Raw genomic sequence first — 72089 nt, forward strand, 5'->3', positions numbered from 1 at the left:
TGTAGCAAAATGAAATTAAACACCTACCTCTCACCCTGCACAAAACACAACTCTAAGTAGACCAGACTTAGGCATTAGACCAGAGACCCTGTGCCTAATAGAAGAAAAAGTAGACCTGAATCTACATGATGTCAGTTTAGGAACCAACTTCCTCAACAAGTCCCCTAAAGTGCAAGAAATAAAATCAAGTCAATAAATGGGATGGTATCAAACTAAGAAGCCTCTTCACAACAAAGGAAATGATCAAGAGTGTGAAGAGCCTACAGAATGGGAGAAAATCTTTGCCACCTGCACCTCAGATAGAGCATTAATCCTCAGAATATATAAAGAACCCAAAAATTTAACACCCAAAAAACAAATAATCCAATCAGTAAATGGGCAAAGGAAATGAACAGGTACTTCATAGAGGGAGAAATATGATGATTCAATAAATATATGAAAAAAAATATTCAACATCTCTAGCAATTAGAGAAATGCAAATTAAAACTACACTGAGATTCTCTCTCACTCCAAAGGCCAAATATTCTCTCTGATACGTGGATACTAACACACAATAAGGGGAGGAAGAAATAGAAGTTCATTGGATTAGACAAAGGGTAATGAAGGGAAGAGAGGAAGGATGGAAATAGGAAAGACAGTAGAATGAATCAGACATTACTTTCCTATATTCATATATGAATGCACGACCAATATAACTCCACATCATATACAACCACAAGAATGGAAAGTTATACTCCATGTATGTATGCTATGTCAAAATATACTCTATTGTCATGTATATCTAAAAAGAATAAAAGAAGAAAAATTTTTAGAACAACCTTCAGGAGCTGGGGCTGTGTCTAAGTGGTAGAGCACTCGTCTCACATATGTGAAGTCCTGGGTTGGATCCTAGGCACCACATAAATAAAATAAAAAGGTACTGTGTCCACCTACAACTAAAAAAGTATTTAAAAAAAAGAACCACCTTCATATTTTTCAAGGGATTCTGATGCATTGTGTCTCTCTTCTCATTTAATTCTAAGTATCTTTAAATTTCTCCCTTGATTTCTTTTATCACTAATTCATCATTTAAAAGTGTATTGTTCAAAATATGTGAAAAATGTTCAAAATCTCTGGCAATTAGAGAAAAAAAATTAAAACTACAGTGAAATTTCATCTTGCTCCAGTCAAAATGGCAACAATCTAAAAAAAAAAAAGTAATATTAAATGTTGGTCAGAAGAGGGGAAAAAGGCACATTCATACATTTGTTGGTGGGACAGGAAATTGGTACAACCATGCTGAAAAGCACTATGGAGATTTCTAAAAATAAAACAAAAAACAACTTGGAATGGAACCAGCATTTAACCCAGGTATCCTATTCTTCAGTATATATCCAAAGGACTTAAAATTAGCATACTACAGTGATGCACCCAGATCAATGTTTATAGCAGCTCACTTCAAAATAGCTAAGCTATGGTACCAACCTAGGTGCCCTTTGACAGAGTAATGGGTTTTTAAAACGTGACATATATATACACAATGGAATATTACTCAGCCATATAAAAAGAATGATCTTATGACATTTGCCAGTAAATGGATACCTAAAGACTATCATGCTAAATAAAATAAGCCAATCCTCCAAAAATCAAAAGTCAAATGTTCTTTCTGATATATGGATCCTACCACATAAGGCATGGGTGGGGACAGAAGTTCATTGTATTAGCCAAAAGGAAATGAAAGTAAAAGAGAGGGGACAGGAATAGGAAAAACAGTGGAATGAATCGACATAAATTTTCTCTGTTTTGAATACACTACAATGAATCTCTACAACATGTATAACTAAAAGACTGGGACCTTAATTAGATTAATATATATTCCATGTATGTATAAATATGTCAAAATATACTCTAACATCATGTGTAACTAAAAAGAAAACTTTAAAATATTTTTAAAGTGTATTGTCCATGCCTCGTGTGTTTATATAGATTCTGTAGTTTTTCTAATTTTTTTACTTCATTCCATTATGATTCTTAAAATGCAATGAATTATATCAAGTTTTTATATTTGCTAAAACTTCTCTTGTGGCATAAACTATGATCTATTTTGGAGGTGTTTTCATGAGCAGCTGAGAAGAAAGTGAATTTGGCTGTCACTGGATGAAATATCCTGCAGATGTCCACTTGGTCCATTTGATTTATAATATTTTTTAGGTTTGAGAGTCTTTATTGCATTTATATCTGGATTACGTACCTAGTAGTGAAAGAGATGTTGACATCACTTAGTATTATTCTATTGGGGTCTATCTGCATCTTTGAGTATATGTCTCTCTACTGAAGAGACTTTCAACTGAATTTTTATTTGATTTATTGTATATTTCATTTGCAAGATTTCTGTTTGGTCCTTTTTCAGTATCTCTATCACTTTATTAAATTTCTCATTCATGTTCTGTCCTGACTTCCTGAATCAGCTGTCAGCTGGAGTGGACTGGAGTAAAAGTTGGTTGAAATAACTCTCAGCTTCCCTTTTCACCAGAAAAAGGGGAAATACTATCAACTGAAGTTTTATCTAGACAAACTATATTCATGCACTCCCAGGGTGGGGCTGATGCATGTTTCTAAATGGGAAGTTCCAGCAGCTCGGGTTTTGCTCTAATTAGAACTCTGGGAAGTTTGTCAGATGGTATCTGCCCTGGAGAGATTAGATCAATAAAATGCTAGAGACAGGAAGATGCTGATCTCAGGGTCTCCAGAGAGTTCTACTTCCGGTCAGGATGACCAACCCTCCACAGGTCTCACACTCTCCATCATCCATTGGAATGGCCTTCCCAGGCTCAGCCACAGTGTAATCATGCCTGCCTCATCAGTTTCCTGACCCCTTTCAACTGATTACATGAGCCACCAGATTCAAAGGGGAAAGCAAGTTGCACTCCCTTCTATATTTCTGACCTTTATTCCTCCAGGTGCAATCTTCATGTTTCAGTCATGTTCTGCTAAGCACAGCCTAGTCTTTGTGATAGGCACCAGCCCAGACAGGGTTCAATACTTAGAGTGGTCTCCTGGGTTCTTAGAGTAGCCAGCTTCAGCATGACTGCCTCAAGATGGCTTTCTCCTCAGTTCTCAACTTTCCAGTTGACAAGCAAGGATCACTGTCAAATCCCAACTACTATGCAGCCTCTGATTCAGCTAGGTTTAGGATGTTTTATGGTTCTACAGGTTTTCCTATGTTAAATTTCTCTGTTGTGTTTCTTTCTCTTTCTGTTACCCTTTTTTCTCTCTATGGTTATCTAGCAATCAGCTTGGCTACAACATACCTTTTCTTGTCCTTGGTTCAGAGCACCTGAATTTCTGGGTCTGAGTGTCCAATATTGAATTTTAGTGAATTCCCTCTATCTCTCACCTCACTGAGAAGCAGTATTTCTAATGGAATCCCAATCCATGTAACAAATGGAAAGTGTAGCCTCCTTATAATCTGCCATTTTGATCTTCCAGATGACAAAATATTTTAATGGTATAAACAGACTTTCAGAGTTCTTAGAGTGACAGTGAGCTGACAAATCTAATCTCCCAGCTTAAAAACAACAAAAAAAAAAATCTGCTGCAGCCTTTGCCAATTTTCATGATGAAATGTAGCCATAATGGAAGAGACTGAGAAAAGATGCACAAATTAGACTCTCAATAGCCAACATAATTAAGACCTGGCATTACTTCTGCCAGTAACAATTTCCAAGTGGAAAATTATTAAAGTCAGTTGAAAATGCAGAGCTCAATATGGGGTCTAGAATCTGAGTAAGACCTTGACTTTGGAATAAATGAGATTATATGCCCATTAGGCACCAAGCAATACTGTGATCAGTGATTCTTTGGTTTAGTCAAAAGTGAACTGCATTAAGGTTTCAAAATAGAAAACAGATGCAAAATGATTTAGTATCATGTTAGAAAACTTTCTGTTTCTGTGACAAAATAGCAGGGAAAAATAGTCACTCATGATGGTAAATGCCTTAATCCTAGATACTTGGGAAGCTAAGGCAGGGAGATTGTGAATCCAGCCTAATTTTAGCAAGTTAGTAGGACCCTCAAAAATAAAAAATAAAAATACTAAAACGCTGTAGATTCAGTTCATTAGTACACTACTGTTGGGTTCAATCCCCAGTACCCTAAATATCATCATCATAATAATAACAATAATAACAACAACAATGGAAAATAACTTAAAGGAGAAAAGATTTATTTTGGCACACAGTTTCAGAGGTTTTAATCCAGAGTAATTGAGTGCCATCCCTTTGGACTTGTGGTGAAACAACCCCACAGTGGGGAACACATGGTAAAGAAAAAAACTGCTCACTTCATGGTGGCTGAAAGGGTCTAGGGACAAACTCTACCCTTCAAATTAGGTGGTCCACCCCTTCAAATTAGGTTCTATCTCCAAAAGTTCCTACCACCTCTCAATAGCACTACTAGCTGGGGAATCAAGTTCTCAACACATAAGCCTTTGGGAAACATACCAGATTGGTTTTAGTCAGCTTTTTTGCTGCGGTGAAAAAGACCCAACCAGCACAACTGTAGAGAAGGAAAAATTTATATGGAGGCTTATGGTTTTAGAGGTCTTAGTCCATAGACAACTCCATTCCTTGTGGCTCAAGGCAAGGCACAACATCCTTGAGGATGGCAGAGGAAGCAGCTCATGTCACATTCCAGAAACAGAGTGAGGTTCCACTTTCCAGACACAAAATATATACCCCCAAACCACACGCCCAATGCCAACCTCCTCCAGCCACACCCCAACTGCCTCCAGTTTCTACTTGATTAATCCCTATAAGTTGATTAATTCACTGATTGGTTTAAGACTCTCACAACTTGATCATTTCTCCCCTGAATCTTCTTGCAGTGTCTCACATCCAATCCATAATAAGACCCAAAATATAACAGATATGGAGGATATCATTAATAAAACTCTAAACCATGACAGTACAAAAACCTTGTTGTTTTGGGATTTTTGTTTGTTTTGTTTTATTTTTGGTACCAGGGATTGAACCCCAGGGCACTTAACCACTAAGCCACATCCCAAGCACTTTTTTTTTCTATTTTACTTAGAGACAGAGTCTCCTTAGTTGCTTGGGGCCTTGTTAAGTTGCTGAAGCTGGATTTAAACTCGTGATTCTGCTGCATCAGCTTCCTGAGATGCTGGGATTACAGGCATGAGCTGCCAAGCCCAGCAGTAAAATACCTTAAAAAAAAAAAGCACTCTGGCCACTATCAAAGGAGACTTCTCTGCCGAGCAAATACTTCACCAGGGCAAATGTGAGCTCAGAAATACATGCAACAGAATGGGATGGTTGTCATGACCAGTACCTTATGATAAACATACCAGCAATCAAAGGTGGATGGATTCAGTTAGGTGATTCTCTTCTTGGATAAGGATCTCCTCTGGAATGTCTAGCAGCCTCATGAAGTAAATGACACATAAGAACATAAAATAAACTGGTGCAGCATGTATTATAACACAGGTATGCACAATAGACTAGCATAAAGGAAAAGGTTATTATCTAAAACTACTGAGTAAAGAACAGTCTTCACTCAAGCACAAACTCAAATGATGAATAGAAATTCTCCAGTTTTACTGAAGAAGGAATTGGAAGGGATGGATGCAGGGAGGGGAGAAGGATGAGAATTTAGGCAGGAGGTGCAGCACTGACTCAGGAACATGGAGAAATAAGGCTTATTCACAGACCAACAAGAAACTAGTGTTTCCACTAATGTATTCTAATTCTCATGAATGTTCATATAATTCATGAGTTGTTTTTTTTTTGGTTTACTTTATCTTCAGTATATTACATAGTACCTGACACATATTGGGTAGGTACTTAGTGATTACTAAATAAGTGAATGAACGAAATAAATTTTAAAACCTAAGAAAAGGAAGTAGAGAGTCTAGGTTGCACCAAAATGCTTTTTTTTCCCAATCCTGCTGAAACTTACCCATATGAACTACTCTCTAAGTACATAAATATGAATCAGACCACTCATTGAAACTCACATATAATGGAATTCACTTAGAAGTTAGAAAAAGTAGACTAGACTCAGAATGGGAGGTGAAGAGTACTCAGAATAGTCCTTTGACCCTGATATTTTGCCCCATTGAAAATGCTGTATGAACATTCTGAGAATATATAAGATTTTAGTGGATGGAATTAAAAATTTGATCTGAAAAGCAGGATTATGTTTTTAAATTACCCATTCAATAATTATTATGTTTGTCCATCACTGCCCTAGACACTGTATACATAATGCTGAGATAGAAACTATTCTAGTTCACTAGTAATTAGAGTCTTTGATGATCAGAAAGTAAACAAAATATTGCAACACAGTGAGTGACACAGACTGGAGGTTGTCCCATTCTGTTCCTGTCTCCTGTGTTCATTCATTTCATCCCAACACTTACCTGAACCTAGAACTCACCTTTACAATTGCCCCCACATCAGTTGTCAGTAAGTGGGGGGTCCCAATTTAATCAAAAAGCAATCACTTGTTATGAATCATGATTGTGTGCTGCATCTTGCTTAAACAATCTCTCCTTGGATTCTCCAAAAGTTAACCAGCTCTGAACTCACCATTTGTTCTCTCGCATCCATTTTGTGTGGGATGTATCTGTTTCCTTCTGCATCAGTCAGACTCAAAAGAACCTTTTAGGATTTTAGTAAATGAATCCACTCTCACACAGGTTTTTTCATAAAAAAAGAACACCACTGGGGATATGGTAAGGAAAAGAGAGGGGGACTTTATATCTCAGAACTCAAAATACGATTTAAAACATAAACTCTAACTTTTGGTTCCATGACCACTTTACCATGGACATGATGAAGAGGATCTTCTCTCTCTTTCTCCCTGTCTTCCTGTTTCCCACATTCTCCCCCCTATTACTTCTTCTGGTCTCCTTCTCCCTTCTTTTCCTCATGTACTACATAACCTTGTTGAATCATCTCTTTTACACAGAATAATTTGGTCTACAAGGAGTTTCTACTTCAAATTTTATACTCGGTGCTCAGCAAAAGTCAGCTGCCCTACTTACCTGACCAGTTAAAAGGACCAACTTTCTTTAAGGGTATTTATAGATAGTGTTTTATAGCATAACATGTTCTTGTGACCCCTTCAGCTATCCCAAGTCTTTCCCCAATGACAGACTGATGAATTAAATTTTCTGCTTCTGTTGTAATGATGGTAAGAGGAACTGTGGTGAGTGCTCCAACTGAGAAACTAGAGCGTGTAAGAGGGACATCTGCTTCCTATTTCAGGGTCATAGAGGGAGAAAGTAACAATCCTAAATAAAATATGGATAAGAAACAGCCAACAGGTGGGCAAAGGAGTTGGAGGTGTGAGCTGGTTAAGAGAGAGAAAGAAAGTGGTTTAGCAAGGGGGAAAAACGTCTCAGGGGCAAATTGCTGTTGAAAAATTAAACAATGTGTACAGATGAACTCACTTTTTATATGATTCTGTCTCATGTGTTGTCTTCCTAGGACTCTCATCATGTCCTCAAATATAATGCTTCAGAAAGTGCTGTTGGTATTGGCATCTCTTTTAGTCTTCGCCTGGATAACTTCTACAATTTCTCAAAACTTCACAAAGGTATGAACAATTTTCTCTAGTTTGGTTTGAAACCTTCACCTGTGACTCCATCAATTGAGCACTTACCACAGTCAATCCTTCCCCTACCCTCCCACTCTAACTCAGATTTCTTCTCTCCTTCTCTACCTCATTTCAGAGGGACATTGTCTCAATTTTCTCATTTCTCATTCATCCTCAATGCAATCTAATCAGATTCTACCTCTTATATGCCCCCAAAATGGCCCTTGTGAAGGTCATAACCTTCCCTATCACTCAGTGAGTACTTGTCACCAAATCAGGTGCATATATTTCTTGACTACTTAGTTCCAATTTGCCACTTTTAAAAAATTTGTCTATGATTTATGCTTTATGCAAACGTTATTTTTTTAGTAAAACAGTGTACCCTGTCATTTCTAGTAATTTATAATCAGAAGATTTTCCACTAAAAGATTATATAGGAAATTACCCATTTTTCTCATGTTTTTGTTTTGTAAAATGTAGATATTTGATTCACTTGAAATTTGCTGTAAAGTTGTATGTGATATTGACCTAATTTTGCTTTTAACTATGGCTATCTAGTTATTCTATTCCTCTTAGAAAAATTTCATGTATGCCCTCACTGATATTGAATGCAGCCTCTACAGCATACAAAATTTCTGTATATAATAAACTCTATTTTGATTCTTTATTCTGTTCCACTGCTTTTTTACACATTGAGCTTATAGAGATTTTAGAAGCAAAATTTAATAATATCTAATAGTGCTCACCCTCCCCCCCACACACACCATCCCTGATATCTTATTCCCCAATTTTCCTGGCTCTTCTTTCTTATTTAATTTTATTTTCAGGTGAACTTTCTAATTGACCTGTCTTGTCCAGAAAATACTCAGGATATTTTTATTTCATTGAATATATAAATTAACTTTACAAGAAAAAAATAGCTTCATGATGTTTTCTGTCTAATAACATACTTCCCCTTTCAGTCACTCAATTTTGTTTCCTGAGTTTTCTTCATGTAATATAAATATAAAATGTGTAACTAAATATCTTGCTGTCATTTTGCAACCATACCAGATCATTTGTTTCACATTTGATACTCTTTCTGATTTTGTGTAAATATGTAAAAGCTACTGATTCTTATACATTAAATGTACTTAGCCTAACTTTTTGCTAAGTCCTTCTATCATCTGCAGTTATTCTTCCACCTGTACTTTGAGGTTTTCCATATATCCATATCATCTGAAAAAGAAAAGACAATTTTACCTCTTCTTTTCCAGTTCCAATGACTTATTTGATTTTCCTTGTACAGTCACATTAGCAAATACCTCCAGCCCAATGTTAAATAGTAGTAGAATGTAAGCAGTTTGTTTTATGCCTTATTTGGAGGCAAAGCCTCTACTGTTACCCTTTAAGTAAAATATTAGCTTTTGTGCTACAGAACAACTTATGGGTGGAATATGTAAATTTCTTTTTGTTGAGTGTTTTCTAACAAATTTGTGCTAAGTGATTTGAAGTAATATCCTTTTACTTCAGTTACTACTATATGGTAATTAATAAACAAATACTACTTTTCACCTCTTTCTCTACTGTCCAACCATTTTTATAGTGATATTGCATCTATACTCTCAGAGTATAGCCATCCATCATGTACATATTCCATTCCTTATAAGCATCAATTAGAATTATTCCTGTAAGCTAATACATATTTAGTTCTTACCACAAACACATCAAACTTTCTGCTCATTCTCATTGTTTAAATTTCAGTCTGATTTAATAGTTTCTTTTGAAGGATTCAGAAAAAAATATTCTCCTAGTACTAACATGTTCAAAAGAATTTGTCTATGATATTTATCTCAAAAGTCAATTTGTCTTATTTTAAAATTCCTGCCTCATATTTCTCTTTTTGCATTCCTTAAATATTTTACTCCAGTGAATTTTAGCTTAAAATATTAATAAGTAAAGAAAATAGAAATTTAAGAAAAAAACACAACAATAAAATGCTATGCTACACAAGGAAAAATCTACAAAAGAAAATAAAATCATTATACATTTGCATGAACCTAGCAAAATACTTACATACATAAATGAGAACAATCAGAGTTACAAGTTAAATTTGATATGTCACAGCCATAGTAAATAATTTATTATACCTATTTCAGAAACTTATAAATCAAACAGACTCCAAAATTAGTAAATATCTATAAGGTCAGAAAATAATAGTAAAGAAACATAAAACTGATATAACACAAAAACATTAAGAGAAGGGTGATGGTTTAAAACTAAAAGGTATATTTTATTTAGATATTGATTTTATTTAGATATTGTTTGGTTCTGTTGTAAAATTCATTTGTTTCTTTTAAAATAGTTCTCTTTCTGCTGGGCGCGCTGGCACATGCCTGTAATCCCAGTGGCTCAGGAGGCTGAGACAGGAGGATCCTGAGTTCAAAGCCAGTCTCAGCAATAGTGAGGTGCTAAGCAACTTAGTCTCTAAATAAAATACAAAATGGAGTTTGGGATGTGGCTCAGTGGTCAAGTGCCCCTGAGTTCAATCCCTGGTACCAAAAATAAAATACAGTAAAATAAAATAGTTCTACAATATTGCTAATACATCTTATCTTTTGCTTCATTAACTCATTTGGCATAGTTATAATGGCTGTTTCCGACACCTTGTCTGATCATTCTAACATCTTTTCTCAGTGTTTGTTTCCATCAATTTTCACCTCCTGTGAGAAATATTGCATGTTTCTGGTCTTTTATGCTGAGTAATTTTTAATTGTATACTGGAATTGTAACTGTTATATTGTGGAACTGTGGATCCTGCTTTACTCCTCAGGATTGTTGTATTAATATTTTAATTAATATTAAATATTAAGTGACGTTTGAAACTCACTGTCACTCTGAAAAGCTGACAACTCAGTGTTCATTGCTTGTCTTCCTTCCTCTGGGTCCCATTGTTACCTAGAGCTTCACTACTTGCTTTTCTCCTTCCAACACTTACCAGCAATGGAAAAGAGTAAAAATCCAGGGTCCAGTAATTGTGTCCCTCTTTCAGGACCCACTGTGGTTGGGAAGGGGTAAATGTTTGCTTTTGGTGGAGATGCTGGGGATGAACCTAGGAAGGGATGAATGTTTGCTTTTTCCCTCAGGGCCCATTGTTACTGGGAAAGGATGTACTGGGAGAGGATTAATGTTTGGCTAATTTCTCTCCCTTCTCCTGAGCCACACTATTCCTCCATTTTTCTTGGGAAGCTGTCTTGTAGGAATATAATTTTCTATAACCCTTCAAAGTGTCTCTAGTTGTTCACCTGGACTCTAGTTTCCATTATCTCAGGCTATGAATGGTGGGTACTGATTCTGTTTACTAAGTCTGATACAAGGTCCTGCAAGTTTCCGAACAACGCCCTGTCATTTGCCAGTTGTGATCACTGTTCAGGACATACACCTGTTAAAGCTGGTATGGGCCTCTTTCTGCCAGGTACCCTCTGGCAATTCCCCAGTGGGTCTCTATGTCACTGGCTGTTCAGGCAGCTTCCCTCTTCTATGGCCTTGTGATCCTGGGGACTGCCCCTAGTTTTCCCATGGTGCATACCCCCAGTGAAAGTAGTCAGGGCATGGTGAATCTGCTTTCCTTTGGGGCCAAACCTGCTTTACTGTTGTCTCTGAGTTGAGTGAGCAAGTGGACAGGGTGAAGAGATTTTATCCTTCCCTTGTCACAGAGGATCAGCAGGGCTTGGCGCTTCCTCAGCATAGATCCTTACCAGCCTGCTCATTCACCTTGTTCATGGGGAGAGGGTGGCGGTGTGGGTTTCAGCGTTTTACCACTAGTAGTAGTCCTTCTAGAAGTTTTTTTCTGGTAAAATTCTTCAGAGGTCCCACTTTAGGGGACTTTCTTCTGGTTTCATTTGCAGCTGTCTTGGTGTGGGGAGACTCCATGCTGATTTAAGAGGGTGACTGTTTGGCTGAGGACTCCACAAGATCGTTGCAGACCCCCCACCCAGCTTTCTTTTCATGATTTGGTTTTAAGCTGTATGTGCTGTTTTAAGGAGCCTTCTGAAGCCATTGCATTTTAAATTTTGTCTGTCTTTCCAACAGTTTTTAAGTTGATGAGCCAAAGAGAATGTCTGTTCCCCTCCCCTTCTCACCCTAAGTTCAGGTGGGTTAACCACTCAGACTTTGTTATCTACTCAGAGAACCTATCTTCCACTATCTCCAGTGCTCATTTTATGTAATACTGAGTCTTAGAACATTTATTTTGTCACCCACCTATCAGTTCTGCTTTTCCTTCATTGCTTCCTTTCTGTGTTGAGGAGATTGGGACTCACTGTCTAGCTGTTTCTGCCATCTTCCCCAGCTCTTCAAAACAGATTCTGATTTCCTCTGGATTTCAGAAGGTCTATGGTGATATATCCTTTTTCACCTCTAATTTTATTGATTTGGGTCTTTTCTCTCATTCTTTTCATCACTTTGGGGAGGGGCTTATCAAGCTTACTTATCTTTTCAAAGAACCAACTCTAAATTGCATTGATCCTATGTATTTTCTTAATTCCCAATGTCATTAATTTCAGTTCTGATCTTAATTATTTTCTGTCTTCTGCTGATTTTGAACTTAGTTCTTCTAAGTTCTTGAGGTGGTGCATATTATTTATTTGGGATGTATTTTTTAATGTAGGTGTTCTGCTATAAATTTTTCTCTTAGAAATGCTTTTATACTGAGTAAAATTCTATTGTGTATATATACCACATTTATTTTTATCCATTCATCCACTGAAGGGCATCTAGGTTGGCTCCATAGTTTAGCTATTGTGAATTGTGCTGCTATAAACATTGATGTGGCTGTGTCTCTGTAGTATGCTGTTTTTAAGTCCTTTGGGTATAGTCTGAGGGGAGAAACAGCTAAGTCAAATGGTGGTTCCATACCCAGTTTTTCAAGGAATCTCCATACTGCTTTCCAAATTGGCTGCAACAATTTGCAGTCCCACCAGCAATGTATGAGTGTACCTTTTCCCCACATCTTCACCAACACTATTGTTGTTTGTCTTCATAATAGCTGCCATGCTGACTGAAGTGAAATGATATCTTAGAGTAGTTTTGATTTCCATTTCTCTTATTGCTAGAGATGATGAGTATTTTTTCATATATTTATTGATTGACTGTAGGGAGGTTGACTTATAGTGGGATTGGGAGGGAGCGTATGGGAGGAAGAGATGAATTCTAGATATGGAAGTGGGGTGGGAGGGAAAGGGACAGGGCAGGGGATTAATAAGAATGGTAGAATGTGATGGACATCATTATACACAGTACATGTATGAAGACCTGAATTGGGGGTCAACATACTTTATATACAAACAGAAATATAAAAGGTATGGTATTTATGTGTATTAAGAATTGTAATGCAAAAAAAAGTAATAACCTTACCTTAGATTAGGTAGAGGGAAGTGAAAGGAGGGGAAGGCAGGGGATGTGGAGATAAGAAAAATAGTAGAATTAAACAGACATTATTACTGTATGTATGTATGTGACTGTATGACCAATGTGATTCTATAATATGTATACTAAGAAAAATGAGAAATTATATCCCATCTATGTATGATACATCAAAGTATATAAGTGCATTCTACTGTCATGTTAACTAATTAAAACAAATCTAAAAAAGAGATTTTGATATGTTGTTTTCTGTCTCATTCATTTCTAAAAGTTTCTTGAATTCTTCTCTTATCTCTCCTTTGATCCATTCTTCATTTAAGAGCATATGACCAGGCTATCCCACTCCTTGGTATATTTCCAAAAGATTTAAAATCAGTATACTATAAGATGGCAGCCACATCAATGTTTATATAAGCACAGTTCACAAAATCCAAATTATGGAACCAACCTAACTGCTTTTCAATGGATGAATGGATAAAGCAAATGTGGTATTTATAAACAATGGAGTATTTTTATTTAGTCATAAAAAAGAAATTATGTTATTAGCTGGACTGAAACTGGAGACTATAATGCTAAGTGAAATGACTCAGACCCAGAAAGTAAAAGGTGGAATGTTTCCTTTTATATGCAGAAACTGGTCTAAAAAAGGCAGGCTGAAGAAAGACAGAAAATAAACCATGGAAATATGCTGTCAAAATAAAAGACCAGGGGAATAGAAGTAGGGGATTGGAGGACAGAGGAGGAATGGGATAAGAGAAACTAATTTTCCAATGTACATATATGAATATACTACAGTGAAACTCACCATTATGGATATCCATAAGACACTGTTTTTAAAAATGGAAATAAGCTTATCAGTAGAATAGAGAAAAAGAAACAAGGGGAGGGAGGAGAGGTAGGGTAAGTGTCAGTCCTGGCAACTGAATTGGATCAAATTATATTCCTTTCATTTATAATTATGTCAAAATGAAACCTAATGTTATGTATAACAACTATTAGCCAATAAAAATCATGAAAAAAGACTAGTTTTCATTCTCCATGAGCTTATATTGTTGTTTTTTTTTGGCTGTTGATTTGTAGTTTTATTCCATTATGATCTGATAGGATACATGGGATCATATTAATTGTTTTTTATATTTGTTAACATTAACATTGTGACCTAGAATATGGTCTAATTTGGAAAATGTTCTAGGAATTTATGAAAAGTTGAATTTAGCTGTTTGGGGATAAAATATCCCATAGATGTCTTTTAGGTTCACTTAATTTATTGCATCGTTTCGGTTGGAAATATCTTTATTGATTTTATGTTGTTATGACCTATTGGTGATAATGATGTGTTGAAATCACCCAATATTATTGTGTTGGGATCTCTCTGAGATTTAATGTCATGGATTAACTTTTTTATGAAAATAAGTGTGCTGACATTTGGAGCATAAACATTTAGTATCATTATATCTTCTTTTTGGATTGTTCCCTTTACAAATGTAGCAAATTTCTTTGCCTTCTCTGATCAGTATTTGCTTGAAACATGCTTTGGGAATATCTACTTCTTCTTGTTTTCAGGGTCTGTTTGCATGGAATATTTTTTTCCACTCTTTACCTTCAGCCTGTGGGTCTTTGCCTACAAAGATGAATCTTTTTTTTTTTTTTTTAATGTAGCATAGAGTTGGATTTTGGTTTTGATCCATTCTCGTAACCTTCGTCTTTTCATTGGTGAGTAAAGACCATTAACATTCAGAGTTAATGTGGATATGTGTGTGGGGCTTTCTGCCATTTTTATTTTTGCTATAGTTAATACTGTCTTGATTCTTGTATAGTAGATTGGCCTTTTATTGATCTGCCTCTATTTGGGAGCTTTGGGATTTGTTTTTTAGTTCCTCTGGGTGCAGTTTATCTTTGAGTATTCTTTGGAGTGCTGGTTTGGTGGTGATAAATTCTTTTTCTCTATTCTTATTATCAAAAGGTTTTTATTTCCCCTTCAATTTTGAAACTAAGCTTTGTTGGGTATAATAAATGTGGAAGGCGGTTGTTTTCTTTTACAGCTTGGAATATCTCATTCTAGCCCCTACTTGGTTTTAGGGTCTGGATTGAGAAATCAGAAGTGAACTTTATTGGTTTGTCTCTAAATTGACCTGATGTTTTCTCTTCCATTTTTAACATTCTTTCCTTATTTTCTGTTAGGCATTTTGATTAAAATATGTTTTGAAGAACTTCTCTTCTGGTTAGGTCTATAGGAAATTCTGTTTTCCTCCTGTATGTGAATATCTATCTCATTTCTGATGGGAAAACTTTTTTATAACTATAGCATTGAAAATGTTCTTAATGCCTTTAGCTTATATCTCCAGGTTCTCTTCTATCCCAGTGGTTATCAGGTTTGGTCTCTTAATGTTGTCCCAGAATTCCTGTATATGATCATGTTCTACTACTTTTTTTCCCCTTTTTTGTATTCCATGTACTCAAATCCATGTATCCTGTCTTCAAAACCTGGGGTTCTATCTTAAAGTTCTATTTTCTTTTTTAATATTTTTTTTTAGTTTTAGGTAGACACAATATCTTTATTTTACATTTATGTGGTGGTAAGGATTGAACCCAGTTTCTCACGCATGCTAGGCAAACACTCTGCCACTGAGCCACAACCCCAGCCCTGAAGTTCTATTTTCTGTACAATGTAATCTGCTGGTGATGTTTTTAAAATGAATTTTTTTCATTTGATTCATTGTGTCTTTTATTGCTAGGAGTCCTGGCTGGATTCTTTTCAATATTTCCATTTCTTTATTTGAACAGTCTTTCATCTCCTGCATTTGATCTGTTAATTCATTCCTTAGATCTTCTTTAAGTTAATCTAATATTTTAATAATCAGTTTTTTACAACCTTTCTCTGGAATTTCATCCACTCTTGTCTCAGTGGGATCCTTTGTTGGAGGGTTCTGAGATTTAAGGGGAGATTTGTTTGCCTGTGTCCTCATCCTTTCCGAGGTCCTGGACTTGCACATCAATTAAGATGGTTTCCCCTTCCTGTTTTATACAGAGGTTCTTATAAGAATTTTTTTAAAACTCTAAGATTTCTGTTTTTGAAACATGTGTAGATGTTGGTGTGGGGGTGGGGGGGGGCTGCAGTTCCACTCTGATTATTCCTCTTTGGAGCCTGGTAATTGTCTCCCCATTTCAATAATTTCAAGCTATGTTTAGGCTCATATGGGATAAGATCTTGTGTTGGGAGAGATTCTCTGTTGTTTGGCTAGTGTATAATAATTCCTCAGCAGCAGTGCCTCTACAGTGGAATCTTGAAGTGTCATGGTCACTGTCCAGCTCCTGTTAGAGGGAGGGGTAGCTAGCAGTAGCCCTAATATCAGTTAACTTGTGTATAAAATGGCATGTCTGGAGTTGATTTTGACGTCTCTAACATTAATTGCAACCTCACTGAGAAGTTATCTTCTCCTTTTGTGAGTCTTGATGCTGAGCGACTTCTGTGAGGTACTTAGCTAGAAATTTGAATAAAGTTCTTATGGTCTAGGATTTCCCCTTTCTTCCAGTAACTATGGTTGATTAAGGGGGTGTGCTGGTTCTACTGATTTTAATTATTCCATCTTTGTCTTCCAACTGCTGTCAAATTAACATCATTAAAACAGGAGATTTTTCCTGATGGCTCATTCTTCCAGGCTTCAGCTTCCCCTCAAAAGCTACACTCTTTTAGCCTGGAGGGAGTTTTTTCAGTATTTTGCTCAGAGTTGATCATTGTTATTGAAGCTAATCAGCCATATATGAAGAAATATTTTATGATTTATGGCTTTTTATCTATTTATTCTCCACTCATACTCTCATTCCCCTTTTCCCACAAGCACATATTCACATTATTTATTCCTCAGAGTATTCCAGTTCTTACTCAATGCATATATATATATAGGTATATGTGTGTCTTGGAGAGATACATAGTGATGGGATACTGTGTGGTGTGTGTTTAATTTATGTAAAGTTTTTATTCAAAATTTCCTCTGAAATCTAATCATGTTGCTCTATGGAAATCTAGTTCATGAGGGTTTATATATTCCATTATATAAATATATAAAATGTAACTTTTTAATTCCCATAAATGAACTGTGTCCATTGCTTTCCTAATATACCTAATAATGTGATCAACATTGTCATAAATATTTTCAATATATACTTTGTTGATTTTTATATTGGGACCATATATATATTATGCAAATGTAATACATATAATTATATTTTTATATTATATTATTATGACATTAGATTATTGTTATTATATTACATATATACATTATTCTTTTTAGTAATAACTTTTATAGTCTAGGGAATAATTTCTGGGTTTAGATGATGCATATAATTTATCTCATTTTGTCTGTTAGATTTGTCCATGATGTCCTTTATAAGAATTGTCATTTTGAAGTAATTTAATAGTTAAACACTGTTTTCTTATACTTTGAAACTTGCAGTCTTATTTATGACATACTTTCTAATTTCAAATCAGAGAGAAATTCTAAATTTCTTTATGATGCATTTGTGAGTTATGATATTCCTATTTAGGTCTTTCATTCATTTAGACCTTTAGTACGCAGCCTGGGACAGAAATCATCAGGAGTTGTTTTTAATATAGTAAACAATTTTCTAGTACAAATTACTAAATGTAATTTTATTATTCATGATTTCATCACTAACATAATGCACTGCCATATATAAGGAGATCAATTTCTAGGGGACTCTATTCTCTTTGTTTTTTTATATTATTTGGACATGATAAAATTTGTTACTACAAATTTGTTTATGCTACAGTTAGTATGTTCTAAATAGTTCCTAGCTACTTATAGACTACTATCTTCCACAAAATTCTGGAATCAAGTAAACAGCTTTGGTCTCTCTCAAGATAATCCTCCTGAGAATAAAATTTGAAAGAGTTTTCAAATTATATTTAAGGAGAAATATCAAGTTTACATTATGCCCTGTTACATTCAAAGCTGAAAAGCTTTGTATTCATTCAGGTGTTGTAAAATAGTATTAAAAGAGTTTTCAAAATGCCTCCCTCAAATCCAAACTTATCTCTGTTTTCATTTAATACTAATTACTACTGGCATAGATAAGTGCTTAATGATACTATAATTTTATTTTGCTTTCAGTTCCTACCTGATATCTTATTGCCAGTAATTTTCTAACTCAAGTTTTTGTTGTAGACAATCACATCTATATAGAACAAAACAAAGACATGATTCTAAAATATCATCAGTAAGACTTACAATTCTCAAAACCTCAAGGTCTTTTTGTAATTGGTTGGTTGATTGGTTGGTTGGTTGGATTTTATTGTTCTGGACCTCTAACATGTTGAACATTAATTCAGTTGATGCTAGCCAATGTTCTTGCCTTCTTTTGACTTTGAATTTTATTTATTTGTACTTATTAAGAATTGGGGTTAAATAAATTTTAAAATATAGTGAATGCTTCTTTATCATTGTAATTTCCATCAAGTAAGTTTGAAAACAAGGAAAAAAATCACAAGATTTGTCTTTAATCCATTAAGATATAAACTACACTGAAAGATTTTTCTCTCAAGGTCCATCTGAATCAATCCATAAGCAATCATGACAAATACACACACACACACAAACACACACACACACACACACACACACACACACCTCTAAACTATGTATTTATATATATTTATATAAATATATACATCTCTGAAGGGAGAGAGAATTTTAAAACCATGTTATGAGTGAAAACTTCTCCTTTTTCTATATTGCACTTATCAAGATTTAGTGGGCATGTGTGCAGCCCAGGTTCGATCCTCAGCACCACATACAAACAGAGATGTTGTGTCCGCCGAAAACTAAAAAATAAATATTAAAAAATTCTCTCTCTCTAAAAAAAAAGATTTAGTATTGTGGTGAGCCGTTTCTGCAGATTATGGTCGCCATTGCAAGATGGCGCTGGCTCCACTGTGGTCTGTAACAAACAACTCCTTGTTTGGGAGAGTTGGTGCATGGTTTCTCAGCACCCTGTGAGAAAGTTCCACGTGGCAGCTTTGCATTGGGGCTTGGGATGCTTTATTAAGGCTGGGAGGGGCATCTGACCAGGAAGGAATTAGAAGAAATATCAAGGGCCTGAATAAACTGCTGAAAGAAGATTCCTGAGTTGCGTCTTCCTTGCGGGCAAGGGGTCACGACATAGTATAAATTGTTTCCACATTATGCAACTTAATAATACTTGTACTCACAAATAAAAATTATTCAATTACTTAGGATGAAGGCAAAATGGAAAAAAAGTTTTCATCATGGTTATATTGTTATTAGTATTTTATATACTATCGTTATTTTCTATCCCATTTATCTCATAGTGTGTGTACTAAGGTCTTTTTTATGTTTTCATAATATACAAACATACATGAAAGTATTCTCTTTTAGATTTTTATATTTGTCTCTATTTCTTTCTTGGCTTAGATTTCTCAATTCTCTAAGATTTCTCAAAGATTGAACTTAGGTTCCTTTCATCTTTATTTGGTTATATCTCATTTCTTGGTTTCCAGTCTATTTTGGTTTACATTTTACACCAGAGATTTACTGATTGAGGATGTGCCACAGAAGAGTCAGACAAGTTTTTTTTTTTTTTTGCACTGTTTTAAGATCTACAGATGTTCTTACATGTGAGGTGGTTGAAAATCACTGTTCTATAACCAGTGTTCTCAATCTTATCTGAACACAGGATGTCTGTGAAGTATTTGAAAATCACATCCTCCAGGATTGCACATTTAGTGACTATGGTTCAGTTGACCTGGACTGCAGCTTGAGAATCCATGTTTTGAGAAAAGCTTGGCATTTGCTTCTGATTATCAACAAGATTCAGAAACCACTGAATTTGAGCACCTTTAGAACACTGTCCAGTGACAACTAAGGTTGTGGGGATTCTTAAATGAGAAGTTAATAGATGTTTAGGTGGTTTGGGGAAAAGAAAGAGGTAGCCACCAATGCAGGAAGAGGAAAAAGTATTAGTAAAGCACAAGACATACAAGAAAGGAAGATAACCTCCTAAAATAAAACCAGTTAGTCTTGTCAAAATGGAGAACATAGGAGGAAGTGGGACAACTTGGTATGAAAAGTCAGGCCAAAGCATAAAGCCCTGTTGAAACTGGCTGTTAGCTCCAAGAATCATGAGAAGACATTAAAGGGGCTAAATGGGAGTAGAGTTTTGCTTTATAAGGACTGACTTAGATACAATGGAGAAAATTAAATGGAGAAAAAGAAGTGCTGTCCTCATGAAAACTGAGAACATCTTCACCCCAACAAGAAAGTAAAAAATCCAGGAGATAAATGATGGCAGCTTGAACCATGATAAGGTGGGGAGGAAAACATAGTTAAACATGGGTAAGATTATATTGAGGAGGAACTAAACAGAAATGAGCTATGAGAGTAAGGAATATTTAAAAAGGAATAACAAGTAAACCAGCATCATTTTTTTACTCATTACTTAAGCTATAAATCTAAGATTTAATATTTTTCTTTATAATTGCTCAACATTAAAACATTAAAGTAAAAATATAAACAGTTTTATTTTATGCAGAATTTTCAAAAAGTTTAAATAACATGATGAAAATAGGTGAGCACATATTCATTATAAGTAAAAATTATTGGAAACAGGTTTGTTGAATAGTATGTCCTGTTTGTTATCATTTCAGCTTTGGTCTGCTATAAATGTACCCATCAGTTTACATCACTGGAACATCTCCACAAACTCTTCATGTTCTGAAATAAAAATGAGCCCTGTAAAGTTACCAACAGAGACTGAGCTGAAAATAAGGAAGATCCTGGAAACACTAAACCAGCTGATCCCGCCCAGACCCTTCACCCATGAGGACACCACCACCAGTGCCACACACAGCACAGCCACCCTCCTCAACCCTAGAGACACATACTGCAGGGGGGACCAGCTGGACATCCTGCTGGAGGCCAGGGACCACCTGGGACACAGGAAGGAGTACGGAGGGGACTTCCTCAGGGCCAGGATGTCCTCCCCAGCCCTGAAGGCAGGTGCCTCAGGAAAGGTGACAGACTTCCACAATGGCACCTACCTTATCAGCTTCACTCTGTTCTGGGAGGGCCAGGTCTCCCTGTCTCTCCTGCTCATCCACCCCAGTGAAGGGGTGTCGGCTCTCTGGAGGGCAAGGAACCAAGGCTATGATAAAATTATTTTCAAAGGTAAATTTGTTAATGGCACCTCCCAAGTCTTCACTGAATGTGGCCTGACCCTAAACTCTAACTCTGAACTGTGCACCTACCTGTATGGGAGAGACCAGGAAGCCTTCTACTGCAAGAAGCCTCAACACATGCCCTGTGAGGCCCTGACTCATGTGACCACCAGGAACCGAGAAATTTCTTATCTTTCTGTCAAGGAAAAAAGCCTTTTCCATAAGTGAGTATACTTTTCAATACAATGAGAGATGCTGGTAAGCAGAGCTACATTGCTGATCTTAATGTTTCAGATGCTTCCTGCATCCAAGGTTATGGTCATATATGTGAAGTGATATTTTCATGGCACCCCATGTTCATGACTCTACACCACAGTTTGCATTTTGATATAGTCAAACAAAGATGGTTACACAGGAAGAATTCAATAATATACATGCCTATACATCTCTGTATCAATTGGGATTGTTACTGTACACATACGTTTCACAAAATACACTCCCTGAAAAACTATTTTGCTATGTGTTCATAGATATTCCACTCAAGAAAAAAATTCCTTATACATATATGATAATGTCATGCAACTTTCCAGCCCATATTGTGTTCCACAGATTGTGCCTCTTAAATATCTTTATTGTTCTTTCCTCTCCATGCCCTGTGCTGCTGTCCTAGTTGAGACCACCGTTACCTCATCTACATGATTGTAATGCTTCCTACCTGGTCTCTCTCCCATCATCAATCACACCCTCCTTGAACCCACTCTACACTGCAGCCTGAACAATATTTCTAAAAGGCCAACTCCTATGGGTCATCTCTAGTGGACCTCAAAATCAGAAATGCATCATTGCACACTACTCAGCATGGAGGAGTCCCTCTACCTCTGCCACTGTTACCTATCAGTGCCTGGAAGCCCTCATTGAACATCCTCCTCTAACCTTGGTGCACACACGTTTCTCCTATCAGTCTTGGCTGCAGACACACCATGCCTATCTCCCCTACAAACAGATGCTCATTCACTGGTCTTCTTGTTCTCCAGTGAGATGGAAACAAAACAATTCATGCTTAGAATGAAATATCAGGGTTCTTTCATGGGCTTCTTTGGGTATTTGTAAAAGAAAATTGTCATCACAAAAAACAGAACTATGAGCCAAGTCCTGAGACCTTATCAGTCCCAGAATCTTTTGTTCATGTGATAATTTTCCATAAGCCTCAGTCCACTTCCTTTTCACTTTCCACTATGCCAAAATCTATTCTACCCCATGGATACTTATTTTCTCTCCATCTTTTATAGTGAAATGCTAGATTCTGAGCAATTCATTTCATAGCAGTTTTCAAACTCAAGTTTAGAATTTTTTCCTTGTACTTTCAAAAATATTTGGTTAGAAGAAGAGTAAACATAGAACATGGAAACACAAGACACATTCCATATGCTAATGCACTTATCCAGATGCTTATGCAGATATCCTGATCTATAGTGCATGGCTTACTTCTGAACAAATAAAAGCACAGTTGGTTTTCTTTTTCTTCCTTTTTGTTTCCAATGATGCAAATCACCAAATATCTTTCTCCCCATTAACCATCCTTATGCCTAAATGCCACTAAGGATCACCTACCCTTTCATGGGATTAGATCTAAAGGGACATCCATAGCATAAAACAGGGTACCATTTATATCTATTGTATATCTGTTATACTAGGCACCTGAGCCTTTATCCTTCCTTGAGCCCTTCCTGCCTGCCTCCATTTACACACACATATGCATAGGAGATAAGCAGTGGGGATTAAATAGGAAGATTCAGAGGTCTTTCATCAAGAAGAAGAAAGAAATTCAGTGTACAAATAGAATGTTCATTTATTTATTCATGCATCAGGTTAACCATTACTTTCTGCTAGTCACATTGATGGATGTTTAGGGCACAATAGTGCATACATACAAATACATTACCTTTCTTCACATGATCTTCAACACATATGCAGGAAAAATTAAAGGTAACCAGTAGGAAACATGCCTAAAGGGAGAAGCAGGGATTCTGTGATAAGGGGTCTAGGTGCCATGACAAGAATTCAGGACTCCTTAGGTAAGTGACATGGACACAATTAAGGGCTTTAAACAATAATTCAGTTGTATTTCCAATTGGAAAGGGTGCTCTGGAGGGTGGGTTGAAGAAATTAGGTGGGATTAAACTTAGGTTGGTGAACTAGAGGCTCATAATAACTCATGAAAAATATTATATGAATGTGAATAACTGATATAAAAGAGGATAGAGAACTTTCATATTTGATAAATGTGAATCTAAGATTCTAGCACACACTATTACATTTGGCAGATAAGAAGAGCTGCCCTGGACTTCAGGTACTCTTCCTAGGATAGAAAGCCTTCCAAAATCCTAATTCATGTATAATACCCAGTATATCTAAAACATATAATAAAAATAATAGTTTTCAATTATTAAAAATAAAATTATCCTTCACTTACAATGAGGTAAACTTGTGTCCTGTGCTATGTGAATACACCACAGGGTAATCCATGGTCTTATTTTTTGAAGGTCCAAAGTGGGAATTGAAATGATGAAAGACCTTAAAAATATTGATGTCTCCCATTGTAACAGTAAGTCTGCTTTCTTCTGTGGAAGGTATATATGTCATGAATTTTATGAAGAGAAAAATTAATCAGTGTTAATGCTGATCTCAGCCTATTTGGACTTTATAGAAGAAATCAATTCAAGGAAATTAGTTCAAACTTTGTTTATAGTAGATTTCATTTGATTTAATGTAAAGGAGAAAGTATTAGTATCCTACATTCATCTCCTAGAGTCTGAGGTGCTGTGCAAATGTCTGTGATGGGTACTCATGGCTTCAGAGCAGGAGCACTCTGGCTTTGGTTTCCTCATCTCTGTTGGTATAACCTCCAGCTTTTAGTTGGTGCACTTAGCAATTTCATATGAAGTTTCCATCTTATTAATTGTTTCAACGGCAAATACAAAGCAATGTTACATGTGAACAAATAATATTTATGCTTATTTATACATTAACTTTAAATAATTGTATATAAAGCCTGTTATGGTAAACTTGACAACTCATGATTTATTTCTAATATTAATTCATTTCTTCATCAATTTTTTACTGAGGGTCTAATAGATATGAGGTATTTTGAATCAATTGAGAAAAATTAATATGTTAAGTTTGTGATCAAAATAAATTCAATCTACCAACTCTGTGAAGAAAGCAAAATACAGAAGAAGTTATTATGTTAAAGTCAATATATGAGTAAGCCCTGAAGAATATCTGTAGTCAGAGAATGAGCTGAAAGAGAAACCACCTAAAGATCATGGTAGGGTTGTCAGATTTAAGTAAATAATTTGAGTAACTTCTAATTACCTATGTACGTATACATTGAGATAAAGAAAAGATTGAATGACACATACATTAGAAAAGCCTTCCATGCTAGAAGTGATTTAATTCTCTCTCCTGGATTCTTTAATGTGGTAACCTTTTTTTATCTGATAACTCTTTTCATGAGCAAAATTCTCTGGACCCTGTTCAGTAGGCCAGTGTGGTAAGCATATGGGCGGATGGAAGTTTTCAAGTAGCATGCTGAAGATTTCATGTTTATTTGGTAGACTTTTGAAAACTCCAGAGGTCAACTGAAGAAGAGAGTGGACAAGTGAGCAAAATGAGTATGAAATACACAAAGAGAATTTAAAATGGTGCTAAGGAACATAAAATTTATACATGGAAGAAAGTATGCTATTTCTGAATGGGGTGAATTCATATTGGAAGAATGTCAATTTTCTCTGCATTAGTTTCTTCTTGCTGCTAAAACAAAGTGGCTTCCAATAAGAAGAACTTTTCTCTTAGTGTTATTCTTCCAAAGCCCAATATCGGTTTCACAAAGCTAGTTAAGGTAGAGCAAACCTGTATTTTTTTCTGGAGATCTGCCTTTTTGGCTTCTAAAGGTGCCCTTTTTTCTTTGTAACCCCATCTTCTTATCAAAGCCACAATAGTGGGTCAATTACTCAAGTTACAAGTTTCTGGCCTACCTCCTGCCTCCCTCTTTCAATTTGGAGAGCCAGTTAATTAGACTGGACCCCTTCCCCCAGATAACTGAGAACTGTCCCCTCTCAGAATCTATACACTTAGTGAATATGGAAAATCCTTTCTGCCATGGAAGGCAACATATTCACAGATTTGAGGAATTAGGACTTGAATGTATTGAGGGACCACAGCCTGCCTATTACAATCTCTAATCAAAAAGGTGAGCAAAATTAACCACATATTGCTCAAAATATCGAGCCTATTCTAAAATAAAATTACGTAATAATATTCATAATGAAATAAATTCTGACATGTAAATATTACACAAGATATGCTTTTCAATAATAAGCTCAAAGGCTCTCATCTCGAATATGCCAGTACATTACTGGGATAGGGAATACTTGGTAATAGTGGGTGTTGAGTTTCTAGGCTTATGATATGCAAGCATCCATGATGTAGTGTTATTAAGCCTCCTATAAGACCAACCATATCACAGTAAAATTCCAACATGATAATTACATTAGGAAAACTCCCGTGGGCAAGAAAAATCACCAGGATTTAAGAGCTATTCCAGGAGCATTTTCTAAATCTGCCATCAGAACCATGTTGCTACTTTGTCCTCGAATTACAAATACAATTTTCCCTTAATATTCAAGGGAGTTTGTCTGTAGGAACCACCAGGGACACCACATTTGATGCCAAGAAACTTACCCCTTATATATAATGGCATGGTATTTGAAATGAATTACAACAACCTCCCATACACTTTAAATCATTTCCAAAATACTTGTATTACCTAATACTATATAAATGTCATGTAAATAGATGCTATGCTATATTGTTTAGAGAAATGGAAAGAAAAATCTGCATGTGTTTAATAAAATTAAAAACAAATTTCCTGGATATTTTCCATTCATGGTAGGTTGAACCCATAGATACAGATCCTATGGATACAGAGGGCCAACTTTACAGTACTGACATGTAAGAAAGTACTGTCTTCTAGACCCAGGCAACCAGAGACTACAAAATCTATGAGGAGCTAAGAAAAGAAGGTTAAGCAGAGGCTGCTGGTAATTCCCTGCTACCCATTCCCTTCTCTCTCTTTAGAAGTGAAACCAGTAGTTTAACTGAAGCCCTGGCCACCTTTCCTGTGGCTACTTATGGCCACATTATTTTTTTTCTAGGAATATGAATAGAAATGATATGGGAAATTTGTAGGTAATGACTTCAAAGGCAAACCAACTTGCCCTCCTAACAATGTGTGTCCTTCCTACTAGATGAATTGTCAATAAAATGAAGCTAAGTGGTAGAGTGCTAACCTAGCATGCAAAGGCTCAAAAAGTCATTCTTCAAAAAATTAAAAAAAAAAAAAAAACAACAACAAATAAAACTAATATATGAGGCAATGGCTCAGCAGTGGTGCAGCAGCATAGAGAATGGTAAGGAAACATGATGTCAGACATCTGAGGACCTTCGTTATAGCATGGCAGAGTTGGTGCTCTGCCACATGGGATACCTTAGAAGGCACAGCATGAGAGAGGCTGCAGTTCTATAAAAACAGGCTGCAATATCTCAGAATATTGGTTTCTGTGGAATGCTGCAAATCACCCTTACCATGGATGGTTGCATATCCTATTTAAAAAAAAAATAAGTTGAGGTAAGTATTTCATAATGTTTCAGTTTTCAATATGTGTACATGTTATATTTTAAGCCATTTTTTATATTTATTTTTTAGTTTTCAGTGGACACAACATCTTTATTTTATTTTTTATGTAGTGCTGAGGATCGAACCCAGTGCGCCATGCATGCCAGGCGAGCGTGCTACCACTTGAGCCACATCCCCAGCCCCTTAAGCCATTTTTTAAACACTGCAAACTTCACAGTTCCTTCATTGATGGAACAAATAAAAATGATTCAATAATGAAGATAGGAACTTGGAATTCAGTAACAGCATTCAGATTAGAGAACAGAATTAAATCACCACAAAATCAGAGGAATGGCAAAGAAAGGAAAGGACATAGAGACTTAGCTAATGATCACAGATGGAAGAAAATGAACAGGGAGGAGTCAGCATGACTCAAATATCTCTCAGAGGAATGAGAGCAATTATTAAAACAAAGCTAGTGATCAAGAAATACCCCTAGTAAGTGACAAAAGACACAGGAGTAAGAGATCAGGAAAGGGAAGGCCCAAGAAAGGAGGCTGGTGTTTAACACATGCCACTAACAACACTCACCACCAGATCTCTGATACCAGAGAGTGAAAAGAGCACAGAGAAATGCCAAATTGGAATGAAGATTCCAGTCCCTGGTGGATACACATTACAAGGAAGGTGGATAACAACATTTTGTAACCAGATTCAACTAGATACAAACAAGATCAATGACTGCCTGAAAGGAAAACTCATTTACCTGCTGGGAGACTCCACACTGCGTCAGTGGATCCACTACTTACCCAGAGTTGCAAAAAGTATGTACTTACTTTATATTCCAAAGCTGTAAAAAGTATGTACTTACTTTATATTCCAAAGCTGTAAAAAGTATGTACTTACTTTATATTCTTTTGGAAATTCAGGCTGATCATAAAGTACTTTCAATGAGGTCTCCATCTCTTCTCATTTGAACTAGTTTTCTTATGATTTCATTTAGCTTTCTAGAGTTGAGTCTTGATTTGAAATCTATTTTATTCAATGTTTCATAAGAAAAGTTATTCCTCCTGATAAATTCCAACAAAAACTTCATATTTTAACTGACATTTCACACATGTGAATTGGTAATTTACTCTAGAAGTTAGAATGCTTCCGATAAAAATATTTCCAGTAGGTATTATAAATGATACTGTGAACGTTCTTTTAACATGCACTAATATTACTTTTTAGTTAAAATCTGTTTGTTTGTTATTTTAATCAGCACTGAAATTTTTTGATCTTCATGGAACTGGACCTTTTAAGAAACATTTGCTTCTGGATGCTGAAAGACATACTCAAATTCAATGGAAAAAACATGGCTATCCTTTTGTCACTTATAGTACCTATTCCGTGACAGATGAAGGTTATATCCCTCGGGAAATTGACCAGCTATCAGGGGATAAAAACACAGCCATTGTCATAACCTTTGGCCAACACTTCAGACCTTTCCCCATTGACGTTTTCATTCGCAGGGCCATCAGTGTTCGAAAAGCTATTGAACGACTATTCCTAAGAAGCCCAGACACTAAAGTGATCATTAAGACAGAAAATATCAGGGAGATGCACGTAGAAACAGAGAGGTTTGGAGACTTCCATGGTTACATTCAGTATCTTACCCTGAATGACATTTTCAAAGATCTCAATGTAGGTGTCATTGATGCCTGGGACATGACCATTGCATATGGCACCAATAATCTCCACCCACCTGATCATGTGATTCGAACTCAGATTAACATGTTCTTAAACTACATTTGCTAAAGCATAAATATACAAAATATGTAATAACAAATTTTTACATCCTTTGTGTCAACAAAGTTTTATTCATTTAAGGTATTAAGAAAATCAAATTTAAAAGGATGTCCATGGGATTATTTCTGGGACAATTAAAGACAAAGAGAATGAAGATGAGATGCAAAGCGAAGAGAGTGAGATGTGAAGAATGATCATACCATTCCTGGAGCTAGTCTGTGTGTAATAATAAGTATTTTTATATTTTAGGCATGGTTGGGTTATGCTTTCTGTTAATCATGGCTGAACACAAGAGTAATAAACATATAATTATCATGATGTTCTAAAACAGTCACCTAATTTTCTCTGTAAAGGTATAGATTGTAAATATTTTGGAATCTGCAGGCTATCCTGCCTCTGTCAGAACTGCTCCATTCTGCACTGTAGTGCAAAAGCAGTCACAGACAACATGTAAAATGATTGTGTTACATTTTAATAAAACTTTACAAATGAACAAGGAAATTGTATTTCATATAATTGACACACATCAGAAATAGTATTCTTCTTTTGATCCCCCTGCAAATATTTTTAAACATGCAAAAACAATTTTTAAATCACAAAACCCCAAAAATGTGGCGGACATATTTGGCCCTGGGCCTACTTTAATGAGGCCTGATTTAAAACAAAAAAAAATGGTAGAATTCATCAAAAATACCTCTAAGGTTCAGAGGAAAACTAGTACAAACTAGAAATAGAAGAAAATTCCCATAATGAGAAAATTGATCTAACAGAAAACTACAAGCTTCATCACTTCCTGAGTGAAGCACAACAAACATTCCTTACCAAGTCAGATAACAGAGCTGAGAACCTCTCACTTGCTCTATCTACTGGTGCACTGTAGTACATGTCGGAAGGGAATAGAATAATTCCTCCTATTTCATCATTCCCTTAGGAAAACACCAAGATCCTAAGTAGAAGAATTTAAAAGGGGGCACCACAAGCTCAATATACAAAACCTAACAGCCTCTGTAACTGTAAAAATAGATATTAGATAACATAGTTAAAATTGCATGGTATCTTTGTGTACATATTTTGCATATCTTTCATTGTATTAAATCCTAGGTTTTGTATCTTTTATAGCTCTACTATTATATTTTTCTAGAACATTTTATTTTTAAAAAATATGCACAAAACTCAAAAGTGCAGTTCGGTAAAAGATCAAAAATAAATGTATGTGTAACCAAATGATTAGTATTAAATGCAACAGAAGATGTATCACAATACCACATAAAACTAAATGACTATATAGTTCTATAGATTAAATAGAATTTTATGAGTCTTAAAGATCGTGTGTGCACAAGATTATATGCAATTTGATAATATGATTCTAAAATTTCTAAAAAAAGGTACATGGCTGAAAATAATAAAGATACTTCTGAAAAAGAATAAAATAACTTACTTTTCCAAATATCAAGAATTACCTTAAAGCTAGAATCACAACAGTGTGGCACTGGTGCAATGAAAAACCAAAGACCAATGAAACAGAATCGAGGGAGCGGAAGAGGCCCTGCAAACACAGTTGCTCCATAACACAGGGAGCCATGAGGAAAAGACAGTAAATTGCATAAATGTTATTGGAAAATAGGATAACCATGTGTGAAAAATAAAGCAAAATTGGACCCTCACATTACACCATCCTCAAAAAATAAATTAGTATCCAGGGAGATCACGAACTAATGTAAAAAGGAAAAAGTAAAGCTTATTAAAGTGTGCTTCTAACATTATCTATGCTAAGGTCATTTTTTTTAATACCTGAACATTCTAGTATCCATGCCTGGTCCTAGTGCACACGACTGGTTCACAGCTGGGTCACCTTCGACTCTCCACTGGAGTCTAACAGCACCTCACCAACCAGGAAGCCTAGTTCACCCCTCACTGTCTTGCATGCCATGGTAAGGCCACACTCCCCTAAACATTTCTAATCATTGACTAAATTTCTAACTTGTATCTCATGCACCAGCAGAAAACACTTCACAAACTCACCCAGCTCCTCACATCTCAGTGTGAGTAACACAGTGAGAAATTATTCTTAGACTGTTGACAATAATATAGAAAAATATCATCATTACTTCAAAATATGCTTTCTTAGACTGAGTTCAAAAAGCACTAATCAAAAGGGAAAACACTGGTCAGTATTAATGTATTAAAATGAGGAACTACCTATCAAAAGATACTGTTAAAAGAGTAAGAAAAACACTCAAAGCTATGAAAAATATTTGTAATACATAGAATAAAGGATTCTCTTTTCTGTTTTCAGACTGACAATGTGAAATTCGTATTAACAAACTGGACTAAATATATGTAAAATTTTTACATCAATCCCTAAGATACTATAAAGCAAAAGATAAATGACAATTAGATAGAGATATTTGCAATCTATGTCTTAGGCAAAAAACTAATATGCTTAATATATAGAAAAATCTTAATTACAAAGATCCAGAGAAAGTGCTGAGGAATCCTATAGACCAAATTATATTATCATAGAGTGTGCATGTATGAGTATATAACAACACATCCCCTAATTATGTACAACTTTCTTCAATGTTCTATACTTTATATTGTGGAGGTCTTTCACCTCCTTGGTTAGATTCATTCCTAGTTATTTTATGGGTTTTGGAGGCTATTTTGAATGAAATTCTTTTCCTGATTACTTTCTCAGCAGATTCATTGTTGGTATATAAAAAGATTACTAATGTTTGTACATTGATTTTGTTACTTTGCCAAATTTGTATATTAGCTCTAGCAGTCTTTTGATGGAGTAAGGATCTTCTATGTATAGGATCAATTGCAAATAGTGATAATTTGAGTTCTGATTTTTCTACTTTTAGCCATTTTAGTTCCTTTCTCTTACCTAATTTACTACAAAAAAACAGGAACAGTGAGAGTAGACATCATGTCTTGTTTCATATTTCAAACAAAATGCTTTCTGTTTTCCCCCGTTTACTGATATTGGCTTTGGAATTGTCACATACCTTTATGGTGGTGAGGTTGGTTCCTTCTATCCTTAGTTTCTTCAGTATTTTTATCATGAATGAGTGGTGAATTTTGTCTACGACCTTGTCTACATCTATTGAGATGACTAAGTGATTTTTGTCCTTACTTCTATTTATATGATAAATTATATTTATTGATATGTGTATGCTGAACCATCCTTACATCTCTGGGATAAAACCAACTTGCTTGTGATATATAATCTTCTTAATATTTGTTGATCATGATTTCTTAATATTGTATTAAGAATTTTTGCATATAAATTCATTAGGAATACTGGTCTATACCTTCATTTCCTTGATGTGTGCTCATCTGGTTTTTGTATAATTGTGATACTGATTTCATAAAGTGAATTTTGAAATGTTCCATTAATTTCTATTTCATGAACTAATTTTTTTTTTTTCATGAACTAATTTGAGGAGTATTATCATTAGTTCTTCTTTAAAAATCTGGTAGAATTCAGCTGAGAATCTATTGGATTCTAAACTTTTCCTTGCTGAAAGGCTTTTTATTTCTGCTTCTATCTTATTATATGTTATTGATCTTTCATCTTTTTTTATATATTGGTCCTTTTCAGTTATACATAAAAATAGGATCCATTTTGACATATAAAAGTATGAGATATATTTTCAGATTCTATTTTTGGCAGATCATATGTGTCTAGAAATTTATTTATTTATTTTAGGTTTTCTAATTTTTTGGAATATATGTTTTCAAAATAGTCCCTAAAGATCTGCTTTTTCTATGATGCCTGTGGTGATTTCTCCTTTTTAATATTGAATGTTGTTATTCTGGGGTTTCTCTCTTTTCTTTTTATTATTCTGGCTAAGGGCTTATCAATCTTGTTGAATTTTTCAAAGAACCAACTCTTTTGTTTCATTGATCCTTGTATTTTTTATCTCAATTTAATTGATTTCAGCACTGATATTAATTATCTCCTTCCTTCTACTGGTGTAGGAATTCATTTATACTTTTTCACAAGCCTTGAGATGTATCATTAGAGATCTTTCTGATTTTCTTATGTAGGCACTCGTAGCTATAAACATTCCTCTTAGAACCACATACATAGTGTTTCAGAGGTTCTAGTATGCTGTATAACTTTTCTCTTGAGTCTAAGAATTTTTTAAACTTTCACATGATTTCTTCTATCATTCCTCCATCATTCAAAAGTCATTGTCCTATCTCCATGTTTATATAGTTTCTGTAGGTTTTGTCATGTTGATTTCTAATTTTATTCCATTATGATCTGATAGGATGCAAAGAATTATATCTTTTTTTTTTGCATTTGCTAACAGTTGCTTTGTGGCCTAATATATGGTCTATTTTGAAGAAGGTTCCATGAGCCACTAAGAAGGATGTGTACTCAGCTGTTATTGGATGAAATATTCTATAGATGTCTGTTACAGTCCTTTGATTTATAATATTTTCTATGGCCAAAGAGACTTATTGAGTTTATGCTTGGATGACGTATGTAATAGCAAGAATGGTGTGTTGAAATCACTCAGTATTATTGTACTGGTATCTATCTAAGGCTTCCACTTGAATAGTGTCTCTTTTATGTAATTAGTTTCACCCATATTTGGGGCATAAACATTTATTATTGTCGTATCTTCTTATTGGATTATTCCCTTTAGCAGTATGAAGTGACCTTCTTTGTTTCTTCTTATTAATTTTGATTTGAAGTCTGCTTTGTCAGATAGGAGAGCAGTACTCCTGCTTGTTTGGGATACTTTATTTGCATGATACATCACTTTCAAATTTTTCTGTCTTTGCCTGAGTCTCTTACAAACAACATATAGTTGGTTCTTGTTTTATAATTTCCTCTGCCAGCCTATCTTCTAATTAGAGAGTTGAGACCATCTACATTCAATGTTATTATAGAAAGATGTTTATTAAATCTTGTTATTATTATTTATTTCTAATGTTTAATTTGGCCCCATGTCTCATTTGCTAAGCTAGTCTTCAAAGGAGATTTGTTCATTTGTGAGCTCTGCAGTTTAGGTTTTTGTTTTGTTCTGTTTTTATTTCTTCTGAGTGGAATGTTTCTTTAAATAAGATCTGTAGTGTCAGTCTAGTAGATACCAATTCTTCTAATTTCTGCTTATGTTGAAAAGTTGTTTTTTGTTTTTGTTGTTTTGTTTTTCCTTCTTTGATTTTTAAGAATTGCTTTGCTGGATACAGCCATTTTGGTCATTGCTTTCTTTGAGGAATTTGAGCACATGATTCCAAGTTCCCCTGGTTTTTAGAGTAGTGGCTAAAAAGTCAAAAGTGATTCTTATTGCCTTGCCTTGAAATGTGGCACTTTTTAGGGTGGACTTTTTAAAGTGGACCTGATTTTCTTCTCTTGAGGATTTTAAATTATATCCTTGTCTGTAAGTTAGAAATTCAATCATGATGTGCCATGGAAAGGTTCTTTTTTGCTCCTCTGTATTTGGAATTCTGAATGTATCCTGTATCTGAATGTCCATTTCATTCTCAAAGTTCGAAATTTTTCTGTTTTTATTTCCCTGAAGAGGTTATTCATTCCATCAATTTGCATCTCACAACACTTCTTGATTAAAATGATTCTTAAATTTCATAACTTAATGTTGTCCCAGAGTGCTTGCATATTCAAGCTTTTTAATACTGTCTAAATATTCAAGGCTGGCCATTTTGTCTTCCAGCTCTGAAATTCTGTCTTTACCATGGTCTACACAAATGAACATTTTGATTTAGTGTATTGCTCATTTCCAAGATTTCTGTTTTTCTTTTTTGATATTTCTATCTCATTGAATTTCTCATTCATCTCCTGTACTGACTTCCTTAATTAAGTTGTTTTTCTGTTTTTTTTTTAATTTATTGACCATATTTATAATGATTCTTTTTAATTCTTTATCTGATATTTCATACACTTCAATATCTTTGGGGTCAGTTACTGGTGAATTTTGTACTTTAGGAGGCATCATGTCACATTCTTTCATATTTCTTGTATTCCTGTGTTGGGTTTTATACATTTGTTGGGATTGATTTCCACTTTTATGTGTGAGCCGGTTTAGGGCACAGTCTTTACTTGCTGAAGTGTCCTAGGGTGATCTAGATTAAGACCCTCTTGTATGTGTAGTATGCACAGGCTTTTTATAAGTTCTCCATATTTTTTCTATAACTATGGACATCTGTAGGTGGAACCTGAGTTTGGACCCCTTACGTTTCTATTTAGGGCCTGGTAATTAGTTTGGTGTTCTGACTCTTCTATCTTTGTATTAAAGTATAGCTGACATTTGAGTGTCATTAATATGTGTGTGGAGCAAGATGTACTGTATTTCCATTGAGTTTAGTTTAGCAGCAGAATCTCTATCCTGTGAGCTGGTAGTGTCCCTATAGATTCCCAAACCTCACAGAATATAACCCTAACCCAAACCTCACAAACAACATACAGCATTACTATAAATATTCGGTTATTACTGTGACAGCTACAATATTATTACCATGAGAAAAAAAAGGAATAGTAGGGTCAGCAATTTCCCAAAGCACGAACAATGAATAACCATAAACTAGATCTGGCATTAAAGCAAACAAGAGGGGTCAGCTATGTTATCGACAACAGTAAGAATTTCCAGGAGGATAAATAGTGGTGACAGGAGTTATATAAAGAAATTAGTTCTAAAAGATGGTAAAAATACAGTTAATTAAGAGAAAAAAAATGTGATAGGAAGATAGAACAGAGTTTACAATTCTCAAGAGTGAATAGAGAGAAGGCAGAAGATGATTATTTTAGGAAGGAGGAGAAAAAAAGTAAAGAAAAATAGAGAACATGAGGATTTGGCTGTTAGCAGAAGAAAAAAAAGAGAGGAAAAAAATGAATGAAACAAAACAAAAATATGCAAACCCAAACCCCAACCATCAAAAGACAAGACAAGGAAAAATAACTACATGTTTAAAAATATAAAAATGAGGAGAAAATGATCAAATATGTATATATGTCCATAAAGAAAGCAGCACAACAAAAACACCAATAAGAAAATGTAAAAGATTCTCAATGAAAAATGAAGGCATCATCTCCACTGAAATAATCAAAATATTCAATGAAAATGGATGGTCACTGCCTATATACAACTGTCTTTCTGTTTTTTTCTTGGGAGGGAGGGAGGAAGAGAGAGACAGAAAAGGAATGACAGAACATGTAAGGGCTAGATACTAACACTTTCTTCTTTTTGTGTTGCTCTCTGAGCTGCCAGTTGGAGTTATCTAAGACTGAAGAGTTGCCTAAGAGCTGACAGAAATAGCTCTCAGTTTCTGTCCTCACCAGTATAAGGTTGGATATAGTGGGAAGTACTGTCTGTTGGGAGTTTTTTCTGCAAAGACCATATCTGTGTACTCCCAGGGTGATGCAGAGTTCTAGGGAAAGGGGACTTCTGGAAGCCAAGGATTAGGTCTAATCAGGCCTAAGGGGCTTCATTGGATGGTATCTTCTCTGGAGAGATTAGATCAACACATCCTTATGGATTGACAGTTGCCAATCTCTGTCAGTATCCTGGATCTCAGGATACTCAAGAATCATAATTGTCACTCTGATCCAGAACCACCTCTGCCAACTGGCAGACCCATACTGGAGCCCAGGCTTGGGCCTAGGACCACCCCTCCCTCTGCCATCCACCTGTACGCACCCAAGGCCAAGTATAGGCCCAGGATGGCCCTGCCAAGCAGCAGACCCATGCTGGATCCCAGGCACCAGCCAGGACTGCCCCCACCAACCAGCAGACCCACGCTTGAGCCCAGACCCAGGCCTAGGACCACCCTGCCAACCCAGCAGGAGCCTACGCCAAACTTAGGACCAGGACTACCCTGCTAACCTATAGACCCATGCCAGAGCCCAGGCCTAGCCCATCTCCATCTTGGGACACTGCAGCCATCATCACAGCCCTCCCCATTCAATAGCCTCGATTTTGACAACAGACAGAGCCTGGAGACAGCTGTATGTCCAAACAGGCAATCCCTCATTTCAGCCCCATATCTGAAAATGGTTTCACCCATCTTGGGACATCCCCACTGCTATTTGAGTTACCTCCGCAATTGCTACTACCACCATTAGTTGCAGTAGCACTTATCGTGGAACACCAGCCAGGACCAGAAGCCCAACACCAAATTGAGGTACAGGTAATCTTCAGGGACACTACAAGATTATAGGGTGAAATCTGTAATACCTCAGATCTGCACTACAAGAAAGGAAGACACATAGACAACATGAAGAAACAAGGGAAGAAAGTGCCCAAAACAAACCAAGACACTACAATAATAGAATACATGGACAGTGCAGTTGATGAAATGTCAGAGAAGGAGTTCAGAATGTACATAATTAAAATGATCTGCAAATTAAAGAATAACATAAGTGAACAAATATAGGCAAAAATTGATTACTGCAACAAAGAGATAAGAGAGAAAATACAGGTAGCAAAAGGTTACTTCAAGAAATAGAGATTCTAAAAAAAAAAAATCAGAAGTCCTTGAAATAAAGGAAACAATAAATCAAATAAAAAAAACTCAATAGAAAGCATCACCAACAGACTAGATCACTTGGAAGACAGAACCTTAGATAATGAAGACAAAATATACAATCTTGAAAATAAAGTTGACCACACAGTAAAGATGGTAAGAAAGCATAAACAGAATATTGAAGAAATAGGGGATAGCATAAAAAGACCAAATATAAGATTTATTGGGATAGAGGAAGGCACAGAGATTCAAACCAAAGGAATGCACAATCTATTCAATGAAATAACATCATAAAATTTCCCAAATATGAGGAATGAATTGGAAAATCAAAAACAAGAGGCTTATAGGACACCAAATGTACAAAATTATAACAGATCTACACCAAGGCACATTATAATGAAAATGCCTAGCATACAAAATAAGAACAGAATCTTAAAGGCCACAAGAGAGAGGAATCAGATCACATATAGGGGGAGAGAAATTTGTATCTTGGCAGATTTGTCAACCCAGACCCTCAAAGCCAGGAGATCTTGGAATAACATATACCAAGCTCTGAAACAAAATAGATGCCAACCAAGAATCATATATCCAGCAAAATTAAGCTTTAGATTTGATGACAAAATAAAATCTTCCATGATGAACAAAAGTAAGAGAATTTTCAGCAAGAAAGCCTGCACTACAGAACATTCTCAGCAAAATATTGCACAAGGAGAAAAAAAAACAATAAAAATCGGCAAAGGGAGGAACTACACTAAAAGAAGGGCAATCAAAGGTGAAACCAAGTCAAGTTAAAAACCAAAAATAAACCAAAGTGGCTGGGAATATAAGTCATATTTCAATAATAACCCTGAATGATAATGGCCTAAACTCACCAATCAAAAAAGACTTAGATTGACAGACAAGATTTTAAAAAAATACCCAACGATATGCTGCCTTGAAGAGACTCATCTCACAGGAAAAGACATCCACAGACTGAAGGTGAAAGGGTGGGTATAAGCATACCACTCACAAGGACCAAATAAACAAGCAGGGGTATCCATACTAATATCAGATAAAGTGGACTTCAAACCAAAGCTATTGAAAAGGGAAAAATAAAGACATTTCATGCTTCTTAAGGGATTCATATATCAACAAGCATAACAATCATAAATATTTATTCCCCAAACAATGGGGCATCTATGTATATCAAACAAACCCTTCTCAATTACAAGAACCAAACAGACCACAACACAATAATACTGGGTGACTTTAAAACACCTTTCTCACCACTGGATAGATCTTCCCAAAAAAACTAAACAAAGAAACTATATAACTCAAAAATACAACTAATAAGTTAGACTTAACAGACATATATAGAATTTTCTCTCAGGAGAACATGGCTCCTTCTCTAAAATAGACCATTGTTATGCCACAAAGCAAGTCTTAGCAAATACAAAAAAATAGAGATACTACAATGCATTCTATCTGACCATAATGGAATGAAATTAAAAATCAATGATAAAATTAAAAATAGAAGCTCCTCCAATATCTGGAGACTAAATAGTATGCTATTGAATAATGCATGGAAAACAGAAGACATCAGGGAGGAGATTAAAAAAAATTCTTGGAGGTAAATGAGAACTCTGATAAAACTTATCAAAATCTATGAGACACTATGAAGGTAGTGCTAAAAGCAAAGTTCACTGCATGGAGTTCATTCATTAAAAAAAGAAAAAGTCAACAAATAAATGACCTGATATTACAGCTCAAAGCCCTAGAAAAAGAGGAACAAACCAACACCAATAGTAGTAGAAAACAAAAAATAATTAAAATCAGGGCATAAATTCATGAAATTGAAACAAAAGAAACAATTCAAAAAATTGACAAAATAAAAAGCTGGTTCTTTGAAAAGATAAATAAAATTGAGAAACCCTTATTCACCCTAACCAAAAGAGAGAGAACTGAAATTACTAAAATTCATGAGGACAAAGAAAAGTTCATGACAAACACTATTGAAATAAATAAGACAATTAAAAACTATTTCAAAAATTTATACTCCAGTAAAATAGAAAAACTCAAAGACACTGACAAATTTCTAGAGGTATATGACCAACCCAAACTGAGTCAAGAGGAAACACACAATTTAAAAGATCAATTTTAAGCAAGGAAACAGAAAAAGCCATTAAAAGCTTACCAACCAAGAAAAAGCCAGGACCAGACAGATTCACAGCTGAGTTCTACAAAACATACAAAGAAGAATTAGTACCAATACTCCTCAAATTATCCCATCAAATAGAACAGGAGGGAATGCTTCCAAATTCATTCTATGAAGCTAGTACCATCCTGATACAAAAAAACCAGCCACAAACACATCAAGGAAAGAAAGTTTAAGACCAATATTCCTGATAAACACTGATGTAAAAATTCCCAATAAAATTCTGGCAAAACACACACAAAAACATATTTTAAAAAATAATGCACCATGATCAAGTGGGATTCATCCCAGGGATGCAAGGTTGGTTCAACATATGGAAAGCAATAAATATAATTCATCACATCAATAGACTTAAAGATGAGAATTATATGATTTTATCAATTGACGCAGAGAAAGCAATTGATAAAATATAGCACCATTTCATGTTCAAAACACTAGAAAAACTAGGGATAGTAGGAGCATACCTCAAAATTGTAAAAGCTATCTATATAAAAGCTAAACCCAAAATCATCATTCTAGATAGAAAAAAATTGGAAGCATTCCCTCTAAAAACTAGAACAAGACAGGCATATCCTCTTTTACCACCTCTATTCAACATAGTCCTTGAAACTCTAACCAGAGTAATTAGACACATGAAAGAAATTAAACAGATATGAATAGGAAAAGAAGAATTCAAACTATCATTAGTTGCTTGACATGATTCTGTACATAGAGAATCCAAAAAATTCTACCAGAAAACTTCTAGAATTAATAAATGAATTCAGAAAAGTAGCAGGATATAAAATCAATACCCATGAATGAAATTCATTTTTATACATCACTGATGAATCCTCTGAAAGAGAAACTAGCAAAACTACCCCATTCACAATAATTTTAAAAAAATACTTGGGCATCAACTTAACAAAATAGGTGAAAGACCTCTACAATAAAAACACAGAACACTAAAGAAAGAAATTTTAAAAGACCTTAGACGATGGAAAGATCTCTCATGCTCTTGGATAGGAAAAATTAATATTGTCAAAATGGCCATACTTTCCAAAGTTTCAATGTGATTCCAGTTAAAATCCCAACATCATTCCTTATAGAAATAGAAAATGCAATCATGAAATTTATTTGGAAAAATAAGAGACCCAGAATAGTCAAACCAATCCTAAGCAAGAAGTGTGAAGCAAGAAGCATCACAACACCAGACCTTAATATATACAACAAAGCTATAGTAACAAAAACAGCATGGTACTGGCACCAAAATAGACATGTAGACCAATGGTACAGAACAGAAGACATAGAGACATAAATACAGTTATCTCATAAATAGACAAAATACACATAAATACAGTTATCTCATACTAGACAAAGAAACTGACAATATACATTGGAGAAAACATACCCTCTTCAACAAATGGTGCTAGCAGATCTGGAAATCCATTTACAGCAAAATAAAACTAAACCCCTCTCTCTAACCATGCACAAAACTCAACTCAAAGTGGATCAAGGACCTACAAATTCGTCCAGAGACTCGGTGTGCCTAATAAAGGAAAAAGTAGGCCCAAATCTTCATGTCAGATTAGGCCCCAACTTCCTTAACAAGACTCCTAAAGTGCAAGAAATAAAATCAAGGACTAATAAGCAGGGTGGATTCAAACTAAAATACTTCTTCTCAGCAAAAGAAAAAAAATCATTGAGGTGAAGAAAGAGCCCACATTTTAGGAACAAATTTTTGCCACATGCACCTCAGAGCACTAATCTCTAGGATATATAAAGAACTCAAAACACTTAACACCAAAAAAAAAACAAACAACCCAATCAAAAAGTAGGCTAAGAAGCTGAACAGACTTCTCAGGAGATATACAATAAATCAACAAATATGTGAAGAAACATACAACATCTCTACTAATGCAAATCAAAACAAAGATTTCATCTTACACCAGTTAGAAGGCATCTATTAAGAGTACAAACAACAATAAGTGTTGACAAGGATGTGAGGGAAAAGGCACACTCATACATTTCTGGTGGGACTGTAAATTGAAGCAACCACTCTGGAATGCAGTATGGAGAATCCTTGGAAAACTTGGAATGGATCCACCATTTGACCCAGCTATCTCACTCCTTGGTCTATACCCAAAGGAGTTAAAATCAGCCTACTATAATAAGACAGCCCCATCGATGTTTATAGCAACTCAATTCACAATAGCTAAACAGTGGAAGTAACCTAGATGCCCTTCAACAGATGAATGGATAAAGAAACTGTGGAATACACACACACACACACACACACACATACACACACACATACAATGGAATATTACTCAACATTAAAAGAGAATAGAATTATGGCATTTACAGGTAAATGGATGGAGTTGGAGAATATCATGCTATGCAAAGTAAGCCAATCCCAAAAAACCAAAGGTTGAATATTCACTCTGATAAGTGGATGCTGATTCATAATGCAGGGGGCGGGGCATGAGAAAAAATGAAAGAACTTTGATTGGGCAAGGGAGAGAAAGGGGAGGGGAGGGAGTATGGTACAGGAAACATGGTGGAATGTGATGGACATTATTACCCTAGGTACGTGTATAACTACACATAAGGTATGACAATCCTTAGTGTACAGAGAAATGAAAAGTTGTGATGCATTGTGTACAATGAACCAAAATGCATTCTTCCATCATATATATCTAATTAAAATAAACAAATAAATTTTAAAAAAGAATTATATCTATAAGAGGCATTCTGCAAAATAATCTATGCCTTGAACATGGCCTTCCCAAGCTTAGTCCCTGAGTGTATTCACACCTGCCTGTTGAGATTCTCCACCCACTTCAGATAGTCACAGGTGCTGCCAGACTCAAAAGAAAAGTGAGTTAGGTTCCCTCTTATTTTCTGATATATACCCCTGGCACAATCTTCTCTGTGCCTAATTTGATTACAAGACAGTTTGGCATTGTTGATTATGATTGCCTAGCTCCACAGCTTCAGTGTGTCCAGCTCAAGGTGGCTCTCCCTCAGCCCTCCACAATCAGTTGAGAAACACAGGGCACTTTTCAGTCACCAGTTTAAAGTACAACCATAAAATCAGCTAAGTTCAGGCTACTTTTCTGGTCTCAGATTTCTTTGTACTAAATCTGTTCATTGTATTTCACTCAGTTATCCCTTTCCTCTGTGGTGAACAAGTGTCTCTGCCATAACCAGTTGAATCCAATGTACTCATTCTTCTTTGTTCAATATACTGGAACTTATGATTTTCTAAGACATTCTGATTGTCCAGTGTTGAATTTTAGAGAAATTCTTCTTTCAACCATCTTGCTGAGAAAGCAGTACTTCCGATGCTTGAATTCTAAGCCATGGAGCAACTAAGAGTCCAACCTTCCTCTAATCCTATACTTATTCTTTGGCCTCAGAATTTAGAACTCTGCAAATCACACTGACACATAGAAACACCCACTCCTGTCCCCGCTCCCCCACCTCAAAAAAAAAAAAAATACTACAGAAATTGCAACTATCATTAATTAAGGTCAGAGTTGGGTCTAGAATCCAGGTGAGAGAATCCTAGTCCAGTTAGTCTAGTTATTAACCCAAGAGTGCAGCAGCAATAACTCAGAATCAACTAACAGATATTTGCAGTCCTACCCAGGAAACCATCATTACGTGCCCCTCTGTGTCCCTCGGTTCTGCTCCTATCACTGAGGACTACAGACTCTCTTGGGATCTCTTGCATTGCAAGAAAGCTTATCCTCTCGATAAAAAAAAAAAAAAAAAAAAAAAAAAAAGGAAATGGGTAGGACTTGGGCTCCAAGTTCCAAGGACATTTCCCAATGGAGGGAGAGTTTTAAATCCTGACCTCTATTAAAAGAATAAACTCCTTGGGACCTGAATTTTCTTAAATACAAAATCAAGCGTCTAGTGATGACCTTCAACATCACATTCCAAAATGGTGGGTCTCCTGGTTATACAAAGTATTGCATTACTGAGGTAACTACCTTCTTCAGCTCATCTTGGAGGATGCAGTAGGAAAAGATCTCTTCTGTGTTCTATTAGAAGTTTCATTCTCTGGCCAGTGTGTCTATTGGAAGAGAAAACTGAAGTAAGGTGGAAGCAGAGTGAAGGAAATAGTTATAACATTTTCTTCCAAATAACCCTCCAGCATGTCTGTTCTCAAGTCACTGGGTTAAGGCTTCATATTTAGCCCTTTACCTCTAAGGAAGTACATTACCAAGTACTGGTAACCATTTAGTACACATTTCCTACTGATGTCCTTGCTAAAAATCAGCTGGCCTTTATACTCAGAGCAAAGTGTAATCAGCATGATGAAAAATGGAAGAACTTCATCTTATTCTATTCTGGTTGTAATTATTTCCAGAAGTGTCAAGATCAGGTAGGTTAGTTTCACAAGAAGAGGTGGAAACTTTAAGGGCTGATTCTGGCAGAAACCATTTAATCCTGGGCAGGTAAATTCCTATCTTGGTTTTCTTTTCTATGACAAGACAATTAAATGTACACATGAGGGCCTTTGACATGAGTGGCTGCATAAGTCCAAATGGATGCTTTATAAACTATAAAGGACTTCACAAATGAACAGTAATACTGTTGTTATTATTATAGATGATGTACTCATATCTTTCATGCATATGGAAAAAACATAGTAGTGGAGAATATAATTTCAGGCCTTAGGGAATTTACTATGTAGTTAGTGAAATAGGTTTACTTGGGTTTCTTAATGTAAATAACATGAGTTATATTGCTCTATCCTCAAATGAGTTTAGTCTACTGTTAACAAGTTATACAAAAATAATATGTACAAAATGATCACAGAGTCCTTTAGTGAAGTTTTTCCACAGACTTACCCTCACCAGTCCAATTCAATCTGCATGGTTCGGCAAAAGAACATACATAATCTAGTATAATATTTTAAATTATTCCAGTAAGTTTTAAACATGTCCCCTCAGTTAAATGTATAATAAATCAGACATGATTATTTGCATCTGAGCACCAAACCTTTTCTCTTATCTTTATGACTAGTCAATCTTTTTTAATAAAAATGCATTATAATTATACATAGTATACATAATATTGGGGGTTTATGACATAATTATGCAAGCATGGAATGTAATTTGCTGCATTTCAGTACCCAGTACTTCCCTTTCCCTTCCTCCTTCCAACCTCATTGCCTTTTCTCTACTTCACTGATGTTTTTTCTGTATTTATAGTTTAAAAAAATAGTTAATTTTGGATATATATTAAGGTGAAATTTATTGTGGTATATTCATAAATGTACATAGGAAAGTTTAGTCCACCATTCAGATTCATTCCACCATTCCTTCCTTTTCCCTTCTCTTATCTCTCCCCCTCAATTTACTTCCTTTACTCCACTGATTTCTCTTCTATTTTGATAGTATCTAACACTTTTTCCTCCTTACTTTGGTCTAGCTTCTGCACATAAAAAGGAAAAATTTAACCCTTAACTTTCTGAGTCTGGGATATTTCATTTAGCTTATGTTCTCTGGTTCTATACATTTAGCAAAATTTGCCAATCTTTGTAATTTTATTCTCCCTTTATATTGGGATTGCCTATTTGTCTTCAGCAGTGGTCTAAAATTGTCTTTTTTTCAGAGAACACAAATTAGAAGATTCAATATTATTACTAGAGCTATTTTCTCCCAATATATCTACAGATTAAGAGCAATATAGTCCAGTTGACTTTTGGTAGATGTGCCGAAAGTGAAACATCTCTTTACTATGTAAATCTGTTATTTCACTCTTGGGTATTTACTAAAAGAAAATGAAAAGTTTTATATATACAGAGAACTATAAATTAATATTCATAGCTGCTCTATTATGCTAGCCCAAACTTGAAATAATTCAAATGTTCATAAAATGATAAAAGATAAAGATGTTATAATACAACTACAAAATGGAATACTATTCAATAATGAAAATAGAATAGTGACAAGTGCATCAACACAGATGAATCCCCAAAAACATGACCCTCACTCAAATGAGCTAGACACAGAAGATAGATTTTGCATAATTCTATTTATATGAAACTCTAGGAATACAAATCTCATTATAGCACCAAAATCAGATTTGTGATAGCCAGTGACCAAGAAGAAAAGTAGGCAGAAAGGTGAGGACAATTGATTAGGAAATGTCACAGGGAACTATTTAAGGTAATGGTTACATTATGTATGCTGTGATAGCTAAACAGGTGTGTGTACATTTGAAAACATCCATAAAATTGTGCACTTAAAATGCATTTATTTCTGTTGCATGTTAATGCTTTGTTTTGACTCGTTTTGTTTGGTACTGTGGATTGAACTCAAGGGAGGTTTACCATTGAGCTACATGCCCAGCCATTTTTACCTTTTATTCTAAGACAGGGTATCACTAAATTGCTGAGGGCCAGTTGCTGAAACTGAGACTGAATTGGAACTTGCAATTCTTCTACCTCAGCCTCCCAAGTCCCTGGGATTATAGGTTTATGCCACCGGACCTGGCTAACTTTTGTTTGTTTTTAAGCAAAGCAAATTGTAAGAAATATGTTGGAGATACATGTGCCAAGCAGCAATAGTGATGATAGAAGGAGGACCACTAACTGAAGACATACCAAATAAGCAGATATAAACATGCTGAATCACTTGGAAGAAGAAAAAAAAAAGACCCCAAAATTTCTCTCTCCTGTGACTGTTCAGTTAAGTTCATCTCCTTGACGTCATCCAGAAAGCCAGGTATCCTGAAAACTCTGCTGTCCTCAGAACATGGTCTAAACTTGAGGTTGATGGAACCTGTGGAGAGAATTTAGGAGGTCTATGACTTGAAGAGTAGGCATTATATCTTTATTTTCACTAGCTTCTAAGTGATGTTTAGCAATCTCCTCAGTTATAAATACTAGCAATGAATCACAGCATTTTAGCATTACCTATTGCCTAGTCTACAGTTTGAAATCAGAGATATTTTCATAACAAGACACAGTTTTTAAAGAATCTTAAAATGTCATCTATACTTATCACTGCTTGGAAATTAGTGCAAAAAAAAGACCTGCTGCTAAATCTGTTTTTTTGTTTTGTTTTGTTTTGTTTTTTGTTTGTGTGTGTGTGTGTATAATAATAATGAATTGTTATTTGACTATGTAGAAGAAATTCAGTTATTTAAAATGTTTATCAGGATTCCTCAATTACAAATTTCTATCTGTAGTAATGGAAGAGACAAGACTAGTAGTAACTGCACATAGACTCCAGGATGACTGGATATGAGCATAGGAGACAAATGAAGCAGAGAGTGTCCAGGGTTCTGAACAGAGATGTCACTTTGAGAAGAGAGGAAGTAGCAGAGGACTTGAGGAAGAAAAAATACTCTAATTGGACAATTTGATATTTTTCTGAGCAGAAGTGCACTGATAAATCTCTTCTCCCAGGAAGGGAGTAGGTTGCAAACCTTGCTGATCTCCATACTGCCAACATATCTGTTATGTGAGAGAGGGGGAGGGGGAGGAAGTGTCCAGGGACAAAATTCACATTTCATGTCATATCTAATTTACTTATTTTTACCAAGATATCTAGGCAAGTATATTGAACACTATTAACCATCTCTCCCTTCTTGAAGAAAAGTCCTATAAACAGTGGATATTAGACATTTTTATAGACATCAATATTTTATTAGTTCTTTGACCATCTAGAGAAACTTGTGAGCTAAATAACTTTAAAGATACCTTTACGTCATTTTTTTTTACCCAATTAAATTGAACATTCTTAAAGCACATGAATTAAAGGCATTTGGATCCATTTTTTTAATTTATGATTACTCATTATCTATGTAATTTTGACATCATATACAAGACATATGGACACATGCACATACAGACAGACAACACAATACACAGCATACACACATATAAAAGTAAAGTAGCTTTTTGCAGGTGAATTTCCATTGTAATGTTACAGATGTTTAAAAAACTCTATAGTTGAATAAAAGATAGGACTTATCAGAAAAACATTAACTAGGTGGGTAGAATCAAAATCATGAGCTAAAAAAAAAAAAAAAAAAACACCATAATCTAAGAAAAAGCAGGAGTCCTAGAAAAAAAAATGACAAAGCCAGTTAACTAGTAAAGTATCATACAATTTATTTTTTGATTCCGGCTAGGGTGAATTCAGGGAAAAAGACACTTTTTCCTTTATTTTTTCTTGGTTTTCGTACCCATCCCCTACTGAGCCTGCAGGCTTCTTCCACTTGCATTTCAATGTAAGCTCTGGCTGAGATTTGGAATGAGCTGGGGGAAATTGCTGTTCTGAGCAGAAACCTCATGCCTCATCATTTAATCATTTTTTTCGTAATTGGTTTGATTATCGAAAATTATGATACCTTATTTTTTATTATTTTTGAGAACAAAGCTACTATGTTAAGCTCCTTACTGAGATAAGATATTGGCTGTTGAGCTGGTCTGTTCATGGCTGTATTCTTTTGGGTGAATATTTGCAGGAATATTTTTCTCTCAGTGACAAACAGGTTAAATCTTTCTCCATAGGTAAGGTGAGTACAGGGGCTCAAAGTAAGGCCCCATTTTAATATCTTAAAGGCTTCCAAAGCCTGCTTATAACTCAGAGGGAGAGTAAACTTTTTGGTACTAGGCTTGTTCAGACCAAGAGGTCTAGGGTAAGATGTGAGAACACAAAAGCTGGCTGGCGGCAGTATTCACTGAGAAAACTGTCCTTTGACTCCCTACAGAGAAGCAGGAGAAGTATACCCAGGGCTCATATGTAGTGATTGGAGTTACAGGACCTATTAGAATTGACTTATGGCTCTGTCGGGCCTGCGTGGAGGAATCTGGCCTAGAAAAAAATGACAGAACTTTCCCTATCCAGAAAGTTTACTCCTCCTGGAGCCAAGACTAGCTCTTCAGTCTTTTCCTATCTCTATGCTTTTTCTTTCATTTTTTTCTTGACCTCTATTATTATTTTTTAAAAAATGTAAGTTTCGAGCCAGAGGATATCATCTAAGGACTGATTAGGGTCATATGCCAATTTGTAACTTCCTCAGAATGTTTGGGTCAGACTGGATGATAAATTTATTCTTTAAAAGTGGGTGGTGGGGCTGGGGATGTGGCTCAAGTGGTAGCGCGCTCGCCTGGCATGCGTGCGGCCCGGGTTGGATCCTCAGCACCACATACAAATAAATGTTGTGTCTGCTGAAAAACTAAAAAATAAATATTAAAATTCTCTCTCTCTCTTAAAAAAAAAAAAGTGGGTGGCCTTCTATGGATTCAGGATTTAGGGTGGTGTGTTTTTATTGTCTCCCTGAGTCTTTTCATGAAAATAGAAGGACTTTCCTGAAGGCCTTCTATAATAATTTTCTAGGCATACTGCTCATCATTTGGATTATTTGGGAATTGCTGATGCTCTAGATGGATAATTAGGTTTGTTTCTAGTTGTGCTCTGGGGGCATGGGCAAGATGTAGGTCTTCCCCAAATTGTCTAGCTGCTATTAGTGTGGCTTACTTTTTATTAGAGACTAAAGTTGCATTAAGTAATAGCATAATATCTTTCCCGGAGAGGTCAACCATCTGGCATAAGTTCTGAAAAATCTCAGTATACTTATTTGGATCCTCCAAAAATCTCCCTGAATTTGTTTTAAGTTGGGGTGGGGGGGTTGCCCTGGATTCTTTTTCTCAGTAGTTGATTTTTTAAGGCCTCCTCCTCTCATGGCAGATATTGAGGTTAGGCCTGACAATTCATGAAAATCAAATACTTTTCCTGATCATCTGTAGTTTTCCAGTATGTAGACTAGCAGTCAATCTACAACTATTGAGAGAAGCTCCTACCTGAGTGATGGAAAATGTAAGTTTTCTCCAACCCCACCAGTTATCTCTGACAATTCCTGTTCTTCACATGTTGAAGAATAACATTAGAAAAACACACCAAGGCAAGCACATAAAGCAGGGTTTATTTAAAAAGGGGTAACATAGACTTCTGGGAGGAAAAAGGGGGCAATATTTGGTATCCTGATATCCCAAGAAGAAAAGTGTTCTGCCTTTTTATATGTCCTAGACTTCCTTTGTTCTCCTATTCTTTTCCCCTTATCTCCTTTCTGAATATGTGATTAAGCCCAGGAGATGCTCCCTGGGAAGGCCAAAAGGTGAGAAGCAGATGGGGCCAAGCTGAAGTGATCTGAGCAGGAAGGGGACATAATTAACAACTCCCTGTAGGGAAGGATAATACCTGGGACAAGATACCTTAGCAACAGGTTGGAGCAGGTTATCTTCATAAGGGTAGAGGAGGGGCTGTGAAGGAATTAACATTTCAGTACCCCCATTCTCTGGATCCCACCCTTACCTAACCTGCCTAATTCTGGCTTCATTGAGAATATACAAGAATGCAACAGCATCAAGACAACAAAACTCAAAGTCACTGGGATAGAAGAGAACTTAGAGATACAGTCTAAAGGCATTAAGAACATTTTCAATGAGATTGTAATGGAAAACATTTCCCATATTAGATACCAAATAGAAAAAATCAGAACACAGCCTCACTGTGGCACATCATAAACAAAATGCCTAATCTAGAAAATAAGGAAACATACTAAAAACTATAAGAGAAAAACATCAAGTAACATTTAGAGGAAAACCAATAAAGCTCACCTTTGATTTCTAGACTTTGACCCTAAAATCAAAGAAGACCTGGAATGAGATATCCCAAGCTCTAAAAGAAAACAATTACTAGCTAAGGTTGCTCCATACAGAAAAAATATTTTTTTTTCAAAATCAATGAAGAAATAAAAAATTTCCATGCCAAGAACAATCTAAAATAATTCATGACAACTGAGTCACCACTACAAAGAAAATTCATAGATAGAAGTGTACAAGGAAGAACTGCAAAACTCCAAAACACAAGAAAATCACTTGATGAGAAACAAACTAAATGAAAATCAATACAGATTTAAATAGAGAAAAAAATAGAAGGAAACAACAAACACATAGCCATAATAACACTGAATGCAAATGGTCTCAACTCCCCAATTAAAAGACAGATTAGAAGAATTGATTAAAAAAGAAGATCCAACTACATGCTCTTTGAAAGAGATTTATCACAAAGATAAACACAGAATTGAACAAAAAAATTAATCAGAAGAGAAAAAAAGACCACTACATACTGGGAAAGGAAATAATCCAATAAGAAAACATGAGGATAGTAAATATACATGTCCTAAATACCATTGTACCTAACTATATTTTAAAAAATACTTCTTGACATTAAATCCCAGTCCATCTCCATACAATAATACTGAAGATTTCAACACACCCTTATCACCAATAAGTCTTCAAAACATACAATCAATAAAGATATTTCTGACTTAAATAATACTACAAATCAAATGAACCTAATAGATATCTACAGAATATTTCATGTCAAAAAGTTTAATTTACTTTCTTCTCAGAAGCTCATAGAATGTTCTCAAAATAGACTATATTCTAGGTCTAATTTGAATATGTGACCATATTCTAGGTCATAATGTAAGTCTTAACTAATTAAAAAAACAATATAACCCCATGCACCCTATTTAATCATAATGAAATGAAAATAGAAAATTATAAGAAAGAAAAAATAAAAGTTAAACCACATGACATGGAGATTGAACAATATTGTGTTAAATGAAGACTGTATCAGAATGAATGAGGAAAGAAACTAAGAAATTCTTATAAACAAATGAGAACAGATGTACAACATATTAAAATCTCTGGGAAAGTATGAAAGCAGTTCTACCAGGAAAATTTATAGCATTGGTTAGCTGAAGGTGGCTGAGGAACGAAGCACCAAGCAACCTGTGAGGGCGGACGAAAGAACCACCAATCAGGCCCTGACAGAACCCCTGTCAATCAGCTGGGTCTCCTGGCCAATCCTGGACCTTAGCCAGCTACCCCCGGACCAATCCCAGTAGGGCAAGGGACTCTTAAAAACCCCTTTTCCTTATTACTCAGCATTAAAAAAGAACAAAATCATGGCATTTGCAGGTAAGTGGATGGCATTGGAGAAGATAATGCTAAGTGAAGTCAGCCGATCCCAAAATAACAAATGCGGAATGTTTTCTCTGATATAAATGGGGGGGTGACTCATAGTGGGGTAGGGAGGAAGAGCATGGGAAGATTAGATTAATTCTAGATAGGGAAGAAGGGTGGGAGGAAAAGGGAGGAGGAGAAAGGGAATTAGCAAGCATGGTGGAATGTGATGATCATATTATACAAAGTACATGTATGAAGACTTGGGTGTCAACATACCTTATATACAAACAGAGATATGAAAATTTGTGGTATATGTGTGATTTCAGAATTGTAATGCAAAAAAAAAGAACATGTATAATGGCATAAATTGACGTGAACATACTTTATATACAGAGATATGAAAAACTGTGCTCTATATGTGTAATAAGGATTATAATGCATTCCACTGTTGTCGTGTATTTAAAAAATGATAATATCAATAAAAAAGAATAATTAAAAAAAAAAACCTTTTCCTGTCCCAAGCCCTCTTTTCCTGCCCTAAGCCCAATAAAAATTCCAGTCAGGTCCAGTCCCTACATGGTTTCTCCTCAGACCCTCTTCTTATCTGCTCTGTCAGTTTGAAAGTTCTGCCCAGGAGCGAAATCTCAATAAAATCTCCTTTAGCAGCCTTTTAAAATCTGCCTCCTTTTGGTCACTGCTGCTGCCTGACCTCACAGCATTGAGTGTTTACATTAAAAAAAAAAAAAAAATCAGATCCCAAACCAATAAGCATATATTCCACCTTGAGGCCTTAGAAAAACAAGAACAAATTAATTCCAAAATCAGTAGAAGACAAAAAATAATCAAGATCAGAGCTGAAATTAACAAAATTGAAAATAAAAACAATACACAGAATCCATACAACAAAAAGTTGGTTCTTCAAAGAGATAAATGATTGATGTATCCTTAGACAAACTAACAAAAAGAAAAGGACAGAAAACCCAAATACACAAAAGTAGAGATGAAAAAGAAGATATCACTTCAGAACCTTCTGATATCTAGAGGATCATTAGAAACTATTTTGAAAATTTGTGCTCCAATAAACTGGAAAATCTAGAAGACACTGATAAATTTCTAGACACATATTATCCACACAGGTTGAAACCAGAAGATACAGAAAACCTAAACAGACCAATATCAAGTAATAAAACAAGTAAAAGCTTTCCAACAAAGAAACATCCAGGACCCAATGGATTCTCAGCTGAGTTCTACCAAAACTTTAAAAAACAGGCAACTCATCAAGAAGATAATACACCATGATCAAGTAGGTTTCATTCCAGGTATGTAAACTTGGTTCAACATACACAAATCAATACATGTAAAGCACCATCTAAACAGAATTAAGGACAAGAGAATAACATGATAAATAGATGCAGAAAAGACCTTTGATAAAATCCAGCACCCACTGATGTTAAAAATGCAAGAGAAGCTAGGGATCAAAGGAATTTGCTGCAACATTATAAGAGCTATCTATGACAAACCCAAAGCCAACATTATACTGAAGGAGAAAAACTGAAAGCATGTCCTCTACAATCAGGATAAAGACAAAGATGTCCATTCTCACCATTTGTTTTTTGCTTGTTTTTTTTTTTTTTTACAATGCTGCTATTTTATTTTATTTTTTAAAATTTCTTATATATACATACATTGTCTTTTTATTTATTTTTGTATTACAATTCTTAATATACTATTATACCATAATTTATCATATCTCTGATTGTATATAAGGTATGTTGACACCAAATTCACATCTTCATACATGTATTTTATATAATGATGAGGGTCTTCCATACTATTCCCCTTCTCCCTCCCTTTCCCTCCCACCCCTATTCCCTATCTAGAGGTAATCTTCCTCCTTTGCTCTCCCTCCCAACCCCATTTTGAGTCACCCCCCTTGTATCAGAGAAGACATTCAGCATTTGTTTTTTGGGATTGGCTAACTTCACTTAGCATAATCTTCTCTAATGCCATCTATTTCTCTGCAAATGCCAGGATCTTATTCTTTTTATTGCCAAGTCATATTCCATTGTGTATAAATGACACATTTTTTTTATCCATTCATCCACTGAAGGACATCTAGGTTGGCTCCACAGTTTATCATTCTTACCACTTGTATTCAACACAGTTCTCAAAACACTAGCCAGAGAAATCAGGCAAGAGAAGGAAATTAATGGGATACAAATAGGAAAAGAAATCAATCATCTCTTTTTGTTGATGACATGATCCCATGAGAGGACTTCTAGAGCTGATAAATGAATTCAGCAAAGTAGTGAAGCAGACAAGACACCCCCAACCAAAACAGTCTTGCCATAGTTAAGCTTATCTTCTCATCAGATCAGCAGGATGTCTTGTGGTTTAAACCTGTTCTTTCTTGTAAATGAGAGGTTTGCACACAAAAAGCTTGATAGAGTTACTCTGCAAGTTTGTTGTACAAAAAGAAATTATGTCTGTTTTGTTTGTTTGTTTCAAGTTGTGAAACCTGGGTCTGGTGTAGAGGATGGGACAGAAAATATTTGTCATGTGAACCTAAAATCCTCCCCCTTACCAACTGGATATAAAGAATTTCCAAAGTCTTTGTTCAGAGAATTTTAGGTGATAGCCCTCTCTGAACCTTGAAGTCAATAAGCCTGCTTCCTGAAAATTCCTCAAGAATCCAGCTTCCTCTGTCTTATTTCAGCAAAAGCAAAGTACTAAAGATTTAAACTCATACATCAATAGCCTTCCTATACTCCAACAGTAATTCAGCTGAGGAAGAAATCGGGAAGACTATCCCATTCACAATAACCTCAAACACATAAAATATTTGGAAATTAATATAACCAAGGAATGAAAGAGCTCTACAATAAAAATTATAGAACACATAAGAAAGTAATTATACAAGACCTTAGAAGATGAAAAGACATCCATGTTCTTAGATCGGCAGGATTAATATTGTCAAAATGGCCACACTACCAAAAGCAATATACAGATTCAAAGCAATCTCCATCAAAATATCAATGACATTCTTCACAAATTAGAAAAAAAAACAGTCCTAACATTCACTTGTCAGATTAAGAGATCTAGAATAGCCAAGGCAATATTGAGCAAGAAAAGCAATGCAAGAAGCATCATAATACTTGATCTGAAATTATACTGTAGAGCTGTGCTAACAAAACCAATATAAAAACTAATGGAAGAGAGTAGAAAAACACAGAGACAAACCCACATACTTACAGTAATTTGGTACTTGACACAGGTACCAAAAATATATTTTGGAGAAAAGACAGCCTTTTTAACAAATGGTTCTGAGAGAACTGGATATCCACATATGAAGAAGAATGAAACTAGATCCCTGTCTCTCACTCTTGAAAGTCAAATCAAAACAGGTCAAGTATTTAAGGATTAAACCAAACACATCTCAATAGCTGAAAGAAAATTCAGGGTCAATGCTCCATCATATTGGTGCATGCACTAACTTCCTTAACAAGATCCATACGGCATTAGGAATAAACCAAGAATCAATAAGTGTGATGCCGTGAAATTGAAAAGCTTCTGCACTACAAAGAAACAAAAGTGTTGGAAAGCAGAATGTAAATTGCTCAGAAAACTTGGAATGGAACCACCATTTGACCCAGATACACCACACATCTCTGTATACCCAAAGGATATAAAGTCAGCATACTACAGTGACATAGCCACAACAATGTTTCAGCAGCTCAATTCACAATAACAAAGCTTTGGAACAAACCTAGATGCCCTTCAATATATAAATAAAATGTGGTAGAGATACACTATGGAATATTACCCAGTCATAAAAAAAGAATGGCTTTATGGACTGGGGTTGTAGCTCAGTAATAGAGCACTTGCCTCACATGCATGAGGCACTGGGTTCAATCCTCAGCAGTACATAAAAATAAATAAATAAAGATATTTTTAAAAAGAATGGCTTTATGACTTTTGCTAGTAAATGGATGGATGGATGATCTGGAGACTATCATGCTAAGTAAAATAAGCCAACACCAAGAAAACAAAGACCAAAAGTTCTATCTGATATACAGATGCTAATACAAAATAAGTGGGGGTAAGAATAGAAATACAGTGGATTAGACAAAGGGGAATGAAGATAAAGGAGGGGATGGGAATAGAAAAGTTAGAAGAATGCACCAGTCATAGCTTTCCTATGTTCATATATGAATACATCACCAGTGAAACTCCACATCGTATACAACCACAATAATGGGATCCTAATTAGAATAATTATAGTTGATATATATATAATAGGTCAAAATCCAATCTACTGTGTTGTGTCTGAAAGAATAAATAAATAAATAAATAAATTAGAAAAAAAAAGTGTGTGAAACAAGAGCTTACAGAATGGAAGAAAATCTTTGCCAGCTGCTTCTCTTACAGGGAATTAATATCCAGAATATATAAATAACTAAAAAACAACAAACAACAAACACATACACACACACACACAGAGGGAGACAGACAGACAGACAGACACAGACATACACACACACACACACACACACACAATCAATAAATGGCCAAACACTTCTACAAAGAAGAAATATAAATGACCAACAAATATACAGGAAAATATTCAACATCTCTAGCAATCAGTGAATTACAAATCAAAACTACACTAAGTTTTCATCTCACCCCAGTCAGAATGACAATTATCAAGAACACAAACAGTGCTAGGAGCATGTGAGGTAAAAGCTACACTCCTACATTGCTGTTGAGACTGCTGACTAGTAAAACCACTCTGGAAAGCAATATGGAGTTTCTCAAAAACCTAGGGATAGAACCACTGTATAACTCAGTTCTCTCCTTGGTATTTGTCTAAAAGTCCTAAAACCAGCATACTAAAACAATATAGTCACCTGAATGTTTAAAGCAGCACAATTCACAACAGCCATATTTTGGAATCAATTCTGTCAGTAGATGATTGCATTAAGAAATGGTGGTTTATATACATACTGGAGTTTTCTCAACCATAAAGAAGAGTGAAATTATGGCATTTGCTGATAAATGGATGGAAATGAAGCAAATCATGCTAAGTGAAATAAGTCAGTATCAGAAAGTCGAGGTTCAAAAGTTTTCTGTGATTTGTAGAAGCCAGAGCAACATAAGGAAGGAGGCGAGGGGCCAAGCACAGTGTCAAATGCTTGTAATCCTAGCAGCTCAGGAGGCTGAGGCAGGAGGATCTCGAGTTCAAAGCCTCAGCAACTTAGAGAGGAAGCATTCGGCAACTCAAGACCCTGTCTCTAAATAAAACGTATAAAAAGGCTGGGGATGTTGCTCAGTGGTAAAGCACCCTTGTGTTCAAGCCTTGGTACCAACCAATAAATGGAAAAAAAAGGAAAGGATGGAAAAAAGAAATTAAAAAATGGAGGGGAGACTGGATATCAAAAAGTTATAGGGATGGTCAATAGAGTAGAAAAAGATTGAGGGATGGGAAAGGAGAGGAAATATGGAATTAATTTTTTTTTAATCATGGTATGTACATGTATAAATACATGACAGAAAAGTTCATCTTTATGCATAAATAGAAAAAACTGATAAAAATAAATAAATGAAAGAAAGATCAGTAAAGAATAGAAAGGAGAATGGGTGGGGTAATAAGGAGGAATATGGACTGGATTTAAATTCCTTGCATGTACAACTTTGCCAGACTATATGTATAACTATAATGCTTAATAAAAAATAAAGTAAAAGGAGATAAAATGAATTTACAAGCAAATGGAATCCAAATACAATCTGGATTAGAATACTTAAATATGACAAAATAGACTTCAAGACAAAGTCAGTTAAAAGAGACATACAGAGTCACTATATATTAATAAAGGAAAAAATACATTGAGAAGATGTAATGTTCTTGAATATACGTGCACAGAATGTCAGGGCACCGATTTTTGTTTTAATTTGTGTGTGTATGTGAGTGTGTGTATAGAAATAGACATAGATATAGATACAGATATAGTTCATGGACCTTTATTTTATTCATTTATTTATATGTGGTACTGAGAATCAAACCCAGTGCCTCACACATGGTAGGCAAGTGTTATATACCACTGAGCCACAACCCCAGGCCCAGAGCATCAAATTTTATAAAACAAACACTACAAAACATAGGTGAGAGATAGGTCCCAATACAATACTAGTGAGTGACCAATAGGATACTTTCATGTAAAGCTACATCACACAGACAAAAATCAACAGAAAAAACAATGCTAAATTACACAATAGATCAAAGGAACTTAACAGATATCTACAGAATACTCCATCCAACAGCTGCAAAATATACATTCTTTTCATCAATGCAAGGAATTTTTTCAAAGTAGACTATACATTAGATCACAAAGTCAATCATCACAAATGCACAACACTAGAAACAATTTCTTGCCTTTTATATGATTAGATTGGAATGAAACTAGAAATCAATGATAAGAGACAGCATAAATTACAGCATCACAAACAGATTAAACAACGTACTACTGAACAAACAGTGTGTCAGTGAGAAAATCAAAGGGGAAATTTGTGAATTCCTAGAATCAAATGGACATGGACACAAACACTACACCACTGTGGGATACAGAAATAGTAGTATGAAGAGAACTATATAGCAATGAGTGCCTATAAGAATGGATTAATAAAATGTGATAAACTGGGCGAAGTGGCAAACACCTGGAATCCAAGCAGCTTGGGAGGCTGAGGCAGGAGATTCAGGAGTTCAAAGCCAGCCTCAGCAAGTGCGAGGTGCTAAGCAACTCAGTGAGACCCTGTTTCTAAATAAAATTCAAAATTAGCTGGGGATGTGACTCAGTAGTCTAGTGATCCTGAGCTCACTCCCTGCCACCAAATGAAATAATGGCATTTGCAGGTAAATGGATGGAAATGGAGAATATCATGTTAAGTGAATAAGCCAAAAATCTAGAGTCAAATGTTTTCTCTCACATGAAGAAAGTTAAGCAAAATAAAGGAAAAAATTAAGATATTGCAAATAAATAACATAATGATGCATCACCATGTCATAGGAAAAACAAGGAACAAACCAATGCCCAAATCAGCCAAAGGGAAAAAAAAGAACAAAAGAAATAAGATCAGAGCAGAAATAAATGAAATGGAAACTGAAAGAATAATACAAAGCATCAAATGAACAAAGAGTTGATGCTTTGGAAAAAAATTTCAAAAATGCTCAAAATTTTAACTAAAGAAACAAAGAGAAGACCCAAATAAATAAAATTATAGGTTAAGAACACATTATGAGGCTGGAGCTATGGCTCAGCAGTAGAGTGCTTGCCTAGCATGTGTGAGGCACTGGGTTCGATCCTCAGCACCATATAACAATAAATAAAATAAAGGTTTTTTAAAAAGGACACATTATAACAGATAACACTGAAATGTACAGTATCATTAGGAACTATTTTCAGGAACAGTATGCCAATATATTGGAAAACTAGAATTTATGGAAACATTGCTGGACATATATGATGTATCAAAACTGAATCAAGAAGATATAAGAAACTAATAAATTAATAAGTGAAGAATGAGTTGGAAGCAGAAAAAAAAAGAAACAAAAACAATGAATAGCTCAGGACTAGATGAATTAATTGCTAAATTTTATCAGACTTTAGAAAATAACTAAAACTGGCCGGAGGAGGAAGCAGCTCAGCACTAGACAAGCCAGACTGGAGGAGGAAGCCCGGCCCCACCCCGTGTGCTAGTCCGGAGGAAGCCCATAAACCCTTAAAACCCATCAAAGGGGGTGTGGCTACCAGCACGGTTCTGCAGCTGATCCAGGTACCCGGTTTCCAACTCCCCCACCCTTAGCTGCAATTACTCAAAATATTTCCCACAAGCTTGTGGAGGTTGTAGCTATCAACGCAAAACAACAACTGTACAGGCACCTGGTTTCTACCTCAGAGACTGGAGTAGGGAAGATACAGGTGGAAACTCATTTCCTTTCACACTGGCTATACCCACCACCCTGAATACAGAGGCTCAAGCTAGGAATAGACAACGCCACCTACTGGAAGCAAGGAAAACAGTGTTCTGAGAGACTTTTTTTTCTCTTTCTTTCTCTCTTTTCTTCTCTCTCTTCCACAACTTCAACATATGTGAAACCAAGAACTGTGCATTAACAACCAAATTACCAAAGTAATATAATATAGAGGAATTGCATATACCCCACCTTCCCCCCATTTTTTCTTTATTTCTATCTTACTTTCCTTTTCCTTCTCTCTTATTTTTCTTTTCTTCCTTGTTATTTTTTTCTTTTTTCATTCGTATTCTCTCTATCCCACATTCAATCTCCTAACTTTTGCTATCTATATATAGGGTAACTATCTAAATACAGATAGGAGGTTGAGTCTATACATTTTTCCATAAATTACCAGTCTATTGGTTAGAGTTCTCCAAAGGTGCTAAGTTAGTTTAACCTCATACCCTCACTCCTTTCCCTCTAAGTATAACATCCTTCATCTGAAATTAAGTTTTCTATATGCCACCAGATATGGTATGCCTTTTATGAAACTAATGAATATATTCTTAAGTAATAATTAAAATGAATATGTATAGACTTAGAATCTAACTATAAATGTATTAATAATGAAAACTTGTGCTTAGATGATGTACTGTTGATATTGGGAACTGTTAACATTGTCTTTCTCCGCAAAAGAGAGATTTTGGAGCTATACAAGAACAATACAAATATATAAGGGGAAAAACATTAACAGAACAGTTTCACAAAGCTAGAAAGAATCATGAGCAGTATGAAAAGACAAGGAAAGAAAGGACCACAAACAATACAGGTCAATTCAACATTAGATGAGGTAATATCTGCAGCTGATGGAATGTCAGACAAAGAGTTTGGGATATACATGCTTCAGATGATCTGGAATCTCAAGGAAGACATTATACAGCAAATTCAGACAATGAAAGATCACTTTGACAATGAATTACATAAACAAATCCAAGAAGCAAAAGATCAACATTATAGGGAGATAGAGGATATAAAAAACAAACAGAAATCCTGGAAATGCAGGACACAATAAACCAAATTAAAAACCCAAATGAGAGTATTATCAGCAGAATAGAACACTTAGAAGATAGAACTTCAGACAACGAAGACAAAGTTTTTCAACTTGAAAAGAACATAGACAGCTCAGCGAGAATGTTAAAAAAATCATGAGCAGAACATCCAAGAATTATGGGATAACATAAAGAAACCAAACCTAAGAGTTATTGGGATACAAGAGGGTTTAGAGGTCCAAACCAAGGGAATGAGCAATCTATTCAATGAAATAATACTAGAAAACTTCCCAGACTTAAAGAATGAAAAAGAAATCCAAATACTAGTACACCAAATGTACAAAATCATAAGAGATCCACACCAAGACACATAATAATGAAGATGCCCAACATACAGAATAAGGAGAGAATCTTAAAAGCCACAAGAGAGAGGAAGCAGATTACATTTAGGGGTAAACCAATCAGGATAACTGCTGATCTTTCAACACAGACTCTGAAAGCTAGAAGATCCTGGAACAACATATTTCAAATGCTGAAAGAACAATGGTTCCAACCAAGAATCATGTATCCAGTCAAATAAAGCTTCAGGATTGAAGATGAAATAAAAATCTTCCACGATAAACAAAACTTAAAAGAATTTGCAGCTAGAAACCAGCTCTTCAAAACATCCGTGGCAAAACATTACAGGAAGACAAAATGAAAAATAAAAATGAAAACCAACAGCAAGAGGTAGTACACTAAAGGAAAAACTAATCATAGAGGAAAAACAAATCATGTTAAGTAACATACATAATCAGATATGGCTGGAAATACAAACCATATAGTATTTAATAGTAACCCTAAATGTTAATGGCTTAAATGCACCAATCAAAACACATAGGCTAGTAGAATGGATTAAAAAAAAAGTTCCAACAATATGCTGCCTACAGGAGACTCATCTGATAGGAAAAGACATACACAGACTGAAGGTGAAAGGTTGGGAAAAATCATATCACTCACAGGGACCCCAGAAGCAAGCAGGGGTGTCCATACTTGTATCAAATAAAATAGACTTCAAGCCAAAGTTAATCAAAAGGGATCAACAAGGACACTACATACTGCTCAAGGGAACAATACACCAACAAGACTTAACGATCATTAATATATATGCCCCAAACAATGGTGCAGCTACGTTCATCAAACAAACTCTTCTCAAGTTCAAGAGTCAAATATACCACAACACAATAATCATGGGAGATTTTAACACACCTCTCTCACCACTGGACAGATTGTCCAAACAAAAGTTGAATAAAGAAACCATAGAGCTTAATAATACAATTAATAATTTAGACTTAATTGATATATACAGAATATACCACCCAACATTAAGCGGATACACTTTCTTCTCAGCAGCACATGGATCCTTCTCAAAAATAGACTATATACTATGTCACAGGGCAAATCTTAGCAATTACAAAGGAGTAGAGATACTACCATGCATTTTATCTGATCATAATGGAATGAAATTGGAAATCAATAATAAAATGAGAAAGGAAAAATCCTACATCACATGGAGATTAAACAATATGCTACTGAATGAACAAAGGGTTACAGAAGACAACAAAGAGAAAATTTTAAAAATTCTTAGAGGTAAACAAAAACTCAGACACAACATATCAAAATCTCTGGGACACTATGAAAGCAGTACTAAGAGGAAAATTCATTTCATGGAGTTCATTCCTTAAAAGAAGGAAAAGCCAACAAATAAATGACCTCACACTACACCTCGAAGCCTTAGAAAAAGAAGGACAAATCAGCAGCAAATACAGTAGAAGGCAAGAAATAATTAAAATTAGAGCTGAAATCAATGAAATGGAAACAAAAGAAACAATCAAAAAATTGACAAAACTAAAAGTTGGTTCTTTGAAAAAATAAATAAGATTGATAGACCACTAGCCACGCTAACAAAGAGAAGAAGAGAGAGAACTCAAATTACTAGCTTACGGCATGAAAAAGGCAACATCACAACAGACAATTCAGAAATACAGAAGATAATTAGAAATTATTTTGAAACCCTATACTCTAATAAAATAGAAGATAGTTAAGGCATCCATAAATTCCTTAAGACATATGAACTACCCAGATTAAGTCAGGATGATATAAACAACCTAAACAGACCAATATCAAGTGAGGAAATAGAAGAAGCCATCAAAAGACTACCAACCAAGAAAAGCTCTGGACCGGATGGATATACAGCAGTGTTTTACAAGAACTTTAAAGAAGAACTAATACCAATACTCTATAATCTATTTCAGGAGATAGAAAAAGAGGAAGAACTTCCAAATTCATTATATGAGGCCAATATCACCCTGATTCCCAAACCAGATAAAAACAACTCAAAGAAAGAAAACTACAGACCAATATCCCTAATGAATTTAGATGCAAAAATCCTCAATAAAATTCTGACAAATCGGATACAAAAACATATCAAAAAGATCGTGCACCATGATCAAGTAGGATTCATCCCTGGGATGCAAGGCTGGTTCAATATATGGAAATCAATAAATGTTATTCACCACATCAATAGACTTAAAGATAAGAACCATATGATCATCTCGATAGACGCAGAAAAAGCATTCGACAAAGTACAGCATCCCTTTATGTTCAAAACACTAGAAAAACTAGGGATAACAGGAACTTACCTCAACATTGTAAAAGCAATCTATGCTAAGCCTCAGGCTAGCATCATTCTAAATGGAGAAAAACTGAAGGCATTCCCTCTAAAATCTGGAACAAGACAGGGATGCCCTCTCTCACCACTTCTATTCAATATAGTTCTCGAATTACTGGCCAGAGCAATTAGACAGACAAAAGAAATTAAAAGCATTAAGATAGGAAAAGAAGAACTTAAATTATCACTATTTGCGGATGATATAATCCTGTACCTAGAAGACACAAAGGGGTCTAAAAAGAAACTACTAGAGCTAATAAATGAATTCAGCAAAGTGGTAGGATATAAAATCAACATGCATAAATCAAAGGCATTCCTGTATATCAGCAACAAACTTCTGAAATGGAAATGAGGAAAACCACCCCATTCACAGTATCCTCAAAAAAAATAAAATACTTGGGATCAACCTAACAAAAAAGGTGAAAGATTTGTACAATGAAAACTACAGAACCCTAAAGAGAGAAATAGAAGAAGATCTTAGAAGATGGAAAAATATACCCTGTTCATGGATAGGCAGAACTAACATCATCAAAATGGTGATATTACCAAAAGTGCTCTATAGGTTCAATGCAATGCCAATCAAAATCCCAAAGTCATTTCTTGTAAAAATAGATAAAGCAATCATGAAATTCATATGGAAAAATAAAAGACCCAGAATATCAAAAGCAATTCTAAGCAGGAAGTATGAATCAGGAGGTATAGTGATACCAGATTTCAAACTGTACTACAGAGCAATAGTAACAAAAACAGCATGGTACTGGTACCAAACAGGTGGGTGGACCAATGGTACAGAATAGAGGACACAGAAACCAATCCACAAAATTACAACTATCTTATATTCAATAAAGTGGCTAAAAGCATGCAATGGAGGAAGGATAGCATCTTCAACAAATGGTGCTAGGAAAACTGGAAATCCATATGCAACAAAATGAAACTGAATCCCTTTCTCTCACCATGCACAAAAGTTAACTCAAAATGGATCAAGGAGCTTGATATCAAATCAAAGACTCTGTGTCTGATAGAAGAAAAAGTTGGCTCCAATCTACATATTGTGGGGTCGGGCTCCAAATTCCTTAATAGGACACCCATAGCACAAGAGTTAATAACAAGAATCAACAAATGGGACTTACTTAAACTAAAAAGTTTTTTCTCAGCAAGAGAAACAATAAGAGAGGTAAATAGGGAGCCTTCATTCTGGGATCAAATCTTTACTCCTCACACTTCAGATAGAGCCCTAATATTCAGAGTATACAAAGAACTCAAAAAATTAAGCAATAAGAAAACAAATAACCCAATCAACAAATGGGCCAAGGACCTGAACAGACACTTCTCAGAGGAGGATATACAATCAATCAACAAGTACATGAAAAAATGCTCACCATCTCTAGCAGTCAGAGAAATGCAAATCAAAACCACCCTAAGATACCATCTCACTTCAGTAAGATTGGCAGCCATTATGAAGTCAAACAACAACAAGTGCTGGCGAGGATGTGGGGAAAAGGGTACTCTTCTACATTGCTGGTGGGACTGCAAATTGGTGCAGCCAATATGGAAAGCAGGATGGAGATTCCTGGGAAAGCTGGGAATGGAACCACCATTTGACCCAGCTATTGCCCTTCTCGGACTATTCCCTGAAGACCTTAAAAGAGCATACTATAGGGATACTGCTACATCGATATTCATGGCAGCACAATTCACAATAGCTAGACTGTGGAACCAACTTAGATGCCCTTCAATAGATGAATGGATTAAAAAAATGTGGCATTTGTACACAATGGAGTATTACTCAGCACTAAAAATGACAAAATCATGGAATTTGCAGGGAAATGGATGGCATTAGAGCAGATTATGCTAAGTGAAGCTAGCCAATCCCTAAAAAACAAATGCCAAATGTCTTCTTTGATATAAGGAGAGCAACTAAAAACAGAGCAGGGAGGAAGAGCATGAGAAAAAGATTAACATTAAACAGGGACGAGAGGTGGGAGGGAAAGGGAGAAGGTAAATTGTATGAAAATGGAAGGAGACCCTCATTGTTATACAAAATTACATATAAGAGAATGTGAGGGGAAATGGAAAAAAATCAAGGGAGAGAAATGAATTATAGTAGATGGGGTAGAGAGAGAAGATGGGAGGGGAGGGGAGGGGATGGGGGATAGTAGAGGATAGGAAGGGCAGCAGAATACAACAGACACTAGTATGGCAATATGTAAAAATGTGGATGTGTAAGTGATATGATTCTGCAATCTGTATACGGGGTAAAAATAGGAGTTCATAATCCACTTGAATCAAATGTATGAAATATGATATGTCAAGAGCTTTGTAATGTTTTGAACAACCAATAAAAAATGATTAAGCATTTCAACCTACAAAAAAAGTAAAAAGTAAATAAATAAATAAATAAATAAATGATCCATTTCTTTCCTGCTTCTCTTCTCATCCAGTAGGTGGGGTTGTCTGTTTTAAGCTGGTGTCTCTGCCCTCAGGAAGGTGTAGGTAACCAGGGTGAGAAGGCTGGACCTGGTGTAGAGCGTCTGGGAGTGGGGAGTGCCACCCACCAGTCCCAGCAGGGAAATTGTACCTCATGGGTCTCTTTTTTGGGACCGCTTGTCTGACTTGATTGAGCCCTTGGTATCATCTCCCTCTCTTGCCTGAAGATTTCCCAGATCCTGGTCTCTCTGTTATGCTCCAGACTTTAGCCTCTTCCCCTCTCTTACTTATCAGATCCCAACTGTGAACCCCCAGACTCACACCAGGTGGGTGGCATCCTGTCGCAATGCACACCTGCCCAATTGGGAGCTGTTTTTGTGTTGGGTGGTCACTGTACTGACTTATCACCGCTGGGGAGTGTGGGGGACAGTTGGAAACCGGTACCTCATCATATGGAGATCTGATCTGAGAGCCACGCCCACCAAAAATGGCAAGAAAGGTTTTCTGAGATGGAGTCAGTCTGCTTCCAGCGCAGGGGGTCTGGTGAGGTGGAGGACCTGGGCAATGGCCTTGCTCTGTGGATAGGTAGCAGCCGAGTGATCTGCGTGGGAGCTGAGCGCAATCTGGAGTTGAGGTGCTGATAGATGATTCTGCTAAGCTACTTGAGAGCCGTGTGTGAGCTAGAACTGCGGGCTTCGGGTCCGCGGTCCAGAATTCTACTCGGACCCTGAGGCTCTGAGTTCTGCACAGGGGGTCACAGCGCTGGTGATTTCTGACAAAATCTGCTGTATAGGGGTCCTCTCACACTCTCTCACTAGATGAGACCTGGGTCATAGAGCAACACAGGATGCTACCTCTCTCTGGCCCATTTTGAAGGGGGAAGCCCAGGAGTAATTCTTTAAATAAGCTCTGTAGTGCCAGTTTAGTAGTCACAAATTCTTCTAGTTTCTGCTTATGTTCGAAAGCTTTTTTTTTTTTTTTTTCCTTCTTCTTCTTCTTTGATTTTTAAGGATTGCTTTGCTGGATACAGCATTTGGGTTGACAGTTGCTTTCTTTAAAGACTGTGAACTCATGAGTCCAAGCCCTCCTGGCTTTTAGAGTTTATGCTCAGAAATCTGAAGTGATTCTTATTGCCTTGCCTCTAAATGTGGCACTTTTTTATGTAGGCTTTTTAAAGTGAACCTTATATTATTCTCTTGAGGATTTTTTTTTTTAATTTAAATATTTATATTTCAGTGGACAAAACATCTTTCTTTGTATGTGGTGCTGAGGATCGAACCCGGGCCGAACGCATGCCAGGCGAGCACACTATCGCTTGAGGCACATCCCCAGCCCTCTCTTGAGGACTTTAAAAGTCTATCCTTGCTCTGTATGTTAGGAATTTAATTATGACGTGTAATGGAGAGGTTCTTTTTTACTCCACCCTATTTGGGATTCTGAATGTGTCCTGTATCTGAATGTCCATCTCATTCTCAAGGTTTGGAATTTTTTTCTGTTATTATTTCCCTGAAGAGGTTATTAATTCCATCAGTTTACACCTCACAACCCTACTTGATTAAAATGATTCTTAAATTTCATCTCTTAATGTTGTCCAAGAGTGCTTGTATATTCAGGTCATAGTTGTTGGGGTTTTTCATTTTTGTTGTTTTGGGTTTTTTTTAATACTGTATGAAATGTTCAAGGTTGGCCATTTTGTCTTTCATCTCTGAAATTTTGATTTCAGCATGGCCTACTCAACTGAACATTTAATTTATTGTTTTATTCATTTTCAAGATTTCTGTTTGGTTCTTCTTTATTACCTCTATCCCTTTATTGAATTTCTCATTCATTTCCTCTACAGATTTCCTTACTTCATTCAGTTGTTTTACTGTTATCTTGGAATTCATTGATCATATTTATAATCATTCTTTTAAAGTCTTTATCTGATATTTCACACACTTCAATATCTAGAGTCAGTTACTGGTGAATTTTGTATTTTAGGAAGCATCATGTTACCCTGTTTTTTCATATTTCTTGTATTCCTGTGTTGGGTTTTATGCATCTGTTGGGATAAATTTCTTTTCCATTCTTATGTGTGAGTATTTTTAGGGCACAGTCTTTACTTGCTAAAATGTCCTACAATGATCTATATTGAGATCCTCTTATAGATGTGGTATGCACAGCTTTTTATTAACTCTTTATATTTTTGTTGTAACCATGGATGTCTGAGAGTGGAACCTGAGGATGGACACCTATGTGTTTCTACTTTTGGCTTCACCATTAGTTCAGGGTTCTGACTCATCTATTCTTTATGTTAAAAAATAGCTGAAGTTTGAGTGTCACTAATTGGAGCAAGGTGCACTGTCTTTTGGATGAGTTTAGTTCAGCAGCCAAGCTTCTATCCTGTGAAACTGTAATGTCCCTAAAGTTTCCCAGAACCTCATAGAATAGAGGTTGCAACTGTTGCAAACAACATACAGCATTACTACAAATTTTCAGTTCTTAGTGTGAAATTTACAATATTAATTACCACAAGAAAACAGCAATGGTGAGGTCAGCAATTTTCCAAAGCAAAAACTCTAATAACTATAAACTATATCTGGCATTAAAGCAAACAAGAAGTGTCAGCTATGTCATCCACAACAGTAAGAACTACAGTAGGATGAATGGTAGGGACAAGAGTTATATAAAGCAATTGGTTCTAAAAGATGGTTAAAATGCAGTTAATTAAAAGAAAATGTGATAGGAAGATAGACAGAGTTTACAATTCCAAAAAGTGAATAGAGAGAAGGCAAAAGAGATGTAGCATGTGATAGTTATAAGGAAGGAGAAAAAATAGAAGAATGTAAAGAGTAAAAGAGAACAAGAGAATCTGGCTGTTAGCAGGAGAAGGAAAGGGGCGGAGGGATGGAAAACATGACAAAAATATACAAACCCAAAACCTCAAACCTCAAAAGATAAGGCAAGGAAAACTAACTACATATTTAAAATTATACAAATGAGGAAAAAACAAACAACACCAAATACACGCACACACATACACACACACGTGTCTGTGTGTGTATTCAGAAAAGAATCAGCACAACAAAAACACCAATAAGAAAATGAAAAATATTCTTAATGAAAAATGAAGGCATCATCTCCACTGAAATGAAATGATCAAAACAGTCATCAAGTATTGTCTGCTGGGAGTTTTTTCTGCAGAGACCATAACTATGTACTCCCAGGGTGATGCTGAGTTCTATGGGAAGGGGAGTTCTAACAGCTAGGTCTTATTTCTAAAACAGGCCTAAGAGGCTTTGTTGGATGCTATCTGCTCTGGAGAGAATAGATCAACACACCCAAAGGATTAACAGTTGCCATTCTCTGTCAGTATCCTGGATCTCAGGACATTCAAGAATTCTCCTTATAAGAGGCAATCTGCAAAATAATCTCTGCCCTTGAACACAGTCTTGCCAAGCTTAGTCCCTGAGTATATTCATACCTGCCTGTTCAGATTCTTGACCAACTTCAGGTAGTCACATGAGCTCCAGACTCAAAGGAAAAGTGAATTGGGCTCCCTTTTGTCTTACTGATATATACCCCTAGGAAATATCTTCTCTGTGTTCGTTTCACTCACATTCTGCTAGGTACACACCAGGCTGCATGGTAGGTACTTGCCAAGACAGCATGGCATTTTTTGCTCTGAATGCCCACCTCGACAGGTGGAGCTACAGTGTAGTCAGCTTAACATGGCTCTGCCTCAGCTTTCCACAATCAGTTGAGAAACACAGGGCACTTTTCAGGCACCATTTTAAAGTACAACCACCAAATCAGCTAATTTCAGGCTACTTTTCTCATCTCAGATTTCTCTGTACCAAATATGTTCATCATATTACTTTCAGTTATCCCCTTCCTCTGTGGTAAACAAATGACTCTGCCATAACCAGGTTGACTCCAAAGTACTTTATTCTTTGTTCAATGAACCCAAATTTCTGATGCTCTAAGGCACTCTGATTGTCTGATATTGAATTTTAGGGAAACCCTCCCTTTCACCCAACTTGCTGAGAATGCAGCACTTCTACTGCTTGAATTCTAAGCCATGGAGCAATTAGGATTGCAGCCTTCCTCTTTTCCTGTACTTCTTCTTTGGCTTCAGAATTTAGAACACTGCAAGGTACAGTGACACATAAAGACACTCCTCTGCCCCCAAAAAATAAACTACAGAAATTGCAAATATCATTAGTTAATGTCAGAGTTGGGTCTAGAATCCAGGTGGGTAAATCCTAGTTCAGTTGAGCTATACTAAGCCAGGAGTGCACCAGCAATTACTCAGAATCAACTAATAGACTGTGCCATCCTACCTAGGAAACCATGCCTACATACCCTTCTATGACCCTGAGTCCTGCTCCTATCATAGAGGACTAGAGTGTGGTGATATTATCCTGTCCTTGAAGACATAAGGCTTGGGATCTCCTGGTTAGAAAGAAAGTTGATCCTCTCAATCCAAAAAGAAATGGGTAGGATCTGGGCTCCACTTTTCCAAGAGAATTCCCAACAGAGGAAGAGTTTTAAATCCTCACATCTATTAAAAGACTCAATTCCTTATGACCTAAATTTCCTCAATTACAAAATCAAGGGTCTAATGATGACTTTCATCATCACAATCTACAATGGTGTGTCTCTTAGTTGTACCAAGTATAGCATTACTGAGGTGACTACCTTCTTCAGATCATCTTAGAGGCTGTAATAGGAAAAGACCTCTTGTATGTTTTGTAAAAAGGTTAATTATCTGGCCAGTGTGTGCATTGGAAGAGAAAACTGAAGTAAGATGGAAGCAGAGTGAAGAAAATAGTTTTGACATTTTCTTTCAAATAACACTTCAGCATGTCTTTCATTAGGTTAAGACTTCAAGTTTAGCCCTTTACCTCTAAGATAGTATATTACAAAATACTAGTAACCATTTAGTACACATTTCCTACTGATGTTCTTGCTATAAATCATTTGGACATTATACTCAGAGAACAGTGTAATTATCATGATAAAAATGGAAGAACTTCATCTTATTCTATTCTGGTTGTGATTATTTCCAGAAGTGTCAAGATCAGGTGGGTTAGTTTCACAAGAAGAAGTGGAAACTTTAAGTTTAAGGGCTGATTCTGTCAGAAAACATGTAATCTTGGGCAACTAAATTCCTATCTTATTTTTCTTTTCTATGACAAGGCAATTAAAAGCATAAATTAGGGCCTTTGACATGAGTGGCTGCCCAGTCCAAATGAATGCTTTATATACTGTAAAAAAATTCACAAATAAGCAGTAATACTGTTGTTATTAGAGATGATGTACTCAGTACTTTTCCATGCATATGGAAGAAAACATAGTAGTATAGAATATAACCTCAGATCTTAGGGAACTCATAAAGTAGTAGGGAAAATAGGTTTACTTGGATTTCTTAATGTAAATAACATCAGTCATCTTTCTCTATACTCAAATGAGTTTACGTTAACAAGATATACAAAAATAATACAAACAAACAACACTGATCACAGAGTCCTTTAGTGAAGTTTTTCCAGAGACTTACCCTCACCAGTTCATTTCAATCTGCATGATTCTGCAAAAGGACATATAAAATCTAGTATAACATTTTTAATTGCTCAACTAAGTTTCAAAAATGTCTCCCTAATTCAACCTACAATAAATCAGACATTATTATTTGTGTCCAAGCACCAAATCTTTCCTCCTATCTTTATGACTAGTCAATATTTTTTATAAATGCACTATAGTTATACATAATATTGGGAATTTTTTAGACATAACTATACAAACATGGAATGTAATTCGCTACATTTCAGTACGCATAATTTCTCTTTCCCTTCCTCCAACCACCCGCATTGCCTTTCCTTCACACTTATTTTATTTTTTATTTCTATAGCTTTTTAAAATTAGTTAACTATGAATATATATAAAGATTAAATTCTCTGTGGTATATTCATATATGCACATAAGAAAGTTTCATTCCATTATTCAGATTCATTCCACCATTCCTTTCTTTTCCCTTCTCTCATCTCCCACCTAAATCCACATCCTCCACTGATCTCTCTTCTATTTTGATGGTATTTCTCACCTATTTCCCCTTATTTTGGTCTAGCTTCTGCACATAAGAGAAAACATTCAAGCCTTGACTTTCTGAGTCTGGAATATTTCACTTAGCATGATGTTCTCCAGTTCCATTCATTTAGCATGATTTACCAGTCTTTGTAATTTTATTCTCCTTTCATGTTGGGCTTGCCTAGTTATCCTCAGTACTGATCTGTGGATCTGAATGAGTCTGAAAAATTTCAATAACAACTTGCTGTGAAGTTGGACAGATGTATCAACATCCAGTGGCAAAAATATGGTTATCCCATGGTCAGATCATCTCTCTATCCATTCAGAGATTTAGTATAACAACCAAGTCATTAAAAGGACTGGAGGAGAAAAAACATACTGTCATTGTTATTTCTCTGGTACAGCATTTCAGACCCCTTTCCATGGACATTTTCTTCCAAAGGGCCCTCAATACTTACAAAGCTGTTCAGCCACTCCATTGCG

At 35.6% G+C, this 72089-nt stretch overlaps 1 protein-coding gene across 1 annotated transcript; it reads left to right on the forward strand.

Moving 5' to 3' along the window:
• The first annotated feature begins 7500 nt into the window (after positions 1-7500).
• Positions 7501-28676, forward strand: LOC143391157 (NXPE family member 1-like). The gene is made up of 5 exons (XM_076843747.2): positions 7501-7599; positions 20690-21423; positions 23743-23804; positions 27488-27700; positions 28141-28676. The coding sequence occupies exons 1-5, from the start codon at positions 7501-7503 to the stop codon at positions 28674-28676; spliced, it is 1644 nt and encodes a 547-aa protein (XP_076699862.2).
• Positions 28677-72089: the final 43413 nt, after the last annotated feature.

The sequence above is a fragment of the Callospermophilus lateralis genome, chromosome 2 (genome assembly GCF_048772815.1).
Source record: "Callospermophilus lateralis isolate mCalLat2 chromosome 2, mCalLat2.hap1, whole genome shotgun sequence".
Lineage (NCBI taxonomy): Eukaryota > Metazoa > Chordata > Mammalia > Rodentia > Sciuridae > Callospermophilus > Callospermophilus lateralis.

What these genes read in the sequence shown, in the direction of transcription:
- LOC143391157 (XM_076843747.2), top strand. Translation starts at nt 7,501, where the DNA reads ATGTCCTCAAATATAATGCTTCAGAAAGTGCTGTTGGTATTGGCATCT. An exon ending in TGATGTCTCCCATTGTAACA is followed by an intron (nt 23,805 to 27,487) that starts GTAAGTCTGCTT and finishes CTCTGATACCAG; the next exon opens with AGAGTGAAAAGAGCACAGAG. An exon ending in CTTACCCAGAGTTGCAAAAA is followed by an intron (nt 27,701 to 28,140) that starts GTATGTACTTAC and finishes TATTTTAATCAG; the next exon opens with CACTGAAATTTTTTGATCTT.